A 68,078-nucleotide genomic window follows, 5' to 3' on the forward strand; every position below is an offset into this window, starting at 1 on the left:
AGCTTCTGTTTTTACTAATCTTAACAATGTCTTCATACTTTTAAAAGCCCCCAAAATACCTGGTTATGGCAAAGTTGAGTCACAGGGCTCATGTGCAAAAAGCTCAGCCCTGGAAAGTGTACCCATGTCTGATTTAATAGAAAAAGGTAATATGAGACTAACATACCAAAAAAGGGTATTAACTCATAAGTCATCTTCTGTGAAATAGGAAGAAATCTTAAATGTTGTCTGGGTATGTGTTGGGGTTGTTTCTTTGAAACATACATCTGATTCATTCTCCAATTATGCCTGGTCTCAGAGTCTAAGGCTTTGACAGTCTGCAGGAACATTTTTGTGAATGAATTGCTGTTGGAAATGAAAGGCGCACCGTATAAGATATAAGATAGTGACACAAGCATGTGCAGGGTAAAAAGACATTTTTATAGTGTATCATGGGAAGTCTTGGATAACTGGGATTAACATGCAGGGTTTAAGATCGTTATGTTCTGCCATGGTAGCAAAACCTGATAATATGAATTAAAATGAACAATCATAAAATGCAAATGTGTTTGCCACATAATCAGAGCATAAGATCAATCATGTTGGCTCTGCTTGTTGAGTGTCTGTGTCAGGAGCCCACATGGAAGCAGAAAGGACCGATTCTTTGTTCCTGGGCAGAGGAATAGCTTCTGCCACTCTGTTCCCAAATCCTTGTTAAATGATTTGTTGATGGTTCATCTCCTCGTCTAGGCTGTATCTGTGGGAGAGAAACTGTCTTAATTCTCTTCATTATCAGGGCCTGCTCGCACCTTGTGTACTAAAGGTGACCAAGAGCCGTATCTCCAGACCCTGCCTGGCAGCAGAAGCAGTGGCGGGACTGCGATGGGAGAGGTGGCTGCAATGCTGCGGGGCTTAAGACAGATTCTGCCCCCAAAAAGCTACCGGTAGTTAACAAGTGTGTTCTGCAGCCACACCTCTCCCACCCCGCACTGTCTTCGGTGCAATGCCTTTCACGCCTCGGTGCTGTCCAGGGAAGCTCTGGTCCCCGGTGGCTGCAAGTCCTCGGCTTCCCACAGCCTCCCCCGCAGCACCTGCTGCAGACTCAGAGATGAACCGAGAGCACTGAGTCTTCAGAGATCAAGGGCATGACTCACACATTCCAATTATGACACAGAGGGAAGTATTCTCAAGAAAGAGCTAGGGAAGCAAAGATTTTACTGGGCCCCTGTTTGGGCACATTATCACGTGGCCCCCTCTGGTGCCACCTGCCAAGGGCCTTTCCCTGCTGATGGGAGGGTCTGCCCCTGGCTCTGCCCAGGAATTTTTGCACCTCCTCCACCGAGGCCAGCATTCCAGCTGGGCCCACAGCCACCCTTCACCCCTCTTCCAGTTCCTAGAACAGGAACACGCTGCTGTGGTTCCCTGCAGCAAGGTCAGGTGCCAGGTGCATGGGCCTGCTGCTCCGGGTCTGGACAGGAGGGCAAGAACCAGCAGGACAGTTACTTTTTTTTTTTTTTTTTTTTTTGAGAGGGAGTCTCGCTCTGTCACCCAGGCTGGAGTGCAGTGGCGCGATCTCGGCTCACTGCAAGCTCCGCCCGCGGGGTTCACGCCATTCTCCTGCCTCAGCCTCCTGTGTAGCTGGGACTACAGGCACCCGCCACCACGCCCGGCTAATTTTTTGTATTTTTAGTAGATACGGGGTTTCACAGTGTTAGCCAGGATGGTCTCGATCTCCTGACCTCGTGATCCGCCCGTCTCGGCCTCCCAAAATGCTGGGATTACAGGCGTGAGCCACCGTGCCCGGCCTGGACAGTTACTTTTTAAGGTGAAGGCGGAATTTGTTGGGTGACATCCCCCCAGTAGTTCCTGCCAATGCCTGAGCTGACTGCACTGTGGCTACCTGATAACTCGGACCAGAAGCTCCTTTGTGAATCGTCTTTTCCCTTCCTCCTTGATCATTATTATTTAACAGGAGTGAACAAATGGGACCCTAGTGCTGCTTTTCTTTCTTTTTTTTTTTTTCGAGATGGAGTCTCGCACTGTCATCCAGGCTGGAGTGCAGTGGCACAATCTTGGCTCATTACAACCTCCGCCCCCCGGGTTCAAGCAATTCTCCTGCCTCAGCCTCCCGAGTAGCTGAGACTACAGGCGCCTGTCACCACGCCCCGCTAATTTTTGTATTTTTAGGAGAGATGGGATTTCACCATGTTGGCCAGGCTGGTCTCGAACTCCTGACCTCAGGTGATCCGCCCACCTCAGCCTCCGAGTGCTGGAATTACAGGCATGAGCCACCGTGCCCAGCCTGCCACTGAGCTTTATATTAAGGGCATTTAGTAGGGGCCCAGTCAATATCAGCGAAACCAGCGAAGTGAATCCTAACATTTGCATCACACTTTCCACTTTACAAAGCAGCTTCCTGGAATCTTCTCTGGAGAGTTAGGACCTGCCCTTCACTCAGGTACCTGGCAGTTCAAAGTTCCTGGTGAGCCCCACTTTTCGGAGAAGGAGGAGGAAATGTAAGGGGTGTTGCCTCAGGCTCCACTACAGAAATAAAAAGACTGAGAAGAACGCTCTGGGGCTCTCCGTGACTTTTGACGGAGAAGGTCAACTATCAGGTGGCTCTGTGGGTTAAGCACTCTCCATACCAAAAATCACACTTAACCCTCACACAGCCATATGAAGAGGGCATTATCCCCATTCCACAGAGGGGAAAATGACAGTCTGAAGATATTAAATAGCTTTCCCAGCCTTGCTCAATGACTCACGCCTGTAATCCCAGCACTTTGGGAGGCTGAGGCGGGAGGATCATTTAAGGTCAGGAGTTCAAGATCTGCCTGGGCAACATACTGAGACCTCCCGGCTACCATCTCTACCAAAAAAAATTTTTTTTAATTAAAAACCAGGCCAGGTGCAGTGGCTCACGCCTATAATCCCAGTACTTTGGGAGGCTGAGGTGGGTGGATCACCTGAGGTCAAGAGTTCGAGACCAGTCTGGCCATCCTGGTAAAACCCCGTCTCTACTAAAAATACAAAAATTAGCCCAGTGTGGTGGCACACACCTGTAGTCTCAGCTACTTGGGAGGCTGAGGCAGGAGAATCACTTGAACCAGGGAGTTGGAGGTTGCAGTGAGCCAAGATCATGCCACTACACTCCAGCCTGGGTGACAGAGCAAGACTTTGTCTCAAAAAACAAAAATCAAATTTAAAAAAAAATTTTAAATGGCTTTCCCCAGCTCACACAGCTAAGAAGTGACAAAGCTAGGCTTTAAGTCCCAGTCTTTCAGGCTGCATAGAATAATTTATGTTTCATTTGATTACATCAGTGAGCTCCATTCCCGTGTGCTCATTCTTATTTTGTTTATTCAGAAGCCTCACAAAGTTAAAGGATTAGAGAATCCAGTTGTGTTTTGTCTGGCAACCTTACTGGGTCAAAGTTCAAGTATGTAAGGGCAGTCGTCTCAAAATGTGGTCTATGGACCACAGTCCAAAAATGTTACCATTCTGCCAAGAGATAAATACAAAAAACTGAGATTAGCAATGTAGAAACTTTGAAGGCAGGATTTTTCAACCTTGGCACTACTGATTTTGCGGCCCAATAATTCTTTGTTGTGGGAGCCATCCTTTGCACTGTCGGATGCTTCTGGGCATCTCTGGCTTCTGCCCATGAGATGCTAGTAGCATCCCCCTCCCCAGGGGGGACAAGCAAAAATGTCTCTGCTATTGTCAAATGTTCTCGAAGGTGGAGGGGCAAAATCAAGAGCCCTTCCTGCCTCTTTCTGGTTGAAAAACACTAACCACTGTTTAAAAACAATTTGACAGATGAATGGTATGTCTGCTCCATCTAATAATTTTTAAATTGGACCTTGAATTTTGTATGTTTCTGTTGTTTTTTAATTTCATTTTACCAGTAATTCATTTTTATTGATTGTATTAAAGTATCAGTCTGTAAGCCATTGGAGAAATAAAAAGCAAAACAAAACTGGTCTTTCACCATGGATGGATTTAGAAGCCCTGACGGAGGAAGAATACAACATCTATGTGTAAGAAGGCCGCTGAGAGGAGACAGAAGATATCCCAGCAGATTCTTTTCCTATCTTGTGGCTTGTGAACCTAAATATAATCTTTTTAAAATATATATATATTTTAACAATTTTTTTAAATATGTGAACCAAGCACATGGTACCAAATCAAAAAAGCACAGCCCGGCCAGGCATGGTACTTTATGCCTGTAATCCCAGCACTTTGGGAGGCGGAGGCCGGCGAATAACCTGAGGTCAGGAGATCGAGACCAGCCTGGCCAACATGGTAAAACCCCATCTCTACTAAAAATACAAAAATTAGCCAAGCGTGGTGGTGCATGCCTATAGTCCCAGCTACTTGGGAGGCTAAGGCAGGAGAATCGCTTTAACTGGGGAGGCAGAGATTGCAGTGAGCCGAGATCATGCCATTGCACTCCAGCCTGGGTGACAGAGCGAGACTCCATCTCAAAAGAATAAATAAATAAATAAAAATACAGAAATAAAAACACAAAAATTAGCCAGCGTGGTGGCAGGCAGCTATAATCCCAGCTCCTTGGAAGGCTGAGGCAGGAGAATTGCTTGAACCCAGGAGGCAGAGGTTGCAATGAGCCAAGATTGCGCCACTGCACTCTAGTCTGGGTGACAGAGCAAGACTCCGTCTCAATTTTTATTTTTATTTTTTGAGATGGAGTCTTGCCCTGTCACCCAGGCTGGAGTGCAGTGGTGGGATCTCGCCTCACAGCAACCTTCACCTCCCAGGTTCAAGTGATTCTTCTGCCTCAGCCTCCAAAGTAGCTGGGATTACAGGCACGCACCACCACACCCAGCTAATTTTTGTATTTTTAGTAGAGACAGGGTTTCACCATGATGGCCATGCTGGTCTCGAACTCTTGACCTTGTGATCTGCCCGCCTTGGTCTCCCAAAGTGCTGGGATTATAGGCGTGAGCCACCGCACCCGTTTTTTTTGTTTTGTTTTGTTTTTGTTTTTTTTTTGAGACAGAGTCTTGCTCTGTTGCCCAGGCTGGAGTGCAGTGACGCAGTCTTGGCTCATTGCAACCTCCACCTCCCAGGTTCAAGTGATTCTCCTGCCTCAGCCTGCCGAGTAGCTGGGATTACAGGTGCCTGCCACCATGCCCAGCTAACTTTTTGCATTTTTAGTAGAGATGGGGTTTCACCATGTTGGCCAGGCTGGTCTCAAACTCCTGACCTCGTGATCTGCCCGCCTCGGCCTCCCAAAGCACTAGGATTATAGGCATGAGCCACCACCCCCAGCTGCCCAATTTTTTTAACATGTGGACCAAGCACATAGTAACAAATTGAAAAAGAACAGCCCCCAGTGACTTTAGAGTTATTAAGTTCTCATTCTCTGCAAGATTTTCCTAGTCTATGCAGACAGACACGCCTTCATACTTCCTCTTTCTCTCCCTCTGATGATGGACTTTTAAGGAGTGGCAGATCTGTGGCCACTCTGAGCAGTGCTGCAGCATCCACCTTGTACATGCAGGCAGGAATCAGTTTTGGTAGATGATTCTGCAGCTAGATTACTTTCAAGCTCTTTGCAATACTATTTTGATTGTCAACATCATCAGTGTCAGCCCCGCACATTAATATATCTTTTTCTGATTTCTAAAACAATATATACTTATTATAAAAATTCAAATGTCACAGAAATATTTAACTCTAAAAGTAAAAATACCCCATAATCTCACTCTTCCCTGTTCCTCACCATAACCCCTATGGTGACAACACATTTCTGTTGCTGGAAGCCATCCAGTTTGTGGTACTTTGTTAGGCAGTGCTAGGTGACAAATGCACCTATAGAAAACAGGTGACATGAGATGTGTCCCCCCGTCACCTCTCTGAGACTTTTCCCACAGCATCAAATGAGCAGCAGGGCAGGCATCACGGGACCGTAGGGAGGGCTGAAACCTGGGGTCTAGTCTTCCAGAGTTTTTCATGTGTGTGTGTGTGTGTGTGTGTTTAAAACAAACGTGATCACATTATATATTCTGTCCTAGAATTATCATCCTTAGATATTAAACGTTACATACAAAATGTCCGCAAAGGTTTCTGGTACTAAAGGAAGAATAATTCAAACAAATCTATTTGTAAAGCAAAGTATTACTGATAACACATTTATCCAGATTTTAGAAATGTGAAAATCCACCGATGTGTAGCCATATGGTAGTCTGTTTGTTTCCTTGAAATTCACCCAGAAGGATTGTTCTCATGTAGTATTTATTAAAATGTATGTTTTCTGCCTAACATTGTTGAAGAAAACAAATATTTCCCTGGACCAGCCTAACCATCTTATTAACTGTAAATTGCATTATCTGAAATGCAATCAATATTCTTCTGGTATACAGTGCTCCTAACATATCATTCTAAACCACATTAATAGACAGAGAAGCCTGCATAAGATTCACAGGCTTTGTCTTGTCTAGCTATTGTTCAGATTTCTTCATTCAAACCCTGCCGTCTGAGCTGAGCATTAATTATCACTGAGGGCAGGAAAAAAATTGCCACTTTAAAAAAGCAAGCATTGATGACTACAGGTAAATAAATGACACTGTCAGGTTTGGATTCCCAAATCAAACATTCCTTCAAAGAATATTTTTTGAGCATGTTTTACATTCTAAGCTCTGAGCTGGGTGCCATGGGTGATACAAAAACGATTAACATAGAGTCTCTGCCTTGCAAAGATTTCTTAGGAGGTAGTTTCCTTAAGAAAGAATATACTTAAAATTAAAAAAAAAAAAATTTGGTGACTTAAGCTCACGTACTGGGTATCAAAAAATTATTGGATTTCAAGCAAGCATTCTTGCTGCTTTGGTGCATATTAATATCTTCTCAATATAGACATATCTCACCTGACAGATTAGAATATTTTAGTTTCCTTAATATGAATTTCTGCTAAATAAATCCTTCTATTATAAAATCAGATAGGATTTCTGAAAAAAAAAGCTTTATCTTTGAATGAAAGAAAATTATTATTTAAAAAGCAAGCATCTAGAAATCACACGTACTGAAAATGCATGCTTAGCCTTGTACAGCATTTAGCAAGTACTCAAAAAATTTTCATTATTGAATTAGTATATTAATGATAATAATATTGGTCATATTTTAAAAGTTTCTCTTCATCTGTAAAGGGCTTATCTCCTTACTAAAGCTGACTCTGAAAATGCCCTCATGTCATCACTGCAAAATGAAACCTGTCTAAATCCATCCTGAAACCCTGACAGTGTCATCTGTGTCTGTTTCACGTCCTAGTCCCAATGTATATAGTGTCGTTCCTGGAGCTTTGGGATTCCGTTAAATTCTACTTCAGCTTTAGACCTCTATGTGTGTCTAGCTGTAACTCTCAAGCAATTTCTTAATGAGTTCTCCTTTAATTCCACTTCTAAAACTTACTTTTGTCTTGTCAGTTTATCAGGTAAAGAGACAGAAAACAGTTGATTAGTTTCCTGAGACTAGAGAGTCTAATATCCAAGCCTTCCTATGAGTGCAGTAGCCTCACTTCTAAAAATACATTTCTTTCCTCTCACAATTAAAAAGCAATTAAAGTCTGAATGCACTTTGAAAAAATTAAAAGTTAAAAATAAATAAACAAAAATACACTTTTCTCCTAAGTCATCTGGTGAATCTGACCCGACAAACACCATCATGGCTGTCACCGGGAGGCATCTCCAAGGATTCCGTGATTTTCACTCATTTTCCTTGCCAGGTAATTAGAGACGCCACCGCTACGTACCGTCTGATGGAAAACACATCTTTATGTGTGCAGATATGTTTTAGGCTACTGGAAGTGCCTAAAAAGTGATACACTTTTTGAGCAAATAATTTATATTAACTTTACAACACATAACTGAATCTTTTCTATTAGTTCTGAACTTTTCCTGAAACAGCTTTTACGCTATCTCTAATCGTATCCCGGGCCTTTGTTAAAACGACAATCTTTTTAATTCACTGAAACTCTACTTTTGATGTCAGATCCCTGGGGACCCCTGGTCCGTGTGTTTCCCAGTTCAGGTTGGTATAGGTCTCTCCCTCAGTCTGTCTCTCTCCTGTCTCTTCTCCTTCCCTCCTCTCTCTGGAAGCCTCTTCCTCCTCCCTCCAAGCTCCTGAGGGCAGTGATTTATCTAGCTTTTTGTGTCTTTCTGCACTCAGAGTTTACAGCCAAAAAGCCTGTGTCCAGTGGGCACGTTAGAGGCCTGTGACACAAGAAGTCCTAGTTCTACTACTCCCTAAAAGAAGAAACTCACTTAAACCACTTCCATAAAACCCCTAGCCAGAATTAGCTAAATCTTCAAATGTCCAGGCCTTAGGTCACAAGGTGTCCCTTAGCAAGGGACATCTGTAGAAACTTTGGTTTGATTTCAGTACTGAAAAAGACAGTCAACTGATGTCATCAGCACACCTAAATCTCGGCCTCACATGCATACACTCTGCCCACACACAGCACACATAAACACTCACACATGTACACACACACACACACACACACACACAGAGTCGCTAAATTTATGAGGTTTCAGGCCTGTGGAATTTTGAATGACATCAGCCATGTCTACTGTAATTTCATGGGCTGGCAAAATCTGCAGATGAAGAATAGCAAGTTGTTTTAACAGCAGCCAGTAGGGTGGTACCACCACTTCCTGCCGGGACGTCACCCCGTGGTAAATCCGCAGGGACATCGCTCTCCCCTATAACTATCCAGGATTGCTCCCCAGCAGGGTAACAGGTCCTCCCACTAGATCATCCCTTCTCAGAAAGCTTCTGGCACACCTAATACTGTTATTTACCAAGGGCTACCTATGATATTTTTTAAATGGAGTAAGGAGAGAAAGTGAATCACATGCTTTTGGTTTGTTGGGAAGGAAAGATGAAAACTCGAGTTCCACCCGTGGCCTGTTGTTATGGGTTGAACTGTGTCCCCCCAGGAAGATATGTTGAAGTCCTAATGCCCAGGACCTACGAATGTGGCCTGTTTAGAAACAGGGTCTTGGCAGATGTAAAGAGTTAAGATGGGATCATGCCACAGGATGACGTGCCCCGAATCTAATGTGATGGATGTCCTTATTGGAAGAGGAAAGTGGCTGTGTGAGGCCAATACAGGGAGCAGGCCACGTGACACGGGGGGCAGAGATCTAAGTGCTGCAGCTGCTGGCCAAGGAACACGAAGGAGCACCAGGAACATGACTCTGCTGACACCTTGATTTTGGACTTCTGGCCTCCAAAACTGTGAGACAACACATTTCTGTTGCTGGAAGCCATCCAGTTTGTGGTACTTTGTTAGGCAGCGCTAGGTGACAAATGCACCTATAGAAAACAGGTGACACGAGATGTGTCCCCTGTCACCTCTCTGAGACTTCTCCCACTGCATCAAATGAGCAGGAGGCCAGGCATCACGGAACCGTAGGGAGGGCTGATGAGACAACTGGGGCAGGAAAAACCCATCAAACCCAGGTTCTATGTGGGTCTACTCAATTATGTTACCAAAAAAGCTGAGGAAGAGCAGGGTGCTCGTTCGCCGTGTCATTGGGTGGTTAGTATCTCTCTCTGCACGCATTCCCACACTCTGAGAACAGCAGCAAATGGAAGTACACAGCACACACCATGCTGCCTGTGGGAAAGCCCAGCCGGCTCAGCCAGCACTACTCTGGCACGGCCTGGCACCACCCAGCTATGGCCTTGCAAAGAAGCTTTGAAGGCAGCACTGATTTTACTCCTCAAAATGCCAGATGAAATAAAGACAGGCCAGGCACAGTGTCTCATGCCTGTAATCCCAGCACTTTGGTAGGCGAGGCAGGTGGATCACCCGAGGTCAGGAGTTCAAGACCAGCCTTGCCAACATGGTGAAACCCCATCTCTATTAAATATACAAAAATTAGCCAGGCATGATAGTGGGTGCTGGTAATGCCAGCTACTGGAGGCTGATGCAGGGAGAACCACTTGAACCCAGGAGGCAGAGGTTGCAGTGAGCCAAGATCGCGCCACTGCCCTCTAGCCTGGGTGACAGAGCAAGACTCCATCTCAAAAAAAAAAAAGAGAAGAAAGGAAGACAAAGTTTACTTAAGATAACAAAAAAGCAAAGTCTATGGTGTTCCTAAAAGGATGAACTGACCTATATCATTTTCCAGAAGGTGTGGGTGTCCATCCCACATCAGGCTGTTTGTGCCAGCTGTGTTGGCCTTGATGATTTGCCTCCATCCTTCTTTAATTTTGATTCCCAAGTAATTCCTGAATATACTCCATTTTAAAGATTCAAATAACATAGGAACATACAGGAGAAAAGGGAATGTTCCCTCCCCTCCCCCGTGAGGCCTCCTCCCTTCTTTGCATTTCTGTATATAAACATGTACACAAGCACACAGAGAGAATTTTAAAACATAAGTATCATTCTTTCTATTCCTAAGCCTCTGTAAGCCCATAGCTTCCTTTTCCTCTTAAACACATCCTGTACAATCTGAAATGTTTCACAATATACTATCTTCACACAGTGCTCTTAAGAGTTGTAAGCTTTTATGATTTAGGTTGGGGGTTCGATAGAAACTGTTTGTCAGTGCCATTTAACAGCTATTTTATTTAACTTTAGAACACTTTCATTACACAATTATATATAATATAATGCAGATCATATGACAAATAAAAATGGCTATCAAAAAAAGGTAAGCAGTAACCTTAAGCTGACAGCAATTAAAGTCCATCTTTGCTATGAGAAGAATGTCCAAAATGCTCATAAATGCTACTCATTTCTATCATTTCTATAAGCTCCATGATTAGAATTTAAAGACTGCAAACTAAATATGGACTTTATAAAGATTCAACAAGCTACAGATTGAACTTATAAAAATAGTTCCCTTCTTCCTTTAGGTTACCGTGCGGGTCTTGCCTGACTCTGAGGCTTGCATGCCTGGAGTCATTTTTAAGTCCTCTTTCTTTTGCTCTCTGTAGGCAGCTTACCACCCAGTAAGCTCCAGAAAGGAGTGTGGGCCCTGACCTTCCTAGAGCCAGCGGCAGAGCCCTCGTGGCCTCTCCTCTGCATTGTATCTGCCATCTCCTGACCAGGCCCTCTGTTTAGTCTCTTTTCTGCTCCAAGCCCTCTGGCACACTGGGCCCTAGAAAACTTCCAGGTCCAATCTTCTCTGCCACACCACATGAGATGAAATAGGATGGGAAGTTTTACTGGGTAAAGATTTCAGGTCCATCTAGTTCTCATAAGAAAAATGTGGCCATGACTTTCAGATGCTCTGTGACCACCTTCTCATGGGCTGGTTGACTATCAGGGAATTCCTAGGAATTGTATATAAGTACTTTTTTTTCTTTTTGAGAGGGAGTCTCAGTCTGTTGCCCAGGCTGGAATGCAGTGGTGTGATCTCAGCTCATTGCAACCTCCACCTCCCAAGTTCAAGCGATTCTCCTACCCAGCCTCCTGAGTAGCTGGGATTACAGACATGCACCACCACGTCCGGCTACTTTTTTTTGTATTTTTAGTAGAGATAGGGTTTCACCATGTTGGCCAGGCTGGTCTGGAACTCCTAAACTCAGGTAATCCACCCGCCTTGGCCTCCCTCCCAAAGTGCTGGGATTACAGTTGTGAGCCACCATGCCCAGGTGAGAATAAGTACAATTGTATGGGAAGAGTGATCCCTTATTTTCTATCATATTCCCAAGGACACCCTTGACTCCACAAAAAAGCATAAGAACCACTGACTTTATGTATCAGAAGATCACTGAATTTCAACACTGGCCAGAGGTCAGATTTAAATTGGCCATTCATTTATCCCTTCATTCACTCAAGTAAAGGCTATCTTAGAACAGTGACAGGGCCATGCCTGTCCTCCAGGATCAGTCATTTATCAGGGCAGATCACAAGATGGGAACACACCTGTAGAACTGTGACTTTTGAGGAAATGTCTTGGAAAGGTTCAAGGTTATAAACTTGGCTCTTTATGGCCAGGTCATTTTCAGGATGGTGTTGCTGAGGGAAGCAAAACTAACTCATAGATTTTGAAGAGAATGAGAAGGCACTGGCCCTGTGAAACTGTGGAGAATCACCAAATATCACCTTCCTCCAGAAACTGGTTTCTCCTGGTGGCCTTCTAAAATGGGTTGAATGGGGAGCTCCCAAAAAGATGTATCTGCTCAAAGCCTGTGGATGTGACCTTAGCTGGGAAAAGGGTCTTTACAGATACAATTCAGGATCTTAAAATGAGATCACCCTGGTTCAGGATGATCCCAAAATCCAATGACAAGGAGTGTAATAAGAGAGGAGAGGCAATGCAAGGATGGGGGCAGAGAGTGGAGCAATGTGTCCACAAGCCAAGGGACAGTAAAGGTTGTGGGCCACTGCCAGGAGCTGAGAGAGAGGCTCCGGACAGGTCCTGCCTGCAAGAACCCAGAAGGAAGCCGCCCTGCTGACACCTTGATTTCAGACTTCCAGCCTCCAGAACTGAGAGAGACTCAACTTCTGGTTTTTGTTTTGTTTATTTGTTTTTTCGGGGTTTTTTTTGAGACAGAGTTTTGCTCTTGTTGCCTAGGCTGGAGTGCAATGGTGCAATCTCAGCTCACTGTAACCTCCGCCTCCTGAGTTCAAGCGATTCTCCTGCCTCAGCACCCCAAGTAGCTGGGACTACAGGCGCGTGCCATCACGCTCAGCTAATTTTGTATTTTTATTAGAGACGAGGTTTCTCCATGTTGGTCAGGCTGATCTCGAACTCCCAACCTCAGGTGATCCACCCACCTCGGCCCCCCCAAAGTAAACTTCTGTTTTCTTAAGCCACTCAGGTGGTGCTAATTTGCTCCAGGAAATGAACGGACCTCCCTGTTTCTGTGGACATGCCATTTCTCTGCTCACTTCCACCTTCACCCCTCTCCGAGTCAGACCACAGCTTAAAGCAGCTAGTCAAGGGCTTCCCTCCTCTCCATTACGCCCTCCTCCTTAGAAGGGCACATGCCCACCTCCGGGTAAGCAGTGGCTCATTTCCTCACCCCCATTAGTCTTGCTTTACTTTTTTTTTTTTTTTTTTTCATACCGGGTCTCACTCTATCACCCAGGTTGGGGTGCAGTAGTGCAATCTTGGCTCACTGCAACCTAGAGTTCCCAGATTAAGCAATCCTCCCACCTCAGCTTCCCAAGTAGCCAGGACCACAGGCAAGTACCACCATGTCTGGCTAATTTTTTATTATTATTATTATTTGTAGAGACAGGGTCTCCCTATGTTGCCCAGGCTGATCTCGAACTCCTGGGCTCAAGGGATCCCCCTGCCTCAGCCTCCCAAAGTGCTGGAATTACAGGCGTGAGCCACAGTGCCTAGCCTCAGTTCTTTTTTGAGACAGAGTCTCGCTCTTGTTGGCCAGGCTGGAGTGCAGTGACGCAATCTTGGCTCACTGCAACATCTGCCTCCTGTGTTCAAGCGATTCTTATGCCTCAGCCTCCCAAGTAGCTAGGATTACAGGGGTACGCCACCACGCCCAGCAAACTTTTGTAATTTTAGTAGAGACAGGGTTTCACCATGTTGGCCAGGCTGGTCTTGAACTCCTGGCTTCAAGTGGTCTGCCCGCCTCAGCCTCCCGAAGTGCTGGAATTACAGGCGTGAGCCACTGTAGCCAGTCAGGCTCAGTTCTTGATTTAAAAATCCCCAGTCTGTGGGCTTTTCCCTGATCACCCACTTCACCCTGGGCCCTGCCACACTCCCAGTCTGCCTCCTTGCTGAATTTCCCCCGCCCCATAACACCTACAACTATCTAACAAGTTACTATTCTAAGAGTGTCACTTTCACATCTCCCTAAGCAAAAAACAGAAAAACCCAAAATGAGAGATGAGATTACAAGGGATGTTTATCTCCCTCTTTATACTATTCTGTTTTTTCTCGTTTTTCTATGTTAATGTTTTGCTCTTTTTTTTTTTTTTTTTTTGAGATGGAGTCTCGCACTGTCGCCCAGGCTGGAGTGCAGTGGCACGATCTCAGCTCACTGCAAGCTCCGCCTCCCAGGTTCACGCCATTCTCCTGCCTCAGCCTCCCAAGTAGCTGGGACTATAGGCCCCGGCCACCACACCCGGCTAATTTTTTTGTATATTTAGTAGAGACGGGGTTTCACCATGTTAGCCAGGATGGTCTCCATCTCCTGACCTCGTGATCCACTCGCCTCAGCCTCCCAAAATGTTGGGATTACAGGCATGAGCCACCGTGCCCAGTCAACGTTTTGCTCTTTTTATTATAAAAAGTTATGGAAAATAAAGCTCCTGAATGCTTCCCTCTCGCCTGCCAAATATCTTCGGGGGCCCACCCCCGAGAGCCCTTGGCAGCCGGACCCTCACTGCTGGCATGTCCTTCGTTCCTTTTCTTCCTCCTTGAGTGATCTCCACCTCTCCGTGTGCAGCCAAAACTGAACTCTGACCCGCACTTCACTGAGACAGTCTCCCTCGGATCCCATGAAAGGAAACCAGATGGGCCAGAATTATTTCAAGGCATGAGGGGCAACAGACAGAGACAGATGGAAGACATATGTTAAAGTCACAATCAGACCAAGTAAGAATCCCTAAAGGCGAGTGCTTAGGTCTCAGTTACATTACTCACTCCAGCATTCTGAAATTCTTTCTCCTCACTCTATTATACTTAATTTAAGCTTGGAATATCGCACTAATTTTTCTCATTGCTTACTTTTTTTAAATGCTAGTGTGCTCGTTGGGCGTCGCTATTCAACAAACCATGAGAAATCTAAAATGCAAGCCCTCCTCTGATGAGAAGTGAAATTGATTTTTTTTAAAGCCATTTGGATTCACCAGAAACAACTGTCTTTTAACACTTGTCTGAACTCCTACCTAATTATTTTTAGGGCTTTGGGCTAAAAAGCAAATTGCATTATGTTCTTCTAAAAGTATATACTTACAGAACCATCTGTAATCCCTTCAAAGCAATCTTTGCAAGTCACTACTGGAATATATAATGCTATAAATTCTATTAGATCATAGAGTCACAGGGCTGGAAGCCATCTAGAGAGCCAACAGATCATAGGCCTCCTGCTGTCTTCAAAACCACATCTTAAGTAGGCCAGAAAATAAATGACCAAATGTATCTTTTCTGTAAATCCCTTTCTGCTTCCACCTCCCACCCTTAAAAATATTTTCAGGTAGAATGAGACCAAGTCCATAAACATCTAAATTTAAAAAGGGAATTGGGCCGGCCACAGTGGCTCATGTCTGTAATCCCAGCACTTTGGGAGGCTGAGGCGGGAAGATCACCTGAGCCTGGCTAACACGGTGAAACCCCATCTCTACTAAAAATTCAAAAATCTAGTCGGGCAAGGTGGTGTGCACCTGTAATCCCAGCTACTCGGGAAACTGAGGTGAGAGATTCACTTAAACCTGGGAGGTTGGCCGGGCGCGGTGGTTCAAGCCTGTAATCCCAGCACTTCGGGAGGCCGAGACGGGCGGATCATGAGGTCAGGAGATCGAGACCATCCTGGCTAACACGGTGAAACCCCGTCTCTACTAAAAAAATACAAAAAAACTAGCCGGGCGAGGTGGCGGGCGCCTGTAGTCCCAGCTACTCGGGAGGCTGAGGCAGGAGAATGGCGTAAACCTGGGAGGCGGAGCTTGCAGTGAGCTGAGATCCAGCCACTGCACTCCAGCCTGGGCGACAGAGCAAGACTCTGTCTCAAAAAAAAAAAAAAAACCTGGGAGGCAGAGGATGCAGTGAGCTGAGATCGTGCCACTGCACTCCAGCCTGGGCGACAGAGCGAGACTCTGTCTCAAAAATAAATAAATAAATAAAAATATAAAGGGAATTGGAGAAGAAGGTGTGATGGTCCATAAGTACTTTCCCCACTGGGAACATCTGCACGGATCACAGGTAAACACTCAGGGACGGGGCCCAGCCTTTCTTCTCTCCTTATCACCAGGTTATCCAACAGGGTAGGCACCAGCAGCCAAGCCTAGTCCAACCTGGGTGATCCCCCTGCTCAAATTCCCAAGGCAGGAACTAGCAGTAAGAAGAGACAGACTTCGTGACATCTACATGAAAACAATTGCTTCTTTTATCTCCAAGGCCAGATTCATTCTAACTTGGGCAAATGCTAAGAAGCATTTTTTTATGGGTAAAAGCAAGTCAGGCCCTATCCTAAAATGAAAGTGTGTATTAAAAGTCGCAGTCTCCTGGCTGGGCGCGGTGGCTCACGCCTGTAATCCCAGCACTTTGGGAGGCCGAGGCGGGCAGATCACGAGGTCAGGAGATTGACACCATCCTGGCTAATACGGTGAAACCCCGTCTCTACTAAAAAGACAGAAAAATTTAGCCGAGCATCGTGGTGGGCGCCTGTAGTCCCAGCTACTCCGGAGGCTGAGGCAGGAGAATGGTGTGAACGCGGGAGGCGGAGCTTGCAGTGAGATCGCGCTGCTGCACTCCAGCCTGGGCGAGAGAGAGACTCCGTCTCAAAAAAAAAAAAAAGAGGTCGCAGTCTCCCTCACTGGCATTATCCCATGCTCTCCTTCATTGTCAACCTCCTTCCCACCCCCAAACCCCTGCTTTTTCCACCTCTCTTCTTTTTCAGACCCCATAGGACCTTCCACCTCCCCTCAGTCTAACAGTAACTCAAGGTTCACTCACACAGCAAGTGTTTTTTGAGCACCTCTCATTCCCCAGACACTGCACTGAGCACTTTTCATAAATATCCTCTCCTTTAATATTCACAGTATGACTCAGGTAGGTACTGTACTCGCCCTCATTCAGCTGATAAAGGAACCGAGGCGCAGAGAAGGTGAGTAACCTGCCCAAAGGCACAAGCTGGTGAGCAGCAGAGGAAGCCAAGATCTGAGCCCAGGAAGTCCAAGGTCAGTGGCCCTGCTCTGGGCGGCCTCCTCGTTAGGCCTCCTCCCAGGCATGGGACAACCTCTAGGGGCCTTCTATTTATTGACGGTTGTGTAACCTTGAGGCCAGCCCACACTGGGCCTACTCTGTTGATAACAAAATGGTCAGTTACCTTGAAAATACAACACAGCCAGAAAGATCGCACGTCATGGAGCCCAGGCAGACGCAATAGAAAAAGCTGGACCCTCTAACAACATCCAGAACCTACGATTCCTCGCTTCAGAACCAAGAAGACTGGGACATGACCGGAACCCGAACTCCAGAACTCTTCCAGAAGCGAGGTGTCCAGTCGCCGGAAGATCCGGGTCTAAAATTGGCCTCCACATATCTTACCATAAATGGCCAAATCTAAAGCCTTCCAATTGGACCCTGTCCAGCCAACATTCCCAAATCCTTTCCCTCTCCCTCCGAGCCCATAAACTTGCCCCAGACCCCAAGTCAGGGAGACAGATTGAAGCCCAATTCCCATCTCCTTGCTGGCAGGTTTTGCAATAGAGCCTTTCCTGTCTCAGCCGGGCACCGTGCCTCATGCCTGTAATCCCAGCACTCTGGGAGGCCAAGATGGGAGGATTGCTTGAGGCAAGCAGTTCGAGACCAGCCTGGTCAATATAGTGAGACCCCCCCCATCTCAAAAAAAAAAAAAAAAAAGCCGGCCGGGCGCAGTGGCTCATACCTGTAATCCCAGCACTTTGGGAGGCGGAGGCGGGTAGATCAGCTGAGGTCAGGAGTTCCAGATCAGCCTGTCCAACATGGAGAAACTCCTCCTCTACTAAAAATACAAAAATCAGCTGGGTGTAGTGGCACATGCCTGTAATCTCAGCTATTCACGAGGCTGAGGCAGGAGAATCTCTTGAACCTGGGAGGCAAAGGTTGCAGTGAGCCGAGATCGCTCTACTATGCTCCAGCCTGGACGACAAAAGCGAAACTCCATCTAAAAAAAAAATTTTTTTAATTAATTAATTAAAAAAAAAAATTCCTTTCCTGCCTAGCTGTTGGCTTCTGTGCACATAGGGCAGCGAGCCATTGATAACAGCAGTGGTGCAAGCATTAGGAAGTATAAGACGCTGGGAGAGTATATGAGGAGAGGACCTGACACCATCTGGGCTCAGGGATAGCTTCTTGGAGTGGGGAGACAATTAAATTAGGGCCAGGCAGATAGGAGAGTCATCAGAGAAAGAGGTAGGAGAGGAACGGTTCCGTCCAGGAAATGAATTCCTTCATGTGTTCATTTACTCTCTCATTTGGAGTTTGATACTGAATTGCCAGTGATTGCTACTTTCTCAGTGGCATTGGCATCTGCAGACTAGAACCTGGGCAGGAAGCAGAGATTCTGATAGTCATGCACTCATTAACGCTATCAATATTTGTCGACCCTAAACTGTGTCATTGTTAACCTCAGGCATCAAGAGATGCCGGGCTTATTTGACAAATGGATGAGAGACCTTCCCTTGCTTCCTGAGATCTTCACACAAAGTCCACCTGGCAGGTGAGGCCAACTCTGGATGAACGTCCTTCACTTCATCCATTAGTTTTTAATGCCCTTTCCAAGAAAAAGAGGCCAAGTGCACCAGACTCCTGCTGCACCCAGAGTCTGAGCTGCTCTGTACCACTGTATCCTCAAACTTGTCCCGGAAGACAGAATGGACGTGATGGTTCCGCCAAACAGCCCACCCCTGCAAACATTCGTCTAGTATTTGCTTTTCATACTTAAAAATCAAGCACTCTGGAAAGCATCTGCAATAATGTATACTGTGTTGGTCTAGGCAGTTGGTTACACGGGTATGCACACTATGTAAAAATTCATTAAGCTGTGCACTTAGGAGGTGAGCATCTTTTACGTCTTTTTCACAATTCAATTAAAAAGTTTATTTAAAACATCAGCCAATGCAGTTCACTTTCTGGTTCTCATTAGCATTATGGGAAAAGAGAATATTTGAGCTGGAAAGGACCTCTGAGAGTAGCTAGACTAGCCTTTCCCAACATGTGTTCCGTGGAACCCTGGCCCCAAGAGATTGTCTGAAAAACAGAAATATATATGGGTCAAATAAATGTGACAGATGCTACATACTATTTGTTTTAGGGATTCACAATATCAGCTCCAAAACAGAGCACATCAGTCTCCACACATCCCGCCCTCCACCTCATAGTCTCCATGTCAATATCACTTTTTCCATACTCCAGGAAATGGTATCCACCCAATGGCACAAGCCAGAAATCTGGGAATCGTTTCTGATTTTTCGCTTTCTCTTGCTTCTTGCAATTACATCTCCAAAACTGTTCTGAAATCTGTCCACTTTTGCCCCATTTTCACTCCATTACTCAGAACCACCAGCGTCACAACGTCTCTCCCCTACAACACCTTGGGCCTCCTAATGGTTCTGCCTCCCTCTCCCTCTTCTCTCCAAAGCAGCCAGCAGCTCTCAGAAAAACAGAATATCACTCCCCTGATGAAAATCTTCAGTAGTTCCATGTTTCCTTAGAATAAAGTTCGAAATCCCTAAAAAAGCCTCTGAGCTCCCTATCCATCTGGCTTCAAGCTGGACTTCCCCAGTGTCTCCAACGTTCCACACTCTCTCAATAGGGCATTTGCTCTTTTTCTCTGCCACTCTCGACCACAACCTGGGCAACTCCTCCTCATCCTGCGGGGCTCAGCACTTCTTTGAGGATGCCCCCTTGCCATGCACTCCCATTTTCAGTTTTTGGTTTTTTTTTTGAGACGGAGTTTCACTCTTTTTGCCCAGGCCGGAGTACAATGGTGCAATCTCAGGTCACTGCAACCTCGGCCCCCTGGGTTCAAGTGATTCTCCTGCCTCAGCCTCCCCAGTAGGTGAGATTACAGGCACCCACCACCATGCCCAGACAATTTTTGTATTTTTAGTAGAGACCAGGTTTCACCATGTTTGCCAGGCTGGTCTTGAACTCCTGAGCTCAGGTGATCCACCCACGTCGGCCTCCCAAAGTGCTAGGATTACAGGTGTCAGTCACTACACCCAGGCCCGGATTTCCTCTTTCATAACATCCTTGAAATCCATGGCTTGCTCAATGGACAGGGACTATGTTGTCATTCAGGGCTCTATCTCTAGCAATGCCTGGCCTAGGAGGCATTCAATAAATGCTTTTGAATAAATGATAATACTGAATGTCAAACAAAATGAAAAGAAAATTCCTCTTACACTTAATATAACTGAGAATTCCCCAAACAGAGTTGACCACAACATTCTTTTCTCATTTAACCCTACCAAACTCGTGCTCCTCGGAACACTTGGTAGAAAAGCGGATCTGTTCTAAGTCTCATTTTACAGATTCTGAGGCCCAGAGAGGTGAAAAGAACTGACTGAAGTCAGTTAGCCCGTTAGTTCTTGAAAGAATATAATTTGTTCTCAGAAAATAATGTACAGTGTAGTAAAATTTAACTATTTTTAACACTACTTGGAGATGTTTTGAAGCTAAGAAATACCGTAGAAATTAGAAATCTCAATTAAGATAAGAGGAAAGGGCTAGGCAAGAAAGATAAGAAGCTGGTTTCTTATCACTGACACCGAAATAAATTTAAATTATTAAACAGTTAAGTGAAAATAAGAGCAAAATCTAGAAAAAAAAAGGTAGGGGAATATTTAACTGAATTATCAATGGGACTAACGTTCTAAACTTAAAAACACTGGAAGAAACCATAGAGTAAATGATGTGACTGCTAAAAACTAAAATGTTTGTGTATTAAAACATCAGACAATTAAAGGCAAGCAACAAACTAGGGAAATATTTTTAGCCTCTGCTACAGATTCAGCTAGTTATTCAAAAATTTATATTAGAGAGGCGGGGGGTGGTGGCTCATGCTTGTAATCCCAGCACTATGGGAGGCCGAGGCAGGCGGATCATTTGAGGTCAAGAGTTCGATACCAGCCTCCCAAACCGATGAGCACCCCTACTAAAAATACCAAAAAATAGCTGAGTGTGGTGGCGCGAGCTTGTAATCACAGCTACTCTGGAGGCTGAGGCATGAGAATCACTTGAACCCGGGAGGTTGAGGCTGCAGTGAGCTGTGATCATGCCACTGCACTCCAGCCTGGGTGACAGAGTGAGACTCTGCCTCAAAATATAAAATAAAATTAAATTAAATTTAAAATGCAAATTAAAGCCACAAGAAACCACTGCCACTTTTCAAATGTTCAAAGATTAAGAAAAAGAAAAATGGTCATGGCTGGGCACAGTGACTCACGCTTGTAATCCCAGCACTTTGGGAGGCCGAGGCGGGTGAATCACCTGAGGTCGGGAGTTCGAGACTAGCTTGGCCAACATGGTGAAACCCTGTCTCTACTAAAAATACAAAAACGTAGCCGGGCATGGTGGCAGATGCCTGTAGTCCCAGCTACTCAGGAGGCTGAGGCAGGAGAATCACTTGAACCCGAGAGGCAGAGGTTGCAGTGAGCCAAGGTCATGCCACTGCACTCCAGCCTGGGCAACAAGAGCGAAGTTCTGTCTCAAAAAAAAAAAAGATCATTCCCAAAAACCTCACTAAGGTGAGGCACTAGTCAAGAACCCTCTGTTCATGCTCACAGTCTTTCTGAGAATTCCTTGGCAAGATGTTACAATAACCTGAAGAGTATGCTGAGACCTGGTGACTTCACTCCCAAAAATACTAAGGAAATGACCCAGTTGAGGGTGGAACTCAGATGTACATGCTGGCATTGGGTAAAACAGTGAAAACTGGAAGCCACTGGCATGTTCGCCAGTGGGGGCATGATTGAGTAAAAGGCAGGCTGGCCACAGCAAGGAAAATGAAGAGATTTTAAAGGTATGGGGAAGTGCTTTAACTTACACAGGGTCTCACTGTGTTACACAGGCTGGCTTTGACCTCCTAAACTCAAGCAATCCTCCCACTTCAGCCTCTCAAAGTGCTGGGATTACAGATGTGAGCCACCATTATAGGCATGAGCCACCATGCGTGCCCACTTTATTTATGTATTTATTTTTATTTTTTTGAGATACAGTCTTGCTCTGTCGCCCAGGCTGGAGTGCAGTGGCACGATCTCGGCTTACTGTAACCTCTGCCTCTTGGGTTCGAGCAATTCTCCTGCCTCAGCCTCCCAAATAGCTGGAACTATAGGCACCCACCACCGCGCCCAGCTAATTTTTGTATTTTTAATAGAGACAGGGTTTCACCATGTTGGCCAGGCTGGACTGGAACTCCTGACCTCAGGTGATCCACCCGCCTTGGCCTCCCAAAGTGCTGGGATTACAGGCGTGAGCCACCACGCCCAGCTAACTTATATATATTTCAAGCAGATGTAACAAAGTAAGAAAATTGTATTAAGTGTGATTGCAACTAAAGAAAAATGCAAAGACAATGAACTGGAAGAAAACTACTCTGAGTAAGGAGCGTATCAAGTAATTTTTATTTTCCTTTGCTATTTTTTTGCATTTTCAAATTTTATCCATAACCATATATTGCTCTTCTAATCAGAAACAGCAATGGCACCTTTTTCAGAATGCCTGTGTACCCTGGCATGTGGGCCCTGGGATGCCCAGCAACAGAAGGGCAGCCAGGAAACACTGAGCCAACACTGAGCCTGAGGCCCTCCAGGCCTATAAGGGCCAACCTTCGGCACCACGTGGCTCTTACTCCCTACTTGAATTTTCCACATCGGATTTAAATTGCAGCCACCATGCACTGGTGTGAAAGATGGTGCAGAGGCAGAACAGTCACAACAGGGCCGAAACAGGTTGCCTTCTTCCCAGCGCTACTGTGTGTCCACACCTAAGTTGTCTCATTCCTACATGTGAGCCACCTGGCCAATACAATATAGTTATTCCTCTGTATCTTCAAGGGATTGGTTCCAGGATGCCCTCACACCAAAACCCATGGATGCGCAAGTCCTTTATATAAAATGGTGTAATATTTGCATATAACCTATGCACATCCTCCTGTATACATTAAATCATCTCTAGATTACTTATAATACCTAATACAATGTAAATATTATAAACATTTGGAAAATATTTTTTCCAAGTATTTTTGGTTGGCATTTGGTTGAATCCACAAATGGAGAACCCACGAATGGCCCAGAACAGCAGCTCATGCCTGTAATCTCAGCACTTTGGGAGGCTCAGGCAGGAGGATCCTTTGAGCCCAGAAATGTGAGACCAGCCTGGGCAACATAGGGAAACCCCTGTCTCTTAAAAAATAAAAATAAATAAATAAATAAATAAATAAATAAATTAGGCTGGGCACAGTGGCTCACACCTATAATCCCAGCACTTTGGGAGGCTAAAGTGAGCAAATTGCTTGAGCTCAGGAGTTCGAGACCAGCCTGGGCAATATGGCAAAACCCTGTCTCTACAAAAAAAGTACAAAAATTAGGCTGGGCACAGTGGCTCACATCTGTAATCCCAGCACTTTGTGAGGCCTAGGTGGGCAGACCACTTGAGGTCAGGAGTTCAAGACCAGCCTGACTAACATGGTGAACCCCTGTCTCTACTAAAAATACAAAAATTAGCTGGGCATGGTGGTGCCTATAATCCCAGCTATTCAGGAGGCTGAGGCATGAGAATTGCTTGAACCTGGGTGGCGGAGATTGCAGTGAGCCAAGATTGCACTACTGCACTCCAGCCTGGGCAATACAGCAAGACTCAGTTTAAAAAGAAAAAGAAAAAAACACGGTCAGGCGCAGTGGCTCACGCCTGTAATTCCCAGCACTTTGGGAGGCCGAGGCGGGCGGATCACGAGGTCAGGAGATCGAGACCACCCTGGCTAATACGGTGAAACCCCCTTTCTACTAAAAAGACAAAAACTTAGCCGGGCGTGGCGGCATGCGCCTGTAGTCCCAACTACTCGGGAGGCTGAGGCAGGAGAATGGCGTGAACCCGGAAGGCGGAGCTTGCAGTGAGCTGAGATTGCGCCACTGCACTCCAGCCTGGGTGACAGAGTGAGACACCTTCTCTAAATAAATAAAAAAGTAAGCAAGCTGGGCATGGTGGCTTGTGCCTGTAGTCCCACCCTCTCGGGAGGCTGAGGTGGAAGGATTGCTTCAGCCCAGGAGGTCAAGGCTACAGTGAGCCACGAGGTGGAAGGATTGCTTCAGCCCAGGAGGTCAAGGCTACAGTGAGCCACGATCACACCACTGCACTCCAGCCTGGGAGACAGAGCCAGACTCTGTCTCAAAATAATAATAAAAAAGAACCCATGAATGCAGAACCCACGGATACGGAAATAGGGCTGACTGTAGGTCTTTCTCTAGCTGTGTGAACAAAGCTGGTTATATTCAACTAAATAGCCAAAAGAAAAAGAAGATATTACTAGCATAAATGCTTGGATAATAGGAGATGAAAAGAGGACACAAATGTAGTGTTGGTCAGTTTTAAAACTAAAACTCAGACCGGGCACGGTGGCTCATGACTGTAATCCCAGCACTTTGGGAGGATGTGGTGGGCGAATCACGAAGTCAGGGGTTCGAGACCAGCCTGGCCAATATGGTGAAACCCCATCTCTACTAAAAATACAAAAAAATTAGCTGGCTATAGTGGCGGGCACCTGTAATCCCAGCTACTCTGGAGTCTGAGGCAGGACAATCACTTGAACCTGGGAGGCAGAAGTTGCCGTGAGCCGAGATCGTGCCACTGCACTGCAGCCTGGGCGACAGAGCAAGACTCCGTCTCAAAAACCTACAAACAAACAAAAAACAACTAAAACTCAGAAAAATCAAATTCAATGGTCATTACTTAATAAATTCAAATGGGTCGGGCGCAGTGGCTCACGGCTGTGATCCCAGCACTTTGGGAGGCGGAGCTGGGCAGATTACCTGAGGTCAGGAGTTCGAGACCCGCCTGACCAACATCGTGAAACCCCGTTTCTACTAAAAATACAAAAATTAACCAGGCTTGTTGGCACATGCCTGTAATCCCAGCTACTTGGGAGGCTGAGGTTGGAGAATCGCTTGAACCTAGGAGGCAAAGGTTGCAGTGGGCTAGGATTATGCCACCGCACTCCAGGCTGGGTGACAAAGCGAGACTCCATCTCAAAAAATTAATTAATTAATTAAGATAAATAAATTCAAATGAACCTTAGTGAGCATAGGTAGGCATTAGATTAGGTACCTTTGACCCCTACAATAATATCTGAGGTAGAGAAAGTTGCATGGGCCAAGCAATAGCATGCAGGCACATCAGCATTTAGCCTTTTCAGCTGAGAGGGAACCTGCTCCACCCTTTACAGCTGTGGTCCTAGAGGAAGATATTTGTTTTGCTTTTATTTTTTATTTTTGAGACAGCATTTTTGCTCTGTCACCCAAGCTGGCATGCAGTGGTGCAATCATGACTGACCACAGCCTCGACCTCCTGGCTCAGGCATCCTCTCACCTCAGCCTCCCAAGTAGCTGAGGCCACAGGCACACACAGACATGCACCAACATGCTCGGCTAATATTGTTTATTATTTTTTTAGAGATAGGGGTGTCTCCCTATGTTGCCCAGGCTGGTCTCCAACTCCTAACCTCCAGTGATTCTCCCACCTTAGTCTCCCAAAGTGCTGGAATTATTGGTGTGAGCGACCATGCCCATAATAGGCATAAGCTGGGAACATATTTACTTTATCTGATTTAACTACCTGATAGAGCTGTTTTGAGGATGAAATGAAATAACACTAGTGAAGATCCATGGAGGTACATCCCAATAAAACATTAAAGAGGCAGGGCACGGTAGCCCACACCTGTAATCCCAGCACTTTTGGGAGGCAGAGGCAGACAGATCCCTTGAACTCAGGAGTTCAAGACCAGCCTGGTGCAACAAAACGCCCCTCCCCTCACATAACCCCTTAATCTTTTAAATCAGTACTTGTTCTAATATTTCATGTAGTTTCCTTTAGGCCTGTAGGGAAGAGAAAATGCTTTTCCTCTGCACTCTCATGTTCAGTAACCGGGGGCTTGCAAATGAAGCTGCAAAAGACAGGTATCTTTGACAAAAGGAAAAAAGCAGTTTATGTGTATAATACACATACACACAGGAGTGCTCAGTGATGAGTAACTCAAAAGGGTGGTTAGTATTTGGGGCTTATATACCTAACTTAGTTGAGGGAAAAGAGGGGAAAGAAAGGCCATTGTGGGAAAAACAAATGGGTTTCCTTAGGAAAAACAAATAGAAGTTTTCAGGAGAAGAAACAGGAGATGAGAAAGTTTGTGAGACTGTTTGTCTAGACAGGTATGGATGGTCTCCTTCAGGACCATAAAACTTCCCTGATGAATGCATTTATGAGTAGACCTAACCCAAAGGGGGAATTTATAGCAGCCTCCTTTCTCAGAAGTCACTGCTTTTAGTCAGATAAGGGAAGCTCTGAGAAAGTTTCTATGTGTTTATTCTCCATTGCCTTCAGCTCAAAATAATCCTGATGACAAAGTGTCATATTTTGGCATGGCATAGTCTGAACTCCTTTAGGTTAAATAACTATTACAAAGGGAGATAAAAAGCTGATGCATTCTATGAATTCTAAAGAAAAAGATACCACTAATATAATGAAATAATATAAAAAGTATAATTTATACAATCTAGAATGATGACTATTATGTAATTGCCACCTTAATCATAAGACAAAATCCCAAAATTATAAGTGTCACTACAGCAATTATCCACCTTTAAAAGACAGCATTTGACAACATTCCTAATATCTTAATCTACTGCCTTTCCTAGATTAAATGTATTTTTTAATCACTGTCAGCTATCTTAATCTTTAGAAATTTAAGCTTTTAGTACCATCATTTTCTCTAGGACAATTTTTAAACATTTTAATATCTTAAATTTGAGGTTTTCTTCATTTTCCTGAAATTGTCAACTCAACCCTGAAATCCCCAGTATCCAAAGTTTTTCTCACTAATCACTACAGATAATTAGGAAATCACCTTGAGCCTTTTTCTGAACAATTTCCTAGGTTTGTCTTTACAGGAAGAAAGAAGAGTAAGTTCTAGGAAAACCCTAAGAAATATTTTGAATAAAATGCTTTATTTTGCATAAGTGCAGAATATCTATACAAGTTTCCTCAAAAGGAAGTTTTTAATAAACCAAAAAGGCAAAAATATCCTTAGAAATAATTCAGATGAGGCTGATATTCCAAAGGGCTTAATTATGGAATATATTTCATATTTTAGTTTCGAAGCGAAACTCATATGACCTATAAAACACAAGGTTCGGCCTACCTCCTCAGACGAAATCTTCTCCCTGAAGGAATATAAGTTCATATTTTTGCTGGCATTTTTAATGTGCAAAATACTTAAGTGTGGGTAATCTCCTCTGTTCTTAGCCCTTTCATTATAAACGTTTAAAACTTCTAAAGGTCACCAATGGCTTGCACTTTGCCAATCAATTATTGAAAAGAAATGTACCAGGCTCATGGTGGATTGAGAAAATGTGAGTAACTCATGGGCGATTTAAACTGCCGAAGAACTCCCAGAACAGGAATTTTAGCACACACGGGTGTTACTGGGTGGTATCTTCAAGTACTGGGGTACTCTTAAGGGGGTCACGTGTTGGACTCCTGTTGACTCACTCTCAATCTCTGATCAGTAAAGATCTGGGTGTAGACGATCGGAATTTCTGGGGGAAGGGGCTCCTGATGATGAAACAAAGCCGACAGGTGGTACCTGCAAATCCCCGGGGAGGGACAGGCCGGCCGGCGCCCTCTCCCTCCCAGGAGCCAGGCTTCTGAGCCCTCGGCGTCCACAAAGTCCAGACGCTGCCACTCAGCCCTGAAACGGACACGAAACGGACAAGACAAGCTGCCGCGCTTCAGCCACAGGCACGCGAGTGACTCGATTTCCTGGATCATTGCCCAGCCCGGGTCTGGCAAGTCGTGGGCTCCCAGCCCCGGCAAAGCTTTCCACCCAGACTGAAGCGCAACTCCGCGGAGACCGCGTGGCTGCGAACCACCCGCCGGGTTTACTTTCATATTTAGCTAGGCGCTACCCACAATGCATTTGTAAAAATAAAATGCAGAAAAACCTTGGTTGATTAACATAATTCTCACAAACTCTCTTAAGAGAGAGTGTTTTTGTTTTATTTTCATTGTATTTAATCAAAAGGTTCTATAAATTTTATTTTTTGTGATCATGGCCTAGGCTCTGAAAACTCTCCTTACCTAGAAAAGACCGCAAGTTGGCACTATAAATACCAAGGTACTCAGAGGCTATTACAGTTGGTCCGAGTGTTGTGGGTTATTGTTAAGTTGATTTAACATTGTCTCCCCCCACAACCGCGCTTGACTAGCTTGACGTTTTGCACCAATAGTAGTTAACAACGCTTACATAAATTAATCAAAATGCATATAAAAGTAACTTTTAGTTGACGGTTTCAATGAAAGACAAAGCATAGCAGAGTAAGTTTTAGTTGATTTGAATGACTTTTCAAGAAAGCCTACTTGGTTACAATCTTCTTTTAGTAAGATTAACTTCCCAGCAGCATTGAAGTATTCACCTTCAAAATGCCTGGGAAGAAAATTTACATGAAAGGAATAATTTTGTTTTAATTACCTTTGAATGTATTAAATATTGTATTCAGTTTTTAGTAAACCTTATAATCAAGGTTAATTTTCTATATATGTGTGTGTGTATATATACACACGCATACATACACATATACATACATATATACACACACACATACATGCATATATATATGTATACTTCCCCCCAACCCAGACGGAGTCTTGCTCTGTCTCCAGGCTGGAGTGCAATGGCACGATCTTGGCTCACTGCAACCTCCACCTCCCGGTGGTGGCTCACGCCTGTAATCCCAGCACTTTGGGAGGGAGAGGTGGTGGGGGATCTCTGGAGTCCAAGAGTTCTAGAGACTAACCTGGGCAAAATGGCGAAACCCCTGTCTCAAAAATGAAAAATAAAAAAGACATAAAAAGTCTATTGCTATAAATTCAATAATTGTGTAGGTGTGAGTGAGCAGATAATGTACATTTTTTGCATAAGCTTGTTCATTTGTTTCATATATAAAATACATAGGTTTTAAAATCTGAGAGCTATAAGAAAAAAAAATTTAAGACTATATAAGTTCACAGATTCGGATCAATATCCAATTTATAACCAGGTAAGAATGGAGGTGTTCATCGGTTTCACCTCCCTGGCAAGGTTTCCTCGCTGGCATTCATCCAGCCTTTCTGTCTGCAGTTGTCAGCCGGCAGTTGGTTAGAGTTGACACTCAGATTCCATCAAAAAAGTCCAACACACTGGCTTTCTTCATTAGCAAATAAACTTGGCTGCGTTGTTGAAAAATATGCACCCTCTATTGTAAATTTGCGCCAAAAAAAAAAAAAAAATGCCCTTGAAAAAATTGGCAAAAGAGCCCTATCATTACTAAATCTCGGTAGAAGAAAAGGCCATCATTTGTTAACAAGGACCATTCTCAGCTGAGGAGCATTCACAAGCGGCTGAGGGCTTGCTGAAGACGGGCACTTTGTGTCTGTCCGCCTTCTTAAACTATTCATACCTGAGTCCTGAATGTAAAAGCCTTGAGATACAAAGCCCCCAAATTCTAGAATGGCTGGTAGTGTCTACAAAGTTAGAATACCAGAATCCTGTTCAATGTGCTAAACGTGATAGGCACTTCAATATCCACTTCAGGTGACAAAATTATCAGAAATGAGGTCCACCGTGAAGGAAATGGACCAGAATTTAGCTTTTGCATATGTAATTTCAACCTATGACTCAAACCCAAGAGTGACAATGAGTAAGATCAGGTTTTAGAGTGAAATAATTTTTTTACAAAAAAAATATATATCGCTGGGTGTGGTGGCTCACGCCTGTAATCCCAGCACTTTGGGATGCCGAGGTGGGCGGATCACCTGAGGTCACGAGTTCGAGACCAGCCTGGCCAACATAGTAAACCCTGGTCTCTACTAAAAATACAAAAATTCGGTCGGGTGCGGTGGCTCAAGCCTGTAATCCCAGAATTTTGGGAGGCCAAGGCGGGCAGATCACGAGGTCAGGAGTTCGAGACCAGCCTGGCCAACATAGCGAAACCGCATCTGTACTAAAAATATAAAACTTAGCTGGGCGTGGTGACGGGCACCTGCAATCCCAGCTACTTGGGAGACTGAGGCAGGAGAATTGCTTGAACCTGGGAGGCGCAGGTTGCAGTGAGCCAAGATTGTGCCACTGCACTCCAGCCTGGGCGACAGTGAGACTCCGTCTCAAATATATATATATGAAAATATATAATATATATTATGTATAGCCAGGCGCGATGGCTCCTGCCTGTAATCCCAGCACTTTGGGAGGCCAAGGCGGGCGGATCACGAGGTCAGGAGATTGAGACTACAGTGAAACCCCATCTCTACTAAAAATACAAAAAATTAGCCTGTCGCGGTGGCAGGCGCCTGTAGTCCCGGCTACTCGGGAGGCTGAGGCAGGAGAATGGCATGAACCCGGGAGGCAGAGCTTGCAGTGAGCCGAGATCGAACCACTGCACTCCAGCCTGGGCGACAGAACGAGGCTCTGTCTCAAAAAAAAAAAAAAAATATATATATATATATATATATAGTATAATGTGTATATAATGCATATAATATAATATATATAATACATGGAAAAAAGTAGCATCCTTACAGAACATGAAAAATGTAAAAACAACCCGAGAGAGAGAGAGAGAGAGAGAGAGAGAGAGAGAGAGATCTTGTTGAAATAAATGTTATTTCATCAACCTCGCATTTCAGGGAATTGTGCAAGGATCTGGCCTCCTGGCACTCATTTTTTTGTGCCCTTGTGTAATTCCTTCTCCTTGAGTGTAATCTGAACTTACTGACTCATTTCTAAGGAATAGAATAAGATGTAAGTAAAGTGTCTCTCTCCTTTTCTGGGGAAAGTCAGCTGTCACATACTGAGCAGACCTACGGAGGCCAAGGAGCTGTATGTGCGCCAACAGTCAGGGAGTCCCTGAGCACTGTGAGAGAGCTTGCAGCCGATGTCTCCGCAACTGAGCCTTGAGATGAGCACAACCCTGGACCACACCTTCATTTCAAGCCTGTGGGAGACCCTGAGCCTGAGCACCCAGCTAACTGTGGCCAGATTCCTGACCCACAGCTAGTGTGAGGAAATCAATGTTAGCTGGTAAGTGCTGGGTGTGTTTGTTATCAGCTATCAATAACTAACACATGCACTTTACCAAGAAGCGCTGCCATTGATGAAGCGTGTTTGGAACGCTTCTGTTTTGAAAGGCTCCTTCAAAGCTGAAGTGTGACCTGTGCAAGAAAATGGGCCGTGTTATTTTACATCACTTCATTTTTGCCAAGACTGTGCTTCCCATTGCATTATCATATTCAACATCCTTGACTTTGATGGACTTTGGACCGCTTTAAAAAGCAAATCTACCTTCAAAAGAGGAAAATTTGCTGCCACAGAGATCCAAAAAGAATATTCCACAGCTTCTGAAGACAAACTCATTTGGTTTTATGTATTATTTTATTTACCTTTGAGTTGAGATCTCACTCTGTCACCCAGCCTGGAGTGCAGTGGCATGCCATCATGGCTCACTGCAGCCTCAGACTCCTGGGCTCAAATGATCCTCCCACCTCAGCCTTCCAAGTCACTGGGATTACAGGCACGTGCCACCATGCCTGGCTAATTTTTAAAAAACATTTTCAAGGCCAGGCACGGTGGTTCAAGACTGTAATCCCAGCACTTTGGAAAGAGGCTGAGGCGGGCAGATTACGAGGTCAGCAGTTTGAGACCAGCCTGGCCAATATGATGAAACCCCATCTCTACTAAAAATACAAAAATTAGCCGGGCATGGTGGTGCGTGCCTGTAGTCCCAGCTACTCAAGAGGCTGAGGCAGAAGAATCACTTGAACCTGGGAGGCAGAGGTTGCCATGAACCGAGATTGTGCCACTGCACTCCAGCCTGGGTGATAGAGTGAGACCTCTTTTCAAAACACAAACAAAATTTTTTTGTATCCATCTCTGAAGTATCTGGGAAAAAAAAAGAAAATAAAAATATTTTTGTGGCCAGGCACAGTGGCTCACGCCTGTAATCCCAATATGCTGGGAGGCCAAGGTGGGTGGATCACAAGGTCAGAAGTTCGAGACCAGCCTGGCTAATATGTGAAACCCCCTCTACTAAAAATACAAAAAGTAGCTGAGCGTGGTGGCGCATGCCTGTAATCCCAGCTACTCAGGAGGTTGAGGCAGGAGAATTGATTGAACCTGGGAGGTGCAGGTTGCAGTGAGCTGAGATCGCACCACTGCACTCCACCCTGAGTGACAGAGCGAGACTCCATCTCAAAAAAATATGTATATATATTGGGATCTCAAAATTCTGGCCTCAAGTGATCCTCCTGCCTTGGGCTCCAAGTTTTTGTTTTGCTTTGTTTTGAGACAGGGTGTCATTCTGTCACCCAGGCTGCAGTGCAGTGATGTGATATCTGCTCACTGCAGCCTCGAACTTCTGGGTTCAAGTGATCCTCCCGCCTCAACCTTCAGAGTAGTTGGGACTACAGCACACGCCACCTGGCTAGCTTTGTATGCCAAGATTTTGAATACATTTTGATCAATGGCTACATCTTTGGAATAATTTTTCCAAGTGATTATTTTGAAATGGATAATAGAGTATTTACTTTGGATATTTAATGCACCAATTCCTCCATGAATGAGTTGTGCTGTGTTTATTTATTTAGTATCTAACAAAAATATAACACTTCCTACTGATGATGTGGTAGGTGCCATTATGCCTGTTTCATAGCTGAGGAAACTGAGGTAGAGGAGCGACCCACGGGCACACATCAAGTACGTGGCACAGTAGGATTCTAATCCAGGCAGTCTGGCTTCTGGGGCTTTGCATTTTACTACAAAACTAACCTGCTTCTATGTTTGTTCATTTTGTTTTCTAGTTATATATCTCATACAATAATAAGTTCAAGACAATAACAAACAGTTCCTTAATATTCATTGTAATAAAATTTCACCTCTACTCTGATAATATTTCAAATAGATGGGTTTGGAAAGTGTGTGAAACATCAAATTGATATTGTTTGTTCATACATTCTCCTGTAAGAGAAGGGAAAATTAATCAGAGCAACTGTCTTTGGCCAAATCTAGGAAAGGTACAAGCTCGAAGGAGCAAATTAAGAATGTAGTGTTCATGTAAAGCCTGACATCCTTTTTTTTTTTTTTTTAGTTAGTAATATATCAGACTTTGACTAGAACTTTCCACTCCTTCAGCTAACCTGCTGCTGCTGTGCCCAAGGGCAATGCGATCAGAGCTCATGCCAGATTTGAAGGCTGCCTTTTCTGAGAAGAGGCCCTTATGGAAGCCACCGCCTTTGTTACCCTGCCAGAGGCCTCAAGAGAACTACTAAGTTACTTTAGAGGGTTCCTTGACTGCTAAATCTCTCCATTTGACTTTCTTCTGTTGCTTATGAGGGTGTCCCACTGAGTCTATCCCTTCTGGCTCTAACCAATAGGTCCTTGCTGCTCCGTGGTTTCATGGGACTGGACCCCCTCCCTTGGGTCTGGTTCTCTGTTCTGGAAAACACAAAGGAGTCTTGTTTATTCCTTTTTTGTGTGTTGCCATTTAGCATATCCTTTGCTGTTTCCTAATAATTTGCAAATGTGTCTTATATCCCCAAATAGATAATAACTTCTTTTTTTTTTTTTTTGAGGCGGAGTCTTCACTCTGTCGCCCAGGCTGGAGTGCAGTGGCGCGATCTCGGCTCACTGCAAGCTCCGCCTCCCGGGTTCGCACCATTCTCCTGCCTCAGCCTCCCGAGTAGCTGGGACTACAGGCACCCGCCACTGCGCCCGGCTAATTTTTTGTATTTTAGTAGAGACGGGGTTTCACCGTGTTAGCCAGGATGGTCTCGATCTCCTAACCTCGTGATCCGCCCGCCTCGGCCTCCCAAAGTGCAGGGATTACAGGCGTGAGCCGCCGCGCCCGGCTATAACTTCTTTAGTGGTGGGTATACAGTTGTATTTGTTTCATTAGCCTCAATGCCTTCTACATAGGAGTTGCTTGTTTTAAATACAAGGACCCAGGCTGGGGCGGTGGCTCACGCCTGTAATCCTAGCACTTTGGAAGGCCGAGGTGGGAGGATCACTTGAGGTCAGGAGTTCAAGACCAGCCTGGCCAACATGATGAAGCCCCATCTCTACTAAAAATACAAAAATTAGCTGGGTGTGGTGGCGGACATCTGTAGTCCCAGCTACTAGGGAGGCTAAGGCAGGAGAATCGCTTGAACCCAGGAGATGGAGGTCACAGTGAACCGAGATTGCACCACTGCACTCCAGCCTGGGTGACAATGAGACTTCATCTCAAAAAAATAAAAATAAATAAAAATAAAAAAAAAAAACAAGGACACCCAGGCCAAGGCGGATGGATCACCTGAAGTCAGGAGTTCAAGACCAGCCTGGCCAAGATGGTGAAACCCTGCCTCTACTAAAAAATTAGCCAGATGTGGTAGCACACACCTTTAGTCCCAGCTACTAGGGACGCTGAGGCAGGAGAATTGCTTGAACCCAGGAGGCGGAGGTTGCAGTGAGCCAAGATCACATCACTGCACTCCAGCCTGGGTGACAGAGCTAGACTCCATCTCAAAAAAAAAAAAAAAAAAAAAAAACCAAACCATAAAAATTAGGCCGTGTGTGGTGGCTCATGCCTGCAATGCCAGCACTTTGGGAGGCCAAGGTGGGTGGATCATTTGAGGTCAGGAGTTCAAGACCAGCCTGGCCAACATGGTGAAACCCCATCTCTGTTAAAAATACAAAAAATTAGCCCGGTGTGGTGGTGCACACCTGTAATCCCAGCAACTCGGGAGGCTGAGGCAGGAAAATCACTTGAAATCAGGAGGTGGAGGTTGCAGTGAGCCGAGATCATGCCACTGCACTCCACCCTGGGCAACAGAACAACAGTCTGTCTCAAATCAAAACAAAACCATAAAAAATTAAAATAAAATAAAATAACAAGGACCCATGTTATCAACTATGGGCAAGATCTAGGTTGACTTCGGGAATCACGTGAACACCAGAAGATGCTTGATCTCTTTACCTCCGAGGTGCTGTATCCAACCGTTTTTTTTTTTTTTCGAGTTGGAGTCTCGCTCTGTTGCCCAGGCTGGAGTGCAGTGGTGCAATCTCAGCTCACTGCAAGCTCCGCCTCTTAGGTTCACGCCATTCTCCTGCCTCAGCCTCCCTAGTAGCTGGGACTACAGGCGCCCTCCACCACGCCTGGCTATTTTTTTGTATTTTTAGTAGAGACAGAGTTTCACTGTATCAGCCAAGATGGTCTTGATCTCCTGACCTCGTGATCTGCCCACCTTGGCCTCCCAAAGTGCTGGGATTACAGGCGTGAGCCACCACGCCTGGCCGTATCCAACCTTTTAAATATTCCAGACTACTAGGAATATTGGTGAAACTCAGCAGGATTGAGGATTGGTAGTGACTTTGAACATTTTGATGAGTTTTCAAACTACTAGTTATTGAACGCTATGATTAAAAAATGGTTATTTGATTTGGTAGCTATATATTTGTGTGTTACTTAACAATATAAATAATTGCACTCAGGGACTTGTTTGACTCAAATGCACATCTTTTAATCCCTAAGAATCTGAATTGAAAAAGGGTTCCAGGTATCCAGGTCCTACCACTTAGATTCTCATCCCCTTTCTATCCTTTACATGGAAGCCAAACACCAGTCACTTTCACAAGAAGATTGTCAATAAATATTTACTGGCCGCCGCTATTGGCAAAGCACACTGGCAAGGAAAACACAAGAGAAGCAACCTCTGTCCTCAGGTAGCCTAGTAAATAATGCGATTTTCCTGCCACTTTGTTTCTCTCTAAAGAACCACAAAGTAACACCAAGGTATGCTGTAAAATCGCATTGAAAAAAATTGTTTTCTTCAAAACAACATAGAGAAAGTTGTATAAAATTGAAGTAGCAAATCAATTTAAGAAATTTTAAAATATCTTTTTTTTTTTTATTTTTTTTTTTTGAGACGGAGTCTTGCTGTCGCCCAGGCTGGAGTGCAATGGCGCAATCTTGGCTCACTGCAACCTCCACCTCCTGGGCTCAATCGATTCTCCTGCCTCAGCCTCCCAAGCACCTGGGGTTACAGGCACCCACCACCATGTCCAGCTAATTTTTGTATTTTTTTTTAGTAGAGATGGAGTTTCACTATGTTGGCCAGGCTGGTCTCAAACTCCTGACCTCGTGATCCACCTACTTCGGCCTCCCAAAGTGTTGGGACTGCAGGCGTGAGCCACTGTACCTGGCCTAAAATATCTTTTTAATGTAACATTTTATTGTATATAATACATATATTGTCAGCTTTTTTTAAGAGATGGGGTCTCTCTATGTTGACCAGCCTGGTCTTAAACTCCTAGCCTCAAGAGATCCTTCCATCTCAGCCTCCCAAAGTGCTGGGATTACAGATGTGAGCCACTGTGCCTGGCCTATAATACGTGTATTATCTTTCTTTTTTTGAGATGAAGTCACTCTGTCACCCAGGCTGGAGTGCAGTGGCACAATCTCAGCTCATTGCAGCCTCCACCTCCCAGGTTCAAGTGATTCTCCTCCCTCAGCCTCCCAAAGTGCCAGGGTTATAGGAGTGAGCCACCATGTCCAGCCAAGAATATGTTTCTAAGAAAAGAACATATGCAATTTTGAGGTGTCAATTGCTGATAGGAAATCCATGTCAGTGGCCTACGCTGGTCTCAGGCTCTGCAGGATGTGCTCATCCCTGGCAGGTCGGTTAGCAGAAGACTGGAGGAGGTGAGGAAGATAGACAGACTCATACAGCAGGGAGCAATGATCTCTGTAAGGCCACAAATAGTCACTTCATCAAGCGGTAGAGAGCTGAACTGGCAACATTACCTGCTTTAGCATTTCTTTCTTTGGAGCAATGGGTCATAGCCATTTCCCTCCTCCAGGAGAGTAAGAAACAGAACAACCCAGGCAGGGGTGAGGCCACGTGCCTGCAGCTTCCTGTGCACAGCAGGAAGATTCAATGGAGATTCATTTTTTTTTTTAATTTTTAATTTTTGTGGGTACATAAATTACTGTATACTCTGTGTATATATTTATGGGGTACATATCTTTTTTTTTTTTTTTTGAGATGGAGTTTTGCTCTTGTTGCCCAGGCTGGAGTGCAGTGGTGTGATCTCAGCTCACTGCAACCTCCACCTTTTGGGTTCAAGCAATTCTCCTGCCTCAGTCTCCCGAGTAGCTGGGATTATAGACACCCGCCACCCTGCCCAGCTAATTTTTTTTTTTTTTTTTTTTTTAGACGGAGTCTCGCTCTGTAGCCCGGGCTGGAGTGCAGTGGCCGGATCTCAGCTCACTGCAAGCTCCGCCTCCCAGGTTCACGCCATTCTCCTGCCTCAGCCTCCCGAGTAGCTGGGACTACAGGCGCCCGCCACCTCGCCCGGCTAGTTTTTTGTATTTTTTAGTAGAGACGGGGTTTCACGGTGTTCGCCAGGATGGTCTCGATCTCCTGACCTCGTGATCCGCCCGTCTCGGCCTCCCAAAGTGCTGGGATTACAGGCTTGAGCCACCGCGCCCGGCCCAATTTTTTGTATATTTAGTAGAGATGGGGTTCTGCCATGTCGACCAGGCTGGTCTCAAACTCCTGACCTCAGGTGATCCATCCACCTCGGCCTCCCAAAATGCTGGGATTACAGGCCTGAGCCACTGTGTCCGGCCAAGACGCCTCGATGCAGGCATACACTGCATAAAAATTCCATCAGAGTAAACAGGGTATCCACCGCCTCAAGCACTTATCCTTTATGTTACAAACGAGACAATTATACTTTTAGTTATTTTCAATGTACAATAAATTACATCCTTGGCTGTAGTCACCTTGCTGTGCTATCAAATATTAGATCTTACTCATTCTATCTAACTATATTTTTGTACCCATTAACCGTCCCCCACTTCCCCTGACCCCATGGATATTCTTGACTAAAAGAGAAATACATTTCATAGATGCTGTCAGGATTCAATGACTTAACTGCAGGTGTCTTGGTCCAGATGTGACATACATACATAGAGGAGAAAAATCCTAAGTGCCTAGGGAAGACTGCCATGCTGAAACCAAAAGCCTGCTACCACCTTCCTATAGACCGAATGTTTGTGTCCTCCCCACATGTGTATGTTGAAGCCCTAATGCCCAGTGTGACGGTATTTGGAGGTGAGGTCCTTGGGAGATGATAAGGTTATGAGGGTGGACCCTCACATGATGAAGGTCATGCCCTTATATGAACAGGTGCAAAAGAGATGATCTCTCTGCTATGTGAGGACACAATGATGCGGTGGCCGTCAGCAAACCAGGAATAGAGCCCTCACCAGGATCCAAATCAGTCAGTGCCTTGAACTTGGACTTGCCAGCCTTCAGAACTGTGAGAAATAAATGTTTGTTGTCTAAGCCACCCAGTCAATGATTATTTGTTACAGCGGCTGGAGCTGACCAAGCCACAGCTCACCAGATTCCATGTCTGCCACTTACTGGCACCATGATCATGCCCAAGTCACTCTTTTGAGTCTTGGTTTTCTCATTATTAAAATAGATGTAATAATAGAATGATTAGGAGGCTGAACAACTGTACTTAGTACAGTCCCAGATCAGTGGTAGCTAAAATGAATGCTATCTATTACAATGATAATTATTATTGTTTGCTCTTTATTTCGTAGGCATGACATTTTCCATATTGTAAATTATTCTGGTATAAACAAAATGTTTTTAAATAATATCATTTGACTCTGCTTGTGAGGATTTTAGAAAAAGATAAGCACCTTGTACCCAATTCGAGAGCCCAAGGTACCAAGCAGGGTGGCCTTAGACCTCTGCCTGCTGCTGAATTCTCAAAAGTATTCTCAAGTCAGTTTCTCTAGCCCTGGCTGATCTGGGCATCTCATCTACCAACTCTGTGTGCCTGACTTCCTTACCCCTCTTGCCTGAGATTAAGACCTACTCTCATGCTTCGACTTGCAACCCTGAGGCCTTGCTCTTCACCTACCCCGTGAATGTCCTGAGAGAGCAATAAACGACTACTCTTCAAACTCAGTTTTTACATTAAAAAAAAAAAAGGCAATAAAACTTCTTTTTTTTTTTTGAGATGGAGTCTTGCTCTGTTGCCCAGGCTGGAGTGCAGTGGCCGGATCTCAGCTCACTGCAAGCTCCGCCTCCCAGGTTGACGCCATTCTCCTGCCTCAGCCTCCCAAGTAGCTGGGACTACAGGCGCCCACCACCTCGCCCGGCTAGTTTTTTGTATTTTTTAGTAGAGACAGGGTTTCACCGTGTTAGCCAGGATGGTCTTGATCTCCTGACCTCGTGATCTGCCCGTCTCGGCCTCCCAAAGTGTTGTGATTACAGGCTTGAGCCACCGCGCCCGGCCAAGGCAATAAAACTTCAAGTGAAGACTCTTAATAATGTAGTACTCACTGTCTGGGCACCACAGCTCCCGCCTATAATTCCCAACACTTTCGGAGGCCAAGGCGAGAGGATCATTTGGGCCCAAGAATTCAAGGCCAGCCTGGGCACAGTGAGACTCCATCTCAAAATAACAATAATTATATATGGAGGGGCGCAGAGAGCGAGAACAAACTCACTGACGGCCTTCAAACAAGGTACTGTTCCAGCAAGCTGTGAAGAGTAACAGAGAAAGAGAAATACATGTTGTAGCCAAATCAAGAGTTGGAATAGTGGGCACCGCGATGGGCATCAACTTATAACCTGCTGGGCCCCGTGCGTGTGTCCTCTCCAGGCTCACTTGGGCCTATGTGGGACTCTTATTCCTGTTCTACAGAGGGGGAAAATGAGACCCAGAGAGGAGAACTGGCCCTTGCACAGGGAGCAGTGGCAGCTTAAGGACAAAAACTAGGCCCTGGAAGCCAGACCCAGGCCCTTCCCTGCCTGTGGCCCTCACCACGGCTGCTGCCCGCAAGCTGGGAGCCAGACCAGAGGAGCTGGTGTGTCAGGCATGAAGCAGCAGGTCTGAGCAGAAAGAAAGAGACAAGTACAGAAGAGAAAGAAAGAAGATTTTAAAAAAGGAAAGAAGTCCCTGCGGGCTCAACCTGCCAAAACCAAAACACACAAAGCCTTCTTGTTGCAGGCTTCGGAGTGGCCACCTTGCAGAATGCCACAGGGCTGTGGGGACCAGTGGGCACAGCCTATCCCCTCCCTCAGGGCCCGAGCCAAAGCCCAAACAGAAAGGCCGCCTGTTCCCATGTGGTTTATGGCTCTGTGCTCCCCGCCCGCCGCCTTCTTCACCTGGGCCCCTGCGGCTGCCTGGGGCTGCTTCCAGAGCTGTGTGGCAGGTTCCAGGGGGAGCCTCTGGGAAGGGAACCCCACATGCTCATCTTCCTGGAGAAGGGGGTGGTTTAAGCCCACAGATTCTGGCAGGCCTTTCCCAGCTGTGGGATGAGGCCGCATCCCATCACCCATCTTGGGCACGAGGTCACCCTTCTGGTGCCACATCCCAGGCTAATGGCCCCAGTGTCCAACCACCTTAGCATCCTTGTCTGTGAATAACAAGTGTCATCTTCAAAAGCCAAGCTGTGCCAAGAGAAGAGTTCATTAACTTAGAAGGAATATTGGGAAAGTGTTTAAGCCAGTGTTCCCCCTTTTCCAGTTGGAAAGCCATGTTAATTAAGAACGCCCCCGGTTCAGCGTTGCAGGAGAGGCCTGAGACGCTCTGGGTGCTTAAACAAAGTCCCTCTTCAGGCTCCTTTATGGTTTGGAAATGTCATTCCAATCAGATGTAGGTGTTTACACAACATTATTTATACTCTGTGGGAATGCGTCCACCCTGCTGCTTTTATTCTAACTGGCTGAGTTGGCTACAATGGGGAAATTGAGTTTTCTGACACAAATCGCACCACAACACAATCTCGTATTGGAAGATATACACACAAAGAGAAAGCAGACACTATCCCAAACATCAAACTTCTGATTTTCAGGCATTTCTTTGTTTTTTGTTTGTTTGTTTGTTTTTTTGAGACAGAGTGTTGCTCTTGTCACCCAGGGTGGAGTGCAGTGGCGCGATCTCGGCTCATCGCAGCCTCCACCTCCTGGGTTGAAGTGATTCTCCTGCCTCAGCCTCCTGAGTAGCTAGGATTACAGGCACCTATCACCACGCCGGGCTAATTTTTGTATTTTTAGTAGAGACGGGATTTTGCCATGTTGGCCATGCTGAGCTCAAACTCCTGACCTCAGGTAATCCACCTGCCTTGGCCTTCCAAAGTGCTGGGATTACAGGCGTGAGCCACTTTGCCCAGCTGGATTTTCAGTTTTCTTTGCTCTTATTCCCATGTAATTCTCCCACAGTTTCCAGCACAGTATGGTCTTGTTTTGTTTTTGTTTTCTCACTGAACTTTTTCTGTTATGCTATTTTATGAATTTTCTCTTATGCTCCTCTTTTTTTTTTGAGATGGAGTCTCGCTCTGTTGTCCAGGCTGGAATGCAATGGTGAAATCTCGGCTCCCCTCAACCTCTGCCACCCGGGTTCAAGGAATTCTCCTGTCTCAGCCTCCTGAGTAGCTGGGACTACAGGTGTGTGCCACCACGCCCAGCTAATTTTTGTGGTTTTAGTAGAGATGAGGTTTCACCATATTGGTCAGGCTGGTCTCGAACTCCTGACCTCGGGTGATCCACCTGCCCTGGCCTCTCCATTGTGCTACTCTTAATGCTTAATTTTAAATCTGTATAACTTTCCATCTTTCAAATATTTAGGTAAAAATATACTTCATACATTTCCTATTGTTGGCTGCTTAATCTGGGAGACTATGGGTTTCAATGACTGGGGTGAGGGGTAATTTTGGAGGCAGAAGCACTGCTTCCCAAGGGGTAGAGGAAAGGATGAAAGGGCTGGGCCCAGTGGCTCACGCCTGTAATCCCAGCACTTTGGAAGACCGAGGCAGGTGGATCATTTGAGGTCAGGAGTTTGAGACCAGCCTGATCAACCTTGTGAAACCCCGTGGTGGTGAGCGCCTGTAATCCCAGCTACTCGGGAGGCTGAGACAGGAGAATTGCTCGAATCTGGGAGGCGGAGGTTGCAGTGAGCTGAGATTGCACCACTGCATTCCAGCCTGGGCAACAGAGGAAGTCTCTGTCTCAAAAAAAAAGGAGAGAGAAAAGGATGAAAGAAGACAACAAACTTACGGTATTTTGCAGTTAGCCACACCAGATTTTTTTTTTTTAAATCGTGTGTGTGTGTGTGTGTGTGTGTGTGTGTGTGTGTGTGTGTGTGTGTGAGAGAGAGAGAGAGAGAGACAGAGAGAGAGAGAGACAGAGAGAGACAGAGAGAGACAGAGAGAGAGAGAGACGGATCTTGCTTCTTGCTCTGTCACCCAGACTGGAGTGCAGAGATGCAATCATAGCTCACTGCAGCCTCGACCTCCCTGGGCTCAGGTGATTCTCCCACTTCAGCCTCTGGATTAGCTGGGACCCCAGGCACACACCACCAGACCAGGCTAATTTTTAAATTTTTTATAGAGATAGGGTCTTGATATGTTGCCCAGGCTGGAACACCAGATTTTCTTTATCTGGGGTTTATGGTCAGGTTTGGGGGGTCCAGGAACCACACTCTAAAGCCACACGTAAGATGTCTGTACACATGTGAATGTGTATGATTTTGTTCACAGACACAAAACTTGCATCAGAATCCCAAAGAGTTTAATGATTTTTTTAAGTTTGTGATGATTTATTTTGTTGCTGTTTTAAACTTTTATTTTAGGTCCGGGGGTACACGTGAAGGTTTGTTACACAGATGAACTCATGTCACAGGGGCTTGTGGCACCGATTATTTCATCATCCAGGTATTAAGCCCAGTACCTAATAGTTGTCTTTTCTGCTCCTCCCTCTTCCCCATCCACCCTCAAGTAGATCCCAGTGTCTGCTATTCCCTTTTTTGTGTTCATGAGTTCTCATCATTTAGCTCCCACTTATAAGTGAGAGTATGCGGTATTTGGTTTTCTGTTCCTGCGTGAGTTTACTAAGGATAATAGACTCCAGCTCCATCCGTGTTCCTGCAAAAGACACGATCTTGTTCTTTTTTGTGGCTGTGAGTTTAACAATTTTTAAAATATTTTTAAAACTACTGGTTTTGAGAGAAAAATGTCAAAGGGCCAAGCCCCTATAGTCACTATGCTATAAGATACATCCGATACATAGCTTTTGGGAACCTCATGCTGGCGTGTGCCCTGGGGCCTCTTCTTGGGAGAGATGAAAGCTCAGAGACCTTTAGGGAACCCAGATAGGGTTTGACTGAGGCTGTAGAAAGATGTGGTGTGAAGTAAAGAGGGAAGGTAGTGGGCCTAGGCGGCTTAAAGATGCCTCATTTAGAATCACAACTTTGATGAACAAAACCACTGCCTTCTGGGCGCTTGCAGTCCCAGCTACTTGGAGGCTTAGGTAGGAGAATCGCTTGAACCTGGGAGGTGGAACTTGCAGTGAGCCAAGATCACACCACTACACTGCAGCCTGGGGCACAGACAGAGACTCAGTCTTAAAAAAAAAAAAAAAAAGCTGGGCACAGTGACTCATGCCTGTAAACTCACACCTGTAATCCCAGCACTTTGGGAGGCCGAAGTGGGCAGATCACTTGAGGTCAAGAGTTCAAGACCAGCCTGGCCAACATGGTGAAACCCTGAGTCTACTAAAAATACAAGAATTAGCCAGGCATGATGGTGGGCACCTATAATCCCAGCTACCTGGGAGGCTGAGGCCAGACAATCACTTAAACCCGGGAGGCAGAGGCTGCAGTGAGCCGAGATTGCACCACTGCACTCCAGCCCGGGTGACAGAGTGAGACTCCACCTCAAAAAACAAACAAACAAAAAATGCTGCCTTTCTTGGTTCACCTGGAGCCTCGGTCCCCTCCTGGGTTACTTAGGTGGACACAGGTGACTTTTCCCCTGTTGTCCTGGTTTCAGTCAGAGATCTGAGGGCCAGGGATGGGCCTGTCCATGTTCCCCAAGCCCCATACAGCTGTATCCCCTGTGCAACCCGGTGGTACCTCCCAAAGCCCTGTGACCGCCTTTTGTTATCACTTTTCGGAGCATCGGGCCTCTAGGGCAGGCCTCAGAAAACAGAATTTCTCAGGCCTTCTGCCTTCCTTTCGCCTGCCCCAAGGCAAGACTCCAATCTTCCCTCTCCTTTCCTCTACTTGTTTTTTTTCTGGTCCTTTTTTCCTTTGCTCCCTCCCATTCCCTCACCTTTATGACTGTGGGCCATAAGACTCTCATTCCAGACTGGGGGAAGGCGTGCTGACATCAGGAAGCTTCCATAAAAACCCAAGAGGGCTGGGCATGATGACTCATGCCTATAATCCCAACACTTTGGAAGGCCAAGGCGGGTGGATCACCTGAGGTCAGGAGTTCAAGACCAGCCTGGGCAACATGGTGAACTACCATCTCTACTAAAAATACAAAAATTAGCTGGGCATGATGGGCGCAAATATCTGGGACTACAGGCGTGTACCAGGTTGGTCTTGAACTCCTAGGCTCAAGTGATCCTCCTACCTCGGCCTCCCAAAGTACTGGGATTATTAAGTGTGAGCCTCTGTGCCTGGCCTCCTTGTGCTTTTTAGAGGAAACATGTTTGTATCCCACGCACAGAGGTTTGTAAAGGGAGATATCGCGTCAGAGAGCTGCTTAGCAGAGCTGACTGAAAATACTTTTGTCCACAGACAGGTTCCCCTAAAATAAGAATTTCCCTTCCCTTCCTTGCCAACAGGGGCTCTAGGTATAATCAGTACGGATGGGAGAGACAGCAACATGGACAGAGGCCTCTGGGCCAAAGAGAGTGACTCCCTGGGGAACTACAGGCAGTTATGGCGTCCAGCTGGAGGGCAGACGGTCATGACAGAGGCCTGGGTGGAGGCAGGCTGCACAGCTGAGCCTGTAGCAGACAGGAGCCGGAGAAACGAGGAACTGTAATGTTCTTTGAAGACAGCAGGGAGCCATGAAATGTTTTCCAGCATGTTTTGAAGAAAAGTACAAGTTAACATATGGAAAGTATTTACCTATGACCCCTATGGCCAAATGGCCCAAATTCCTAAAAAATGATGATTTTTCCAGGTAGACCAAAGCAAGACTGTGAGGTCTTTGCATTCACTTCTTTCTGTCTGCCCTCAGGTTCTCAGCAGCACCCAGCTCCAGCCCCAAGGTCTCTCCTGGATGTGCTTCTAGGACCTTGAGCTCAGAGTCTGTTCAACCCCTCACTGAACTCAGTTCTCCACCTTGGCCATTTGAGATGCTCAGTGAAATCCAAGGATCACTTTAATAGCTATTCACACAATATTTCCTTTAAATAAACTTGTTTTAATTAGTTACTTCTTTTTCATTTTTTTTTTCTTCACCCCTGGGTAGAGATTTTTTCTTATCCTTATTGAAGTTTAATTTGTATACAATAAAATGTACCCATTTTAATTATTCAGTTTAATGACTTTTGGCAAATGTATATGCACATGAAACCACAATCAAGAACTTTTTTGGCCAGGCACGGTGGCTCAAGCCTGTAATCCCAGCACTGTGGGAGGCTGAGGTGGGCGGATCACCTGAGGTCAGGAGCTCGAGACCAACCTGGCCAATATGGTGAAACCCTGTGTCTACTAAAAATTATAAAAATTAGCTGGGCATGGTAGTGTCCACCTGTAATCCCAGCTACTTGGGAGGATGAGGCACGAGAATTGCTTGAACCTGGGAGGCAGAGGTTGCAGTGAGCCAAGATCACGCCACTGTACTCCAGCCTGGGCGACAGCAAGACTCCGTCTCAAAAATAAAAAATAAAAAATAAAAAATAAATGCAGCTTAACAAATGGGAGGTGTTAAAGACATATTATTGTCAAACTAAGATTGTTCTTCCTTGAAGAACTTTACTAACTTTACATCCAGTGCTACCTAAAATTCCTCCTACTCCGCCAGTGATCCAGCCATCCATCTCTCACAGTTTCTGCACTCTCTCTAATGGTTCGGAATGTGTTGAGCTGTGTGTCATAGGAAACCCAACAACAGTGGCTTAAACTCATGCAGATTTAGTGTCCTCATGTTGCAGAAAGTATGGAGGTGGGCCATGTTCAGAACTGGAGCAACGCCCCACCTGTCATCAATGCACCAAAACTTTTTCTCTTTCTCTTAGGCCTTCTTAAGTGAGGGCTTCTGTTCTCATGGTCTCAGGATGGTTTTCCAGCCCCAGACCCCCAAACCTCATTCCAGGGCAGAGGAAGGAATGCAAGTGTGTCTTCTTTCTCTTCTCTGCTCATTTTTTTTATTTCAGTCTAATTTTAACAGGGTTCCAAAAGGAATTGAGGCAATTACTGGTGGGCAGCCTACCATGTTAAACAGAAGTTGATTATTTATGTTTTAACAAGAGATGTGAACGGGCACAGTGGCTCATGCCTATAATCCCAGCACTTTGGAAGGCCGAGGTGGGTGGATCTCAAGGTCAGGAGATCGAGACCATTCTGGCTAACACGGTGAAACCCTGTCTATATTAAAAACACAAAAAATTAGCCGGGTGTGGTGGCGGATGCCTATAGTCCCAGCCACTTGAGAGGCTGAGGCAGGAGAATGGCGTGAACGTGGGAGGCAGAGCTTGCAGTGAGTCAAGATCGTGCCACTGCACTCCAGCCTGGGCAACAGAGCAAGACTCTGTCTCAAAAAAAAAAAAAAAAAGCGATGTGCGAGGCCAGAACAGCCTTCCTTCAAATGAATAAAAGAACCTGACAAACGGCCGGGCGCGGTGGCTCAAGCCTGTAATCCCAGCACTTTGGGAGGCCGAGACGGGCGGATCACGAGGTCAGGAGATCAAGACCATCCTGGCTAACACGGTGAAACCCCGTCTCTACTAAAAAAAAAAAAATACACACACACACAAAAACTAGCCGGGCGAGGTGGCGGGCGCCTGTAGTCCCAGCTCCTCGGGAGGCTGAGGCAGGAGAATGGCGTAAACTCGGGCGGTGGAGCTGAGATCCGGCCACTGCACTCCAGCTTGGGTGACAGAGCGAGACTCCGTCTCAAAAAAACAAAACAAAACAAACAAACAAAAAAAAGAACCTGACAAACACAGGAGAGGCTGAGCAGCCCTCCAGGAAATCTCCGCTCGTCTACTTTGGAGAATTGTCCTAATCGCTGCTGGAGAATCGCCAAGTTGAGGGTAGGGTCTGTGTCATTTCTGTATTCTTCACTCTTTCTCCAGAAACCTCAGCCCTTCACATCTCTAAGCCCAGATCCCAGAACAATTCTAACTCTCATTCCACTTACTTTAAAACATTTCCTGGGATTAGCTAAGCTCAATACGTATGAAGGTGGGGATGTTATGCCTTAGAAAGTAACATTTCCGGCCAGGCGCGGTGGCTCATGCCTGTAATCCCAGCGCTTTGGGAGGCCGAGGCAAGTGGATCATTTGAGGTCAGGAGTTTGAGATCAACCTGGCCAACATGGTGAAACCCTGTCTCTACTAAAAATACAAAAATTACCCAGGCATGGTGGCATGTGCCTGTAATCCCAGCTACTTGGGAGACTGAGGCAGGAGAATCACTTGAACCCAGGAGGAGGAGGTTGCCGTGAGCCGAGATCGGGCCACTGCACTCCAGCCTGGGCAACAGGGCAAGACTCCATCTCAAAAAAAAAAAAAAAAAAAAAAAAGAAAATGACATTTCCTAAGCATTCATTCAAGTTAATCATAATCTGGAACATAGATTTTCTTCTGTCATTTGAAACCTTCCATTTATTATTAAAACTAATGGCAAAAACCACAATGACTTTTGCACCAACCTAATACTTTGACATTTGGTATGTTAAAATATGAATGACTTAAAACAGGAAAATTGAGATTTGATATGCAAAGATAATAATAGTTAAGGTTTATTGGTCACTTTCTAATCCTTGTCATTCCTTTTTTTTTCTGGTTAATGTGGGATTTCTTACTGAACTTGGTAAGAGTGCTTATATCTCATCATTGAGCGAGATTTGGCTTTTAATGATAAAACCATTGGTAAAAGACTGTTTTCAGGATTATGGCAACTTCTGTATGTCAGCAGCAACCTGTCTGAAAGGTGAGAGATATGATCATATTAAACCTGGTATACCCATGTGATTTATAGGAACTATTAAGTATTATTAGGAAAAGTCCCAGGAAACAACCAGTGTGAACACAGCGTGTTCGTGGGTGATGTGAACACAGTGTGTTTGTGGCTGAGGAGTTCTCTGGTCCAGGCTCCGTGGGAAAGTGGATGGAAAGTACGTCCTCTGGACACTGCTGCCATCTGCTGCTGCCTGGATTCAGGAAGGCATTTTGCAGATCACAGGCAGGGAAACGACAAAAAAAAAAAACACCAAAGCTCATTTTGTTGACATGAAATGTTTAACATTTCTATTGCTGAGCATTCGACACAAATCTGCTCATTTACTTTTCTGTGATTCATGAATGTCTTCAGGTATTTGTGAAGGACGAGAGGCTTCCATTTGGTAATTTACTTCTATTTCCCATCATGCAACTACATTTATTTTGAATATCAGTTTGCATTAATCTATATAAAATCAAAGGAAAATAATCAGAAAATGTATGGCTTTTTGCAGTATTATTTTATAGGGGTCATATAACATCAGACTTTTTGGAGAATTCTTAAAATAACTCATCCTAACTTATTTAGAGTAGCCACTTCAGAGATTTATATAATGAAAGTGAAAGTAGCTGCTTTGGCTGGTCCGATGGTAGTGGGTTATCAGAACTTATTAACATTAGTGTCACTAAAGTTGGTATACAACCCCCCACTGCTAAATTTGACTGGCTTTTTACCATTTGATTTTGTATTTCAATTAAAAAAGCTAACTTTACAAAATACTCATGCTGGGGGAAAAACATTTTTACATGAATGTCGCCCTCCTTTTCTTTTTAGGGTCTTACTCTGTTGTCCAGGCTGGCGTACAGTAGCACAATCATAGCTCACTGTAGCCTTAAATTCCTGGGCTCAAGCGATCCTCCTACCTTAGCCTCTTGAGTAGCTGGGACTACAGACACATGCCACCACATCCAGTTAATTTTTTTCTTGTTTGTAGAGACCGGGTCTCACTATATTGCCCAGGCTGGTCTCCAACTCCTTTGGCTCAAGTGATCCTCCTGCCTTGGCCTCCCAAAGTGCTGGCATTACAGGCGTTAGCCGCTGTGCCCAGCCTGAATGTACTTTTTTTTTTTTTTTTTTTTGAGCCAGAATCTCACTCTGTTGCCCAGGCTGGAGTGCAGTGGCGCAATCTCAGCTCACTGTAACCTCCACTTCCTGGGTTCAAGTGGTTCTCCTGTTTCAGCCTCTCAAGTAGCTGGGACAACAGACACGTTTCCTCTCAGCCCAGAGCCTCAGTTGGGGCCATTGTCCTAGAACAAGGAGGCCCCTGTCTGCCAGCTCTGCCTTTGCACAAAAGGGTTAATTTGACAGCCCTGTGTCCCCCAGCTCTCGAATTTATTCACAATCCTTGCTGCACTTTATCTCCAGAATAAAAACCACTCCAATCCAAAATAGACAGTGTTTGTATGTTTCAATTTTCTGCTCTACCCATTGTTTTCGGTGGAGTCTCTCCAAGAAACTTCTCAATTAAGCTTTCGTCAACATTGTTTCAGCATCAGAGTCATTTTTTTTTCCTTTCCTTCTTTGCTTCCATCTTTTTTTTCTTTTTTGTTTTTTTGAGATGGAGTCTCGCTCGTTGCCCAGGCTGGAGTGCCCAGGCTGGAGTGCAGTGGTGTGATCTTGGCTCACTGCAGCTTCTGCCTCCCAGGTTCAAGCGATTCTCCTGCCTCAGTCTCCCGAGTAGCTGGGATTACGGGTGTGCACCACCACACCTGGCTAATTTTGTATTTTTAGTAGAGATGGGGCTGGTCTCAAACTCCTAACCTCATGTGATCCACCCCCCTCAGCCTCTCAAAGTGCTGGGATTACAGGCGTGAGCCACCGCGCCTGGCCAATTTTTTGTATTTTTAGTAGAGACAGGGTTTCACCGTGTTAGCCAAGATGGTCTCAATCTCCTGACCTTGTGATCTGCCTGCCTCGGCCTCCCAAAGTGCTGGGATTACAGGCATGAGCCACCGCACCTGGCCCTTTCCTTCCATCTCTACAGAATGGAATGATCAACTTCCTGATGCACCAAAGGGTTAACAACAGAGGCTTCCTGGAAAAGGAAGAAATGAGGCCACAGAAAGCTGGATTCCTGGGCGGCTGCCCTGGGCCCGAGAGGCAGCATCGCCTTGTGCTGGTGGCGAGGGGGTCTCAAGAATGGCCGAGGGTGCAGACCCTGAGCCTTGATGTCTCGGCCACACTTCTCAGTCCTCCCAGTCCTGGCCCCAGGGGTCAGGGCCACCCCAGCAGCCGGTGTAGCCCAATCATGATCACCACTGTTTCTTGCAAAAAAAGATCCCGAGGCAGTCTACAGCTCCAAGAACATTTGACTGTCCAAGAAAATGCAGTCCCCAAAAGGGGAGGGATTCTGTGTAAGGAAAGGAAGAGGTGGCTCTTTCACCATCCTACACCAAACAAGAACGCCTAGGAGGAGGCAGGGATGCCAGCTCGTTGTTTTAGGAGGAAATAGGGAGGGGGACAAGTGTGCCTTTAAAAGGAGAGTTAGGGCCAGACGTGGCCCTAACTATCCACCACGCCTGACAATTCTACACCACCTTATGAGGGGCTTAAGCAACCATGGATTTTGGGATCCAGCGGGGGTCCTGGAACCACTCTCCACAGATACCGAGGAACGACTGTAGATGACTGTACATACCACATTGTGTTTACCCGTTCATGTCCTTCAATGGGTACTTGGTTGCTTCTACTTTATGGCTAATTGTGAACTACGCTGCTACGAACACAGGTGTACACATATCTTCCGTTCTAGTCCCTGCTTTCAAGTCTTTTTTTTTTTTTTTTTTTTTTTTGAGACAAGGTCTTGCTCTGTCACCCAGACTGGAATGCAGTGGTGCAGTCATAGCTCACTGCAATCTCAATCTCCCAGGCTTAGGTGATTCGCCCACCTCCCACCTCAGCATCCCAAGTAGTTGGGATTACAGGCATGCGCCACCACTTTCAGCTAATTGTTTTTTCTTTTTTTTTTTTTTTTTGAGATGGAGTCTCACTCTATTGCCCAGGCTGGAGTGCAGTGGTGCTATCTTGGCTCACTGCAACCTCCGCCTCCCGGGTTCAAATGATTCTCCTGTCTCAGCCTCCCAAGTAGCTGGAACTACAGGCATGTGCCACCACTATGTTGTGTTTTCACTATGTTGGGAGGCTGGTCTCGAACTTCTGACCTCCAGTGATTCGCCTGCCTTGGCCTCCCAAAGTGCTGGAATTACAGGCATGAGCCACCGTGCCCAATTTTTAAAATTATTTGTAGACACGGGGTCTCACTATGTTGTCCAGGCTGGTCTCGAACTCCTGGGCTCAAGTGATGCTCCCACCTCAGCTTCCCAAAGCCCTGGGACTACAGGCATGAGCCACCGAGCCCGGCCAGATTTTTTCAGGTTAGCATCCAGAAGTGGAATTGGTGAATCATAATTGACGTAATGCTAATTTTTTGTGTTTGTTTGTTTGTTTGAGATGGAGTCTCGCTCTGTCGCCAGGCTGGAGTGCAGTGGTGCGATCTCAGCTCACTGCAAGCTCTGCCTCCCAGGTTCACGCCATTCTCCTGCCTCAGCCTCCTGAGTAGCTAGGACTACAGGCGCCCGCCAACTCGCCCGGCTAATTTTTTGTATTTTTAGTAAAGACGGGGTTTCACCGTGTTAGCCAGGATGGTCTCGATCTCCTGACCTCGTGATCCACCCACCTCGGCCTCCCAAAGTGCTGGGATTACAGGCGTGAGCCACCGCGCCCGGCCAGTAATGCTATTATTAATTTTTTGAGGAACTGCCAGACTGTTTTCCACAGCGGCTGCACCATTTTCTGTTCCCACCAGCAGAGGGCAAGGGTTCCAATTTCTCCACGTTGATTCATTGTTTTTGGTCATATCTCACAAGTCAGCTAGCCAAGGTGGGCAGGGTCACAGCGTTCCTAAAATATCATACTTAAAAACGAGCGCAATCGTGGCCGTCGGTGTCAATCACCTGAGATAGGGCGGAACGACCGCTGGGCCTCTGGCGTCCCCTGCAGGACGCGGACAGGGTGACAAGCGCTGGCTCGAACCTGGACAGCCCATGGGAGATGCTGCTCAGGGCTGGCCGGGTGGTGCGGACACTCTCACAGGGGCTCCAGGCAAGTCCCGGAGAAGATGAGGCTCCCTGGGAGCCTTCAGGCAGGAGAACAAAAGAAAGCCCGGTGTTCCCGCTTCTCACATAAGGAGGGTCAGGGGAAGGTGTTGGGGGGTGCACAGAGGCAGAGACACCTGGGGACTGGGGCATTTCCACAGCAGTTGAAATGCAATATATGTGTGTGTGTGTATAATATATATTTATATTTTTATTTTATATATATATATATATATATATTTTTTTTTTTTTTTTTTTTTGAAACGAACTCTTGCTCTGTCGCCTAGGCTGGAGTGCAGTGGCGCGATCTCGGTTCACTGAAACCTCCGCCTCCCAAGTTCGAGCAATTCTGACTCGGCCTCCCTAGTATCTGGGATTACAGGCGCGTGCGACACCATGCCCAGCTAATTTTTGTATTTTAAGTAGAGGCGGAGTTTCACCATGTTGGCCAGGCTGATCTGGAACTCCTAACCTCAGGTGATCCGCCCACCTCGGTCTCCCAAAGTGTTGGGATTACAGGCGTGAGCCACCGCCCCCGGCCAGGATGCAAGATATTGATCAATATCAATACCTGTGACAGAAAAGTGAGCTGCAGGGAGAACAAGAGTGGATCCTTACCCAGTCTGGAGAAAGCGAACTACAGTAAGAGTCAGGTCCAACAACCAGCGATCCAGGACCCAGCGTTAGAGCAAATCATGCCCATCGGACTCAAACTAGCTTTTTAAAAGTTTTTTCAAAGTAAGAGAATAATCAAGCAGACATTTGTTACACTGATGTTCCTAGTACCAGTATCCACAACAGCCACAGGGTGGAAACCCCAAATGCTCCTCTATGGATGAAGGAGTAAACCAGATGCGGTGTTTCCACAATAGAATACTAGAGTCCTCAAATTCCTACACACAGGGAGCAGAATGGTGGTGACCAGGGCTCTGGATTGTAGGGGAGAGGAGCTTAGAATGGGAAGCTGTTGTTTGTGAGTATGGAGTTTCAGTTCTGCAAGATGAAAACATTCTGGAGATTGGTTATGTACAATGTGAATGTACTTAACACTGAATGTACTGTAGACTTAAAATGGCTAAGATAGCAAATTGTATATTTTATATATATAACATAAAATATATGTTAACACACATATAAAAATATACATAATTTTTTTTGTCACCCACTCTGTCACCCAGACTGGAGTGCGTCGTGGCACCATCATGGCTCACTGCAGTCTTGACATCCCGGACTCAAGCAATCCTCCCTCCTCAGCCTCCTGACTAGCTAGGACTACAGGCATGTGACTCCATGCTCGGCTAATTTTGGTATTTTTTGTAGAAACAGGGTTTCACCATGTCTCCCAGGATAAATTTTATATGTATGCAACTATATATATATAAATTACATATATAGGCAATATATAGGCAACTATATATAAATTATATATATTATATATAGGCAACTGTATACATATAGTTGCCTGGGCCTGACCTCTCAGGGTCATGGAGGTGAAGGGAAGGAGGGCCAGTGTAGGAGATTCTAAGCTACTGTTCCTTCAACAGCAACAGAAGAGAAAGGCAACTGGGAGCAGCAGGAGACCCTATCCTTTCTTCCCGTCTCTGGAGTTCTTTATTGTCTTCTCATTTCTCTTCTTGGATCTCTCCTTTTCCTGCAACTCTTTGTCTTTACTGGCCTAGAAGTAGGATTAAAGTATTTTTTAAATGTTTATTGTATTGATTGATATCATACAGTTTTGTGTTTCTGGTGTTTTGTTTTGTTTTTGTTTTTGTTGTTTTGAGATGGAGTCTGGCTCTGTCACCCAGGCTAGAGTGCAGTGGCTTGATCTCTGCTCATTGCAACTTCCACCTCCTGGGTTCAAGTGATTCTCCTGCCTCAGCCTCCGGAGTAGCTGGGATTACAGGCGCCCACCACCATGCCTGGCTAATTTTTGTATTTTTTGGTAGAGACAGGGTTTCACCATGTTGGCCAAGCTGGTCTCAAATGTCTGACCTCAAATGCTCCGCCCACCTCGGCCTCCCAAAGTGCTGGGATTACAGGTTTGAGCCACCACGCCCCGGCCTTGGTTTTTTGTTTTTTGTTTTTCTTTTTGAGACGGAGTCTCGCTCTGTCGCCCATTCTGGAGTGCAGTGGCGCAATCTCGGCTCACTGCAAGCTCCGCCTCCTGGGTTCACGCCATTCTCCTGCCTCAGCCTCCCGAGTAGCTGGGACTACAGGCGCCCGCCACCACGCCCGGCTAATTTTTTTGTATTTTCAGTAGAGACGGGGTTTCACCGTGCTAGCCAGGATGGTCTCGATCTCCTGACCTCGTGATCTGCCCGCCTCGGCCTCCCAAAATGCTGGGATTACAGGCGTAAACCACTGCGCCAGGCTGGTTTTTTGTTTTTTTTTTTTTGTTTTTTGTTTTTTTCTTTCTAATATGCAAACTGAAGGTATTACTGACCAGGTGTCTCTTATCTCTGACCAGGGACACAGCATAGTTACTGGAAGCAGCATCAGAAGGGAGCCAGTTGACTTGGTTTAATATTCCGACAGGTTAATATCCTAATTTCCTGGAGATGGGGGTATATGATTGCTATAAATGGGATAGAACTTCAAGAGTGTGCTAAAACTGAAATTTAATCTGTGAAATGTAACTTGCTGTGCCATCTCCTGCGTATGCCTCACCCACATTTATAAGTTGTACCCCAACAAAAACACTGCATCCCTATCCACCCAGTCACACTGCTACAATGAAAGACTGCTGTGATTTAGGCAATCAAGTACCTGTTTAGAACCTCATTTTCCTCGAATACAAAAGGAGTAAGTCGTCTAGAGACCTCTAAAAATGCATCTCTAAAGTTCAGTGATTCTGGCATGGTTTTTAAAACTTTTTTTACAGTTTTATTGAATATTCACATACCATTAAATTTATCCTTTTAAAGTATACAATCCAGTGGTTTTCTGTACATTCACAGAGTTGTGCAACCATGGATGTTATGAAATTTTAGAATGTTTTTTGTTTGCTTTTTGAGACAGGGTTTCACTGCATCACCCAGGCTGGAGTGCAGTGGCGCGATCTCGGCTCACTGCAACCTCCACCTCCCAGGCTCAAGCAATTCTCCAGCCTCAACCTCCCAAGTAGCTGGGTGGGACTACAGGCATGCACCACCATACCCGGATTTTTTTTTTTTTTTTTTTTTGGAGACAGAGTCTGGCTCTGTCACCCAGGCTGGAGTGCAGTGGCACGATCTTGGCTCACTGCAACCTTTGCCTCCTGGGGTTCAAGCAACTCTCCTGCCTCAGCTTCCTGAGTAGCTGGGACTACAGGCGCCCGCCACCACACCTGGCTAATTTTTGTATTTTTAGTAGAGATGGGGTTTCACCATGTTGGCCAGACTGGTCTCGAACTCCTGACCTCGTGATCTGCCCACCTTGGCCTCCCAAAGTGCTGGGATCACAAGCATGAGCCACCATGCCCAGCCCCACACTCCGCTATTTTTGTAGAGATGGTGTTTCGCCATGTTGCTCAGGCTGGTTTTGAACTCCTGAGCTCAAGTGATCTGCCCAGCCTGACCTCCCAATGTGCTGGGATTACAGGCATGAGCCAACACACCCAGCCAGAAGATTTTCATTACTCCAAAAAGAAACCTTATAGCAGCTGGGCATGGTGGTTGACACCTGTAATCCCAGCACTTCGGGAGGCCAAGGCAGATGAATCACCTGAGGTCAGGCGTTCAAGACCAGCCTGGCCAACATAGTGAAACCTTGTCTCTACTAAAAATACAAAAATTAGCCGGATGTGGTGGCACATGCCTGTAGTCCCAGCTACTTGGGAGGCTGAGGCAGAAGAATCGATTGAACCCCAGAAAGGGAGGTTGCAGTGAGCTGAGGCCATGCCATTGTACTCCAGCCTGGGCGACAGAGTGAGACTCCATCTCAAAAAAAAAAGAGAAACATCATAGATACTTGGAATCAACTCCCCATTCTCCTAACACCCAGGACCTGGCAGGCACTAATCTACTGTCTCTACAGATTTGTCATTTCTGGGTGTTTCATGTCAATGGAATCACACCATATGTGGGGTTTTGTGTCTGGCTTCTTTCACTTAGCATCTTTTCAAGACTCATCTATGTTGTAGCATGTATCAGAAGTTCATTTCTTTTCATGGCAGAATAATATTCCACTGTATGGATATACCATATTTTGTTTATGCATTCAGCAGTAGATGGACATTTGGGTTTCACTTTTTGACTATTATGACAAAAGCTGCTACAAACCTCCAAGTTTCCAGTGTGATTTTAAGTGGTTCTTTATTGAGACAGGTCTTGATATGTTTTTTGCCACTGTGGGTCAGTGGATTGAAGGAGATAAATGATCCCTCATGCCTGCTCTTCAAAATAAGAGAAGGCTAGCTCACAGGGAGGCATCGACTAAAATACTGATACATATTCATTGAGGGCTTGAAAAAAAAAGGTATAGTGCAAAAGAATCAAGTGATGGCAAATGGTCAGATGGCATTACCTGGGTGTCAATGGCAGAGGCAAACAGATTATGTACAAGAGGTTAAATCATTACATACCAATGTCCTATGAACACCATGGACTAAATACAAAGGAAGAGAGGAATCAGGAAAGTGTTGAGAAAACCCCCCTGTCAGCTTTGTGTGTGTTTTGTTTTTTTTTTTTTTTGAGACGGAGTCTCTCTCTCTCACCCAGGCTGGACTGCAGTGGCACAATCTTGGCTCACTGCAAGCTCCGCCTCTGGGGTTCACGCCATTCTCCTGCTTCAGCCTCCCAAGTAGCTGGGACTACAGGTGCCCACCGCCACACCTGGCTAATATTTTGTATTTTTAGCAGAGACAGGGTTTCATCGTGTTAGCCAGGATGGTCTCCATCTCCTGATCTCATGATCCGCCCACCTTGGCCTCCCAAAGTGCTGAGATTACAGGTGTGAATCACCGCGCCCGGCCTTTTTTTTTTTGAGACAGAGTCTCAATTCTGTCGCCCTGGCTGGAGTGTAGTGGTGCGACCTTGGCTCACTGCAGCCTCCACCTCCTGGGTTCAAGCGATTCTCATGCCTCAGCCTCCTGAGAGCTGTGATTACAGGCATGTGCCACCATGCCCAGCTAATTTTTGTCCTTTTTAGCAGAGATGGGGTTTTGTCATGTTGGCCAGGCTGGGCTAGAACTTCTGACCTCAAGTGATCCGCCTGCCTCAGCCTCCCAAAGAGGAGCTACAGCACCTGCCCTCACCTGCATAATTTATGGGAGGTCCACAGCCACCTAGTACAACTCCAGGGCATGAGTCTCAGTCCAGTCTACATTCTAGACTCTACAGGAATGGTGGCTCTGAGAGTCATGCAGGGCACAGCCCACTTGGTCATCCACAGTGGCACTGTGGCCCTTAGGATAGAAGCCTGATATCGTTTGGAGGTCCCCTCCAAATCTCATGCTGAATTGTCATCACCAACGTTGGAGGTGGGGCCTGGTGGGGCGGTAATTGGATCATGGAGGCGGATCCCTCATGGCTTGGTGCTGCCCTCAAGTTAGTGGGTGAGTACTCAAAATCTGGTTGTTTAAAAGTACGGTACCTCCCCGCCACTCTACCTCCCGCTCCTGCCATGTGACACATCTGTTCCCCTTTCACCTGCTGCCATGACTGGAAGCTTCCTGAGGCCTCCCCAGAAGCAGATGCAGTGCTACACTTACTGTACAGCCTGCAGAACTGTGAACCAATTAAACCTCTTTTCTTATAAATTACCCAGTCTCCAGTATTTCTCTTTTTTCTTTTTTTTCTTTTGAGACAGAGTCTTGCTCTGTTGCCCAGGCTGGAGTGCAGTGGCACCATTATGGCTCACTGCAAGCTCCGCTTACTGGGTTCACGCCATTCTCCTGCCTCAGCTTCCTGAGTAGGTGGGACTACAGGCATCCACCACCACGCCTGGCTAATTTTTTTTTTTTATTTTTGTATTTTTAGTAGAGACGGGGTTTCACTGTGTTAGCCAGGATGGTCTCGATCTCCTGACCTCGTGATCCTTCCGCCTCGGCCTCCCAAAGTGCTGGGATCACAGGCGTGAGCCACCGTGCCCAGCCAGTACTTCTTTATAGCAACACAAAAATGGTCTAATACGAGGTCAAAAAGGTCACATTCTCAGCAGGCTTGCCCTGTTCACCAGAGCCAGTGCTTCCCAAATCTGTACAGCAGGAGCCTAAAAAAGCAGAGGCCCAATGCCAAGGATTACATTTTCTATTTTAATTAAAAGATGACTTCCCTATAGTTTCTTTTTTTTTTTTTTTTTTAAGATTCTCACTCTGTCACCCAGGCTGGAGTGCAGTGGTGCCATCTCGGCTCACTGCAACTCCACCTACTGAGTTGAAGCAATTCTCCTGTCTCAGCCTACCGAGTAGCTGGGATTACAGACGCACACCACCACACCCAGCTAATTTCTGTATTTTTAGTAGAGATGGGGCTTCACCATGTTGCCCAGGCTGGTCTTGAACCCCTGAGCTCAAACAAAATATTTTCGATAATATCATATATGATGTAATTAGAATTGAATATATTCTAATATATATTTTATTATAAGAAGCAAGATGTAATTACTTTAATTAATCATATAAATAAGCCCACCTTAGTGCTATAAGGAGAGAGCGATCATTTACTTCAAGAGTACATTGTGCATATTCCTGTCCAATAGGAGGAAATCAATAATTACAGCATGAAGCTAATCTTTCTATGAGTTCACTTTAAAAATTCAAATGTTGTAATTAGAACATTGCCCAGGGATCCAATTTAGACTTAATGATACTTGCCAGCAGGCTCTGATGTTTTAACTGAGATGATAATTATGCTATAGATGGATTGATGTGGTGATTAACTGCTACATGTGTCACTGCTGATAGCATTACAATTACAACAACTCCCTTTGCAGCTCACAGCCTCATCACCTGAGGTCACAGGAACTGTTTGTCTCCCATGTTCCAGAAACATCCACTTGCCAAGTTCTTGCTTCATATGGATATTTATTCACCATCTAATGCAGACCAACTGGCAAGACTCAAGAGAAAGCTGTACACAAGGAAAGGAAAAGAAGACGATAGAGGAAAATCAGATAATAAAGGAAAGAAGCATTTGTGGCGGCAAATGTAGGATGTGGGTATATGCACAGAATGAGTGTTGGCGTGACAAAGGAAGTCAGGCCCGTGGAAGATAAATACCATTGAAAAACCGTCCTGGTCAAACTTCCACCAAAAAGTAGAGTCTGGGGAGGGGAGAGTAAGTGAAAAGAGCCACTTTACGGCAGAGAAAGCTGACAAACGCACCTCAGCCAGGGGATCAAGGTTGACATTACCAGGGATAAGTCATGTTGGTTATATATAACCAGAGTCTCTCTGTGCCGCTCAGGCTGGAGGGCAGTGACACCATCTCGACTCACTGCAACCTCCGCCTCATGGGTTCAAGCAATTCTCCTGCCTCAGCCTTCTGGGTAGCTGGGATTACATGAGCACCACTGCGCCCAGTTAATTTTTTTTTTTTTTTTTTTGTATTTTTATTTTTTATTTTTTCGAGACCGAGTCTCTCTCTTTGGCCCAGGCTGGAGGGCAGTGGTGCGATCTCCGCTCTTTGCAACCTCCCCCTCCCAGGTTCAAGCGGTTCTTCTGCCTCAGCTTTCCGAGTAGCTGAGACTACAGGCGTGTGCCACCACACCTGGCTAATTTTTGTATTTTTAGTAGAGATGGGGTTTCACCATGTTGGCCAGGCTGGTCTCCAACTCCTGGCCCCATGTGATCTACCAGCCTCGGCCTCTGAAAGTGCTAGGATTACAGGCATGAACCATAGTGCTTTTTTTTTTTTTTTTTGAGACTGTGTCTTGTTCCCAGGCTGGGGGTGCAGAGGATGGTGTGATCATGGTTCGCTGCAGCCTTGACCTCCTGGGCTCAAACAATTCTCCCACCTCAGCTTCCCAAGTAGCTGGGACAACAAGCGTGTGCCTCCACACCCAGTTGATTTTTTTTTAATGTTTTTGTGGAGATAAGTTCTTGCCATGTTGCCTGGGCTGGTCTCAGACTCCTGGGCTCAAGTGATCCTCCTGCCTCAGGCCTCCCAAAGTTCTGGGATTATAGGCATGAGCCCTAGAATCTTTAGTATAAACTTTGAGGCACCTGGCCCTCAAGTTTATTTTGATTGTATTCTGTAAGTAGGTGGTCCCTGACTCCACTGGCCCCCCAATACTTAACCCCTCACCTCTCCTATATCAATTTCCCCCACCATCTGAAAACATGCACCCATATTAACCATCTTGAAAAACAATGATTCCAGCTGGGCACAGGACTCACGCCTGTAATCTCAGCACTTTGGGAGGCTAAGGTGGGTGGATTGCTTGGTCAGGAGTTTGAGACCAGCCTGGCCAAAGTAGTGAAACCATGTCTCTGCTAAAAACACAAAAATTAGCCAGGCATGGTGGTGCATGCCTGTAGTCACAGCTACTCAGGAGGCTGAGGCAGGAGAATTGCTTGAACCCAGGAGGCAGAGGCTACAGTGAGCCAAGATCTTGCCACTGTGCTCTAGCCTGGGCGACAGAGCAAGATTTCGTCTTAAAAAAAGAAGAAAAAAAAAAAAAAGAAAAACTTTGATTCCTCCCAACACCATGGCCCTCTCTTTCCCTTCCACTCACTGCCAGTCTCCTATTCTATATCCAGGAGGTGGATACAAATGGGTACCGAATGTCACTGGGCACATCCAGTAGACATTCCCTTTAAAATGTTTCTCTGAATCCCCCTCCTTTCTCGGGTCACCAGTTCTTTCTGTCTTGACAAACCCAGTGGCTGTCTGAGTTCTTCTTCTCCTTAACCCAACTCTAACATGAAGCTCCTCTCTTCTGCCTGACTCTGCTTCCCTTTCTCTGTGTTCTCCAGCCCTTGGCCTATGCAAATGTGTCTGTCCCTTGACACATCTCCTACCCCACGGCTTCAGCCGGCGAGTTCCACGTGAATATCTCACTAGACCTTCAAGCAGCCTCTTCACTACCAACCTTGTCATCCTTTCCTCCTCTTTTTCAGAACTGCCTCCCTCACCCACCTTCCCCATTTCGATTCACGGAACACCATGCCCTCTGCCCCTAGCTGGAAATCTCAAGAGGCTTCGCCGAGATTCCCCATCCACTGTCAATCATTTGCTTTTGTCTGAATTGTTCTTCAAAACGATTCCTCTGTTGTGTTCTTTACTTTCATTTCCATTCTTGTCCAGCTGCTCATCTGTAAATTACAGCAACATTAAAAAAAAAAAAAAAAAAAAAAAAAAGTAAAACAGAAAAAGGTGGCCAGACACAGTGGCTCATGACTGTAATCCTAGCACTTTGGGAGGTCGAGGCTGGCAGATCACCTGAGGTCAGGAGTTCAAGACCAGCCTGGCCAACATGGCAAAACCCTGCCTTTACTAAAAATACTAAAAATTGGCCGGGCGCGGTGGCTCAAGCCTGTAATCCCAGCACTTTGGGAGGCTGAGACGGGCGGATCACGAGGTCAGGAGATCGAGACCATCCTGGCTAACACGGTGAAACCCCGTCTCTACTAAAAAATACAAAAAACTAGCCGGGCGAGGTGGCGGGCGCCTGTAGTCCCAGCTACTCGGGAGGCTGAGGCAGGAGAATGGTCTAAACCCGGGAGGCGGAGCTTGCAGTGAGCTGAGATCCGGCCACTGCACCCCAGCCTGGGCGACAGAGCAAGACTCTGTCTCAAAAAATAACTAAATAAATAAATAAAAATAAAAATACTAAAAATTAGTTGGTTGTGGTGGCACATGCCTGTAATCCTAGCTGCTTGGGAGACTGAGGCAGGAAAATCGCTTGAACCTGGGAGGCAGAGGTTGCAGTGAGCTGAGATCGTGCCACTGCACTCCAGCCTGGGAGACAGAGTGAGATTCCATCTCAAATAAATAAATAAATAAATAAATAAATAAATCTTTAAAAAGGTGTTCCTGTCCAGGCACGATGGCTTACGCCTGTAACCCCAGCACTTTGGGAGGCTAAGGTGGGCGGATCACTTGAGGTCAGGAGTTCCAGACCAACCTGGCCAACATGGCGAAACCCATCTCAAAAAAAAAGGTATTCCTGTACATGGCTCATGAAAGGAGAAAAAAAGGGAAATCACAGGACAGTTCCTGACCTGGCTGAGCTCCATGAGCCTCGAGTATTAACCCCCGCCCCACCCAAGTCTGCTCTGCCGTTCGCCTGCCTTTTCCACACCTCCTTCAATACCATTTTCACCAAACAACGCCTCAATTAGGAGTGAATCAGGCTCCATTACTGCCACAATGCAGATGCCCTGCCAGGGGCAAAGGACCCCAGAATCTGGACGCATTCTACCTTTCCTACTTGTACAGTGAGTTTTACAATGAGTGATTTATAAAAATTTGATATTCATTCCCCTCTGCCCCCCTCAAAAGCCCTCACAGATCAGTTTTAGGGAATGCTTGGGACCCAAGCAACTCATTATTTGTGTAAGTGTAAATATACCAAAAGAGTCCAACCTTTCTGCCTTTATTAAACATACTGTATGCACCTCAGTAACTTAACAGTCACTGAAGGAGAGTTTCTCTTTATGGAGTGTGTCACCTACGAAATGAAGACGAAATAGTAGAATGAAAACTTCACCATTTTGCAACCCCTGATGAATTAACAGAGCTAGGCAACAATTATTAACAGCTGTTAGTACCACAAAACGAGGTAATCTGATATTATGTACCTCTTCATCAAGATTCAAAATACCATTTTATAAAGTAATGCCAAAAAAGATCCAGCTGGAATCTGATCAAGACTCCAGACCTAACCACCCACTTACAGGAGATGCCGAGGAAGGGAGCCCTTTAACCACCACCTCTGAGGGCAGTCATGAAGCCTAACCTGTGAAAACGCCACAGGTTTCCTCAACAAACAAATTGCAAGAGAGAGGGAGAAACCTGCAGGTTAAAAATTAAAAGTCAGAAAGTAGATTAGTGGTTGCCAGGGGTTGGGGGGCAGGAGAGGGAAATGGGAGTGACTGCTAATGAATACAGAGATTTCATTCTGGGGTGATGAAAATGTTCTGGAATTAGATAGTGGGTGATGGTTGCAGAATCCTCTGAATATGCTAAACATAAGTGTAGTGGCATGATCTCACTGCAACCTCCGCCACCTGGGTTCAAGTGATTCTCCTGCCTCAGCCTCCTGAGTAGCTGGGATTACAGGGACGAGCCACCATGCCCAGAAAATGTTTGTATTTTCAGTAGAGATGGGGTTTCACCATGTTGGCCAGGCTGGTCTCGAACTCCTAACCTCAGGTGATCCACCCGCCTTGGCCTCCCAACGTGCTGGAATTACAGGCATGAGCCACTGCACCTGGCTGAATTGTATACTTTTATTTTATTTTATTTTATTTTTGGAGACGGAGTCTCGCTCTGTAGCCCAGGCTGGAGTGCAGTGGCCGGATCTCAGCTCACTGCAAGCTCCGCCTCCCGGGTTTACGCCATTCTCCTGCCTCAGCCTCCCGAGTAGCTGGGACTACAGGCGCCCGCCACCTCGCCCGGCTAGTTTTTTTTTTTTTTGTATTTTTTAGTAGAGACGGGGTTTCACCGTGTTAGCCAGGATGGTCTCGATCTCCTGACCTCGTGATCCGCCCGTCTCGGCCTCCCAAAGTGCTGGGATTACAGGCTTGAGCCACTGCGCCCGGCCTAAATTGTATACTTTTAAAGGTGACTTTTATCTGTGAGATATATCTTTTTTTTAATAGAAAAGTACCCTTTTATTGAGAGGTAAGACAAGTATATTTACAATATTCAATTGTTAGATAATATAATCTGACAGTGAGACTTTTTAAAGCAGCAGTATTTCAGGAATTACAATTTATAAGGGGAAAAGAAAAACATTCCAAATATGTTTCTGTTACAGAAAATACGCTTGAACAATGACAGAAACACTTACGGATATGTAGTATTAGGCCTTTTCCTCCATCTCTATAAAGTACATTTTTGTTACAGACAGAAGGCTGATTTTGGAAAGAAACAATAGGATGTATAGTGCTTTCTATCAGAAGACTAGTATGTTTAAAAATAGTCTCATCAAGGGTTTGTGAGATATCTCTTAACTGAAAAAAGGTTTTAAGAAACATATTAACCAGGCCGGGCGCGGTGGCTCACACCTATAATCCCAAACTTTGGGAGGCCAAGGTGGGTGGATCGCTTGAGCCCAGGAGTTCAAGACCAGCCTGGGCAACATGGTGAAACTCTGTCTCCACTAAAGACACAAAAATTAGCCGGGTGTGGTGGCACCCACCTGTAGTCCCAGCTATTAGGGAGGCTGAGGCACAAGAATCACTTGAACCGAGGAGGCGGAGGCTGCAGTGAGCCAAGATCGCCCCACTGCACTTCAGTCTGGGTGACAGAGTGAGACTACATCTCAAACAAACAAACAAAAAGGAAACACATTAACCAATTACAGTGGATGGGTTTTATTTTGGATTCAAATTCAAAATTCAAGCTGGAAAAAACTTTTTTTTTTTTTTTTTTTGAGACAGATCTCACTCTACATACATATTCTTTATACTTAGTTAAAATGCTTTCTTGTTTCAGGACAACTTAGGTGGCAATTTCTGTGCCTGGAGAAGAGGCTGGCAGAAGCTATGGGCGCTCCCTCTCATCTTTGCTGGCCAACTACTGCTCGAATAATAGATTTGTAGCAAGCTAGAGAGTTTATTTCATGCCAAAGTGGGGGTGGCAGGGCATGGCTGATTCGAGCGGTCAGGCTGAAGTGGCGAAGGTATTTTGGGCACATTCTCTGCAGCACACAAGGAAGCTCTAGTGGGCTTAGCACCAGCTTTTTGGAATTGGACAGACCTGCATTTGATCCTAGCTCAGCCATGAAATACTTCACACCACATCCCAGATTTGCAGGATCATTGAATGGAGGTGTCAGTGAAACAATCACTTTAAAGTCAGTGATGTAGCAGCTCTACCATTAGAGAAGGATTGCAACAGATACCGGTGAACAGTGGAGGTAATTTCTTTATTTTTTTCTTTTTTAGAGACAGAGTCTCACTCCAGACTGGAGTGCAGTGGCGCAATCTCAGCTCACTGCAACCTCCACCTCCTGGGTTTAAGTGATTCTCCTGCCTCAGCCTCCCAAGTATCTGGGATTCCAGGCACGCGCCATCACGCCTAGCAAATTTTTGTATTTTTAGTAGAGACAGGATTTCACTATGTTGGTCAGGCTGGTCTTGAACTCCTGACCCCAGGTGATCTGCCCACCTTGGCCTCCCAAAGTGTTGGGATTACAGGCATGAGCCATGGTGCCTGACTGGGGTTAATTTTTAAGTGGTTAAAAACTGTTACTGATAGCAGGTGACAGACGCCATGGTTATGCTTTTCAGCATCCAGCTTTCTTTCTAGTACGGAAGAGACAGATAAAGCTAAAAACCACATTTCCCAGAAGCCTCTGCAGCTGGGTCTGGAGGGGATGCAGGTTCAGCCTCCTAGGTGCACTAACTTACTGCAAGACTTGAATTTCTAACCAGATGGGGTGGGGGCAGGCAGGATGAGGCTTACATTTTGTTGGGACAGACTGGAGCAGAGAGCAGGGACTCATGGCCACAACTGCCTCCTGGCAGCCGAGGATCTCCTGAAGCTGGGCAGAGGCATGAGCTCTCTCAAAGGCCAGACCTGCGCCGGGCTTTGGGTGGCATTGATCCCTTCTGCTTACATTAGCTAGAATGAAGTTCATGACCAACTCAGAGGCTCCTTTGGGAATCTGATGACAGCTGTGGATCTTCTTTCCAGCAAAACACATGCACATGTGGAGGAGACAGAAGATCGGTTGTAAAATACAAGGAGTGGCAGGATCTTCTAAGCCCCTCCAAGTACCAGGTTAGGAACCCTGGTCTAGAGGCTGGGAGGTCACCCTGTCATCTCTAACTGGAGTGCATCGTCCTGGAGAAGCATGGGCCTCGCCATCACACGGGTTCAGCCTCTGGTACTTGAGCAGAGGGACTGCCCCCCTGCCTTTGTCATGGCCCTGCAGTGTGGAGAGGCTCCAGGAGGAGTGTCTGCAGCGCGGAGGGCCAGGCGTTGAGATGCAGAGAAAGGGAAGTTGCATTTATCCAGGTGAAAAATGAAACCCCTGCTGGCTCACGCCTGTAATCCCAGCACTTTGTGGGCAGATCACGAGGTCAAGGGATTAAGACTATCCTGGCCGACATGGTGAAACCCCGTTTCTACTAAAAATACAACCAGTGGAGTTACAGGAGGTGGGTACAGCACAGCTGAGGAATGAGGACGTGCGCTTCTGCTGGAGGGGAACTTCAGGGATTTGTAGGAAAATTCGGAGATTAGAGGATGTGGAGAGGCGGGGAAGGGCAGCCTTGCAGCTGCTTGGGAACTACTGGGATCGGACAGCAGAAAGGGGACGAGATGAAGTGGCCCATTAACAGCCACCTGAGGAAGGGAGAGGGACTTGTCCCCACAGGGCCCAGGCGGCTGTGAGCAGCCTCATTCAGACCTCAGGCTCAGACTGAAAAACAACAGAACCAGCGGCTCTCCCTGGGGCCTACCATCCCAAGAGAGAGTAATAATCACGCCAGGAGGGAAGTTGCTGTGGTGTTGGGCTTATCATCACCCCGCGCAGGGCACGGAGCTGTCAGAGAACACCTAAAACAATCAGAAACCAACTAGAAGGTGGCTGGCTTTTCAGGATTTTCACGGCGATGCCCTGGCAATTTTAAACAATGCAACGAGAAAATGCTCCTCCCCCAAAGCCTCTATTGGTCTAAATTCAAAAATGTTGCTGCAGTTGCTCCTGGATTTCAGTCATACACATGGAGCATTGGAATGAGCGCATTTTAAGTCTTCCCTTTACTACGCATCATATACTTCATGAGATTGAATTGGGAGAACTCTCGAGCCAACACGACGTGCAGACTTAGTTAAAACATTTGTTTTAACAGTGAGTTCCTTTAGGTTCCCCAGGACTCACATGATTAGTAATAAACCACCTTTTGACATCTGTAGACTACTTCATCCAACAACAGAAGAATATACTTTCTTCTCAGGTTCACATGGAATGCTCACCAAGACAGGCCATATTCTGGGCCACAAAAGGCATGTTTATGCCTCAACAAATCTAAAAAAGTAGAAATCATACAATATCTGCTCTCAGACCACATGGAATTAAACTATACATCAATAACAGAACAATATCTGGAAAATCCCTAAATACTTGAGGATTAAACAACACTTGTATTAGTCCGTTCTCACACTGCTATAATGAACTTCCTGACCAGGTACAGTGGCTCAAGCCTGTAATCCCAGCACTTTGGGATGCCGAGGCAGGCGGATTACCTGAGGTCAGGAGTTCGAGACCAACCTGGCCAACACGGTGAAACCCCATTTCTACTAAAAATTACAAAAAATTAGCCATGTGTGGTGGCAGGCACCTGTAATCCCAGCTACTTGGGAGGCTGAGGCAGGAGAATCATTTGAACTTGGGAGATGGACGTTGCAGTGAGCTGAGACTATGCCATTGCACTCCAGCTTGGGCAACAAGAGCGAAACTACATCTCAAAAAAAAAAAAAAATAGGCCAGGTACTGTGGCTCACACCTGTAATCCCAGCACTTTGGGAGGCTGAGACAGGCGGATCACTGGAGGTCAGGAGTTCCTGACCAATGTGGTGAAACCCTGTCTCTACTAAAAATACAAAAATTAGCTGGTCGTGGTGGCACATGCCTGTAATCCTAGCTACTTGGGAGGCTGAGGCAGGAGAATCGCTTGAACCCAGGAGGCAGAGGTTGCAGATCGCACCATTGCACTCCAGCGCGGGCAACAAGAGCAAAACTTTGTCTCAAAAAAAAAAAAAAAAAAAAAAAATTCAAGATTTAATTTGGTGGGAACACAAAGCCAAACCATATCAACACTTTATTTATTAATATTATTATTATTATTATTATTTTAGAAAGTCTTGCTCTGTCACCCAGGCTGGAGTGCAGTGGATACATCTCAGATCACTGCAATCTCCA

At 45.8% G+C, this 68,078-nt stretch overlaps 1 long non-coding RNA gene across 1 annotated transcript; it reads right to left on the reverse strand.

Moving 5' to 3' along the window:
* Window positions 1–401: 401 nt before the first annotated feature.
* On the reverse strand, window positions 402–27,823 carry LOC144340012 (uncharacterized). The gene is made up of 2 exons (XR_013415692.1): window positions 27,490–27,823; window positions 402–736 (listed from the first exon to the last, which is right to left on the reverse strand). It is a non-coding gene; the product is annotated as an uncharacterized LOC144340012 (long non-coding RNA).
* Window positions 27,824–68,078: the final 40,255 nt, after the last annotated feature.

The sequence above is a fragment of the Macaca mulatta genome, chromosome 3 (assembly GCF_049350105.2).
Source record: "Macaca mulatta isolate MMU2019108-1 chromosome 3, T2T-MMU8v2.0, whole genome shotgun sequence".
In the NCBI taxonomy this organism is placed as follows: domain Eukaryota; kingdom Metazoa; phylum Chordata; class Mammalia; order Primates; family Cercopithecidae; genus Macaca; species Macaca mulatta.